Source organism: Macaca fascicularis, chromosome 20, assembly GCF_037993035.2.
Source record: "Macaca fascicularis isolate 582-1 chromosome 20, T2T-MFA8v1.1".
In the NCBI taxonomy this organism is placed as follows: domain Eukaryota; kingdom Metazoa; phylum Chordata; class Mammalia; order Primates; family Cercopithecidae; genus Macaca; species Macaca fascicularis.
The window spans coordinates 2911410-2966435 of NC_088394.1; the positions used below are offsets into that span (position 1 = coordinate 2911410).

Genomic DNA, 55026 nt, shown 5'->3' on the forward strand with positions numbered 1-55026 from the left:
AAAACAGCTGGGAGACTGAAGTGGGAAGTTTGCTTGAACCCAAGAGTTCAAGGCTACAGTGAGTCAGAACCGCACCACTGCACTCCAGTCTGGGTAACAGAGTAAGACTCCATTTCAAAAAAAAAAAAAAAAAAGCCGGAGTGGTGGCTCACGCCTGTAATCCCAGCACTTTGGGAGGCCGAGACGGGCGGATCACGAGGTCAGGAGATCGAGACCATCCTGGCTAGCACGGTGAAACCCCATCTCTACTAAAAAATACAAAAAACTAGCCGGGCGAGGTGGCGGGCGCCTGTAGTCCCAGCTACTCGGGAGGCTGAGGCAGGAGAATGGCATAAACCTGGGAGGCGGAGCTTGCAGTGAGCTGAGATCCGGCCACTGCACTCCAGCCTGGGCGACAGAGCGAGACTCCGTCTCAAAAAAAAAAAAAAAAAAAGACCAGCCTGGCCAACATGGTGAAACCCTGTCTCTAAAATACAAAAATTAGCCGGGCGTGGCCGGGCACAGTGGCTCATGCCTATAATCCCAGCACTTTGGGAGACTGAGGTGGGCAGTCACGAGGTCACGAGATTTAGACCATCCTGGTTAATATGGTGAAACCCTGTCTCTACTAAAAGATACACACACACAAAATTAGCCGGGCGTGGTGGCAGGCACCTGTAGTCCCAGCTACTCAGGAGGCTGAGGCAGGAGAATGGCCTGAACCCAGGAGGCGAGGCTTGCAGTGAGCTAAGATCGCACCACTGCACTCAGCCTGAGTGAGAGCCAGACTCTGTCTCAAAAAAAAAAAACAAACAAACAAACAACAAAAAAACTTAGCCAGGTGTGGTAGTGGGTACCTGTAATCCCAGCACTTTGGGAGGCCGAGGCCAGTGGATCACCTGAGGTTAGCAGTTCAAGACCAGCCTGGCCAACAAGGTGAAACCCTGTCTCTACTAAAATACAAAAATTAGCCGGGCATGGTGGCAGCCACCTGTAATCCCAGCTACTCAGGAGGCTGAGGCAGGAGAATTGCTTGAACCCGGGAGGCGGAGGTTGTAGTGAGCCGAGATTGAGATCACACCATTGCACTCCAGCCTGAGTGACAGAGCAAGATTCCGTCTCAAAAAAAAAAAAAAGACAATAGAAACATTGGAAGGAAAGCACTTGGTGCAGTCTGGGGTAGTCAGTGATTGTTATGGTTATGCAGGGGTCTGTTTTGTTCATCGACAGGGATCCCCGCACCTGCCATGAGGCCATGTGTGTCACTCCGAGGCTGCCAGGAGAGCCTGCAGCCGGAAGCCCTGATGCTGACTCCTCCAATGGCTAAGCGGACGCCCTCACTCAGCTCAGGGGCAGGAAGCCAGCACTGCTGAGAGCAGGCGACTGGCTCCGTAGGAGTGAGGATACCGCTCTGACAGCCACAGAGGCGCACGACTCCCCCGTTAGCTCATCTTCTGTGTGGCAGATCACCTCTGCCGCCTTCCTGTCTGGGAGCACCTGAGTCACTGTGGTCACATCTGCAGGCAACAAAGGGTCCCCATTCGGGCAGGGATAGACACGTGCTTTTCATGACCCGCCCGGCAGGGCCTCAGGGCCATCATGTGAGCAGGCTGAAGGGGGGGTGACCTCTTAGGAGGACACCAGGCTGCTGCATGCCTGGACACCAGGGAGAGCTTACCTGTGACGTCACCCACGTGCTGGGGTGACTCAGTGCTCCTCTCTCGGGTGGAAGTCGCGTTCAGTGCTGCCGCAGTTCCTCCGACGTCTCCATGGCAACGTTCACGCGAATTTGGTAGAACATAAGGTGTTTGAGCTGGAAGGGACCTCAGAGATCGGCTCCTCCTGCCCCCTCATATCATGGAGAGGGGAGCAGGCCCAGACAGGGAATGCCACATGCCCAGGGGCACATAGCAAGCTGCGGACCCTGCAGAGGGCACAGACTGCTGAGCTCCAGAGGATGGTCTTGGGAGGTGCCCTGGGGGCACAGGCCATGGGGGCTTTGCCACTCCCTGGCTTGCTAAGAGCCCCTTGAAGTCCAGCCCAGCTCTCTGCTGCTCAGCCACAGAGCTCTCCCTCCAGTGTCCGGCAGGAACAGGAGTAGGCAGGACAGGGCCCTGTCCTCAGGAGGCTCACAGACTGGTACAGATGCCATGCAGCTGCTGGGGAAGGGCCGGTGAATATCCAGGGAGCCAGAAGTGGGGCACGAGGAGCCAGGGCAGGCTCCCTGGAGGGTGGGGCTCCTGGCAGAGCCCGGAAGCCTGAGGAGGCCTCACTCGTGCCTGCGCCCCCTCTCCCGGCACAAAAGGGCCAGCCTGAGGGCCCACTCTGGGGCAGAGTGTAGGGAACATGCTGGAAAATGGGAGCCAGAGACAGACTGTCCTGGTCCATGGGTCTCAGGGGTCGTTGTGGCTGAGGGCTCACAGCACACATCCCTCCAGACACCCAGAACAGTCAGAAGGAACTGGCAGGAGTTAGAGGGCACAGTGTGAGAGTGCCAGGGGGCTGGGCCGTCAGAAGGTAACAGGAGCGAAAGTCCCAGAGCAAGGCCCCAAGGAGACCCAGGGTGCTCCCTTCCCTTGAGGATAGGAACCTGTGGAGATCTTCCCGTCCCTGGCAGAGTCAGCTCTGCACCAGAAGGGTCAAAGGCTGTAGCACCCTTCCCAGGGGAACTCAGACCTCACTCTCCACCCCCAGCTCCCAAGGCCCATCTCAACCTCGGGCCCTGTCTCAGGGACCTGCCCTGGCCTGCAGGACTCCTCTATTCTCCAGGTCTGAAGATGCCAAGAAACTGGACATCCCAAGGCATCCCTGCTGACCTTTCCCACCATGCTGGTCCCCGCCTTGCCCTCGCTGGCCCCTGCCTTGCGCTTGCTGATCCCTGCCTTGCCCTCACTGGCCGCCTGTTCTAGTTTTTTTTTTTTAGATGGAATCTCTTTCCGTCAGCCAGGCTCCAGTGCAATGGTGCAATTTCAGCTCACTGCAAGCTCCGCCTCTCGGGTTCACACCATTCTTCTGTCTCAGCCTCTCGAGTAGCTGGGACTACAGGCACCTGCCACCACGCCAGGCTAATTTTTTTTTTTTTTTTTTTTTTGTATTTTAGTAGAGACAGGGTTTCACTGTGTTAGCCAAGATGGTCTCGATCTCCTGACTTTGTGATCCGCCTGCCTTGGCCTCCCAAAGTGCTGGGATTACAGGAGTGAGCCACCGCTCCTGGCCCCATTTAATCCATCTTTAATCCACCTCAGCATCCCACTGGTCTCCGCCCCTTGGGCATGGACTCTGACCCTCCCTTCCCTTTCTCCAGGCCTACAGCTTCTTTCCTGAAGGTCCTTTCTGTTCCTATGATCCCTCCCCTGGGTGACTACAACCCCCATCAACTCATTCCCAGGCCCACAGGATCCACCATCCATCCCCTCCTGCCAGTCCCCAGTATTCCTGTAGCACAGTATCCTCTGTTGTTCTGCTTAAAAGCCATGCACAGCTCCCTACTTCCCACTGTACAACTTCCAAGCTCCTAGGAATAACACTCAGATTTCCCTTCCCAGCTGACCCCGTCCTACCTTACCAGCTTGATTACCTCCCATTTCCTCCAAGGAACTGGACCATACTTCGGCCACCTCGGCACAAAGTGCCCACCTGCTAGTCCTCTCAGCCTATACATATTCACTCCCTCCACCTGGCGACTTTCTTTGTCTCTTATGTCAGACTCTAGCTCAATCCTCAAAGCCCAGTGCAAACTCTCCCTCCTCCAAAAGCCTTGCTCTCACTACTGATCACATTGTCTTAAATCTTTGTTAGCAAGGCATATCCTCCTGAAGTGAGGCCTGTGTTTCTACATCACATTTCTTTTTCTTTTTCTTGTCTTTTTTTTTTTTTCCAGAGTCTCACTCTGTCGCCCAGGTTGGAATGCAACAGCACAATCTCAGCTCACTGCAACCTCCTCCTCCTGGGTTCAAGGGATTCTCCTGCCTCAGCCTCCCAAGTAGCTGGGATTATAGGCATGTGCCACCATGCCTGGCTAATTTTTGTATTTTTAGTAGAGACAGGGTTTCATCATGTTGGCCAGGCTGGTCTCAAACTCCTGGCCTCAAGTGATCTGCCTGCTCAGCCTCCCAAAGTGCTGGGATTACAGGCGTGAGCCACCGCACCTGGCCTCTTTCACCAATTTAACAACTACTTATGGAGGCCCAGAGCTGGCTGCTGGGGACAGCAGTGACCAAGACAAGCTGCTTCCTGTGCCCAGAAACCTTACACTCCAGAGGGTGAAACAGATGGCAAACACAGCAACTAAGAAACATAATGATCAAAGATTACAAGGCCTGCTGGAAGCCAAGAGAGGGTTCTGTGATGCAGGCACCCAGAGCTCCCCATTTTCAACAGAAACCAGAGACTTGGATTTTTACGTAAACTCTCCTAATTTTAAAGGTTGCCAGCGCAAGCCCGTTTCCTCTGCTCACTCAAGGCTCCCCTCCCCGCCTGGCCTCCCACTTTCTCCGGCGCGCCTGCCTCCTTTTCTTCCTGGGGGCCCCATCCACACTCCTCCCCCTGCAGGATGCCCTACTTGCACCCAGCTCCTCCTGCTGCCTGTGCCCTGGGGATACCTGAGCAGCAGCTGGCAGGAGGGACTCCACTGGACTGGAAGTCCACTGCCCAGGACCCTGGGGCCAGTGCACAGCAGCTGCTGAGGCCCCCAGCTCAGACCCTGGGCCAGCCATCCTGAAGGAGGCCTTGTAGGGGGTGGACACCTGGAGTCCCCAGGGCTGCAGCTGCAGAAGCCAAATACCTCTGCCCAGGCCCAGTGCACACACACTGGGGGTTGGTCTGGAAGAGCTGGGGGGCCAGAGGAGTGAGACAAGGAAGGGAGGTCTGGCGGGTTCTGAGAGGGCTTCCTGATTTGCCCCCCAGCTCTGCCAGGTCCCTGGGGATTAAGTATACAGGGATCTCTGCCATGGGATGGTTTATGTTCTCTGGAGCTGGAGTTCCCAGGAGCAAATCCTAGCTCTGCCCTTCCTAGCCTGCTGACCTTGGACAGCCCTCCTTGCCTTTCTGAGCCTCAGTTTCCCCATATGGACACTTGGGGCAGCATCCACCTTGCAGGGTAACTTTGAAGAGGTCATGTGCCTGGCACACAACAGCGCTCGGTGTAGCGGTGTTCCACGGCCTCTGCCAGGTCCTCTCGAGGAATCACTCCGCTGGGCACTGTCCCTCCATCTGTGTTTTCTCAGGCATCCGACCCGAGAGGCAGTTGATTGTTTGGGCTCTGGGCACTGCCAGCTGGGAGGAAGCAGGCCTCTGAAAGGCCCAAGGTCCTGGTGACAGCTGCCACGTTTCCAGGGACAGCCGGGTCATCTCTCCAGCTCCCAGAGAAGCACCAAGAAGCCCCCGCATGCCAAGGACACCACCCCTCTGCACCACTGTGCCCCAGCTCTGACCACTGCAGTCCCATCTTCTCTGTGAGAGGGGCGGACAGAGCTCCAGTCAGCCCAGGTTGGGGAGATGGGTCTGCCCTGGACCAGCTTAGGGTTTGGAGAATCAGCCCTGGCTACCTGAAGGTCTGAACCTGGAGGGGAAGGGCAAGAGGCCAGCCACGCAGCCTGGACAGGGGCCTCTGCCTTCCACCTTTCAGACCCTGAGGGTAGAGTCCCATGGGAGGGGACCCTCAGGGGGCCAGGGGCTGGCTGCGACAGCGACTTCCTCTTTCCCGCGGATCCCCAGGCGTGCGCAGCAGGCAGAAGCTGCGGGGGAGATCGCCACGCCCCCTGTGTCCTCCCAGTGACCAGCTGTCACCTGAGTCCAGGGTGCCTGCCCCAGTAGCCAGGCGTGTTTGCCAAGCGAGGGCTGGAGCTTCCCGGACCCGCCTGCCCTGGAGGGGATGGAGCAGTGAAGGGCAGCGGGCCAAGCACCAGGCATCTGGAGCTAAGGGAACAGAAGCCCGCAGTGCCCGTCCATGTGGGCCCTCTGCCCCAGCACCTACATCTCAGGACACCCCCTCCTCCCAGGTCTGGCAGTCCAGTTTGGGGGTCACCGAGCTGGGGTGGTGTGCAGCCAGCACAAGGGATTCAGGATCCCGGGGTGACCCCTGGCCCAGGCCTGCCACCTCACAGCTGGCTCCAGACCCCAAGACAGCCCCGGGCATGGGTCGCGGTGGGGGGCGGGGCGGGGCCTCCAGACCCGCCCCGAGCGGGGGTGTATTTGCATGTCCCCGCCCTGCGCACGGCATTGGCGGCGGCGGCGGCAGGAGGCCGGGCTTGAGTGGCTGTGCGCCCGTGGAGCGGCGGGGGCGGGGCGCAAGCCGGGCGCCCGGGATGATGCCGCCGCTGCCGCCGCTGCCGGGGGAAGGGTTCGGGTCCGGGTCGGGCCCGGCGGGCACAGGGAGCAGGACGGCCCGGGGCACGGTGGCTGCAGCGGGAGCACACTGAGCGCCCGCCCGCCATGTCCAGGAAGAAGACCTCCAAGAGCAAGGGGGCCAGCACCCCCGCTGCCTCCACGCTGCCCTCCGCCAACGGGCCCCGACCGGCGCGCTCCGGGACTGCGCGTCCCGGCCCCGACGCGCCGCCCAACGGGCCCTTGCAGCCCGGCCGGCCCTCGCTTGGCGGCGGTGGCGACTTCTACGACGTCGCTTTCAAGGTGAGCCAGACACCTGCCTCCCATGCCAGCGCAGCAGGTGGCACCCGGTCTGAGCCAAGGGTTGGGGGTCAGAGAGGGGGTGCAGGGCCCGCGGCCCCAGGGCGCGGAGCCGACGCGGGAGGCACCCCGTGGGGCTTGCACGGTGCATCGTGCACACACACAGCTGTCCATCCGAGGTCTGGGGAATTCAACAGCTGGCGGGGCCTGTCACCCACCCTCAGCCGGCATGGCGGCACAAGGGGTCCCGCGACCATCAGTGCCCCGCCCGGGGTCTCACCATTTCCCATATGCTGCCCTCCCTCTACCCAGGGGCTGTGGGCCTTTTTTTTTTTTTTTTTTTTTTTCCGTTGGGGGGAAGAGGTTTGCCAGATGGATGGGGAACCCTGGGACCCCAGACCAAGGCAGAGGCTGTGTGGACTTGGCAGGGCGCTGGGAGGACCATCTTTAGGTTTGGTAGCACAGGTTTCGGGGAGAAGGCCTGACTGCCCCTCACCTGCACCCCCCCTCCCATCCTCAGACTTGGCCCAGGTCCCTCCTCAGGTCGAGATCTGACCCTAATGGGGCAAATTCCCCTTGAGCCTTGCTGGGGTCATGTCCCTACTGGGATGTGGAGAAGCCCCCGGCAGAGGCCTCCCCAAGTCTCTTAGGAGGTCCCTAGCTGCCACACCATCTGCTCCCCTCCCAGAGGAAGCCTGCTGTCCACTGTTGGGGGGTACGGACTTTAGGGAGGGTCCAGGATGGAGGTAGCTGCCCTCGTTCCCTACTGAGATGGCCACTGTGCAGAAGGACAGAGCGGCCTGAGCCTTTCAGAGGTAGAGGCTGGGTGTCCAGCCCATCGGGGTCCCTGGCTCCGCTGAGCCTGCAACCCCTCTGACCAGGTCAGCTCAGGGCAGACGGGACTCTCCCTGACCCTCCTGCTTGTCCTAGGTCATGCTGGTGGGGGACTCGGGCGTGGGGAAGACCTGTCTGCTAGTGCGATTCAAGGACGGCGCTTTCCTGGCGGGGACGTTCATCTCCACCGTAGGCATTGACTTCCGGGTGAGTGGAGGCCCCGGCCCGGCCCCACATCACCCCACGTCCTGCCGGTACCCCTGAGCAGCAAGTTCTCTGTGATCCCTGTGGTACTGACAGGCTCAAGCAGCCTGGACCCCAGGTGGAATGCCTTAGCCACCAAGCTGCCCGCCTCGACCTCCCAACACCTGGGCTGGTGGCTGCACCCGACAAGCAGAGTTAGTTGCCCTGTGCCAGGGGATGGCATTACCCAGGGACCATATCCTGTGCCTTGGGGGAGGTGGACGCTGCTGCCCACAGTGTGGTGGGTCAGAGGAAGTGAAGGGGCATGTCCGCTTGGGGCCAGCAGTGCTGCCTCAGTACAGAGGCCTTGCCGGGCCCTAGGATCACGTGCTCCCTGCAGAGCCTGAGTAAGGGTGTTTCCAGGGTTTGCCTAGGGGAGAGGACCCTGCCCTTGGGTGAGGCCACCCCCTCCACCACCAGCCCAAATTCCTCGTGCTGAGGTGCTGTCGTATTCTCAGCAAATCTTAAGTTTGCGTTTTTCTCACCCTTTAATTACAGCCAGTTAGAGGGAGGATGGAGGGAGGGCTGTCCCAGGGACAGGAAGAAGGGCTCCCTCAGTCTGGGGAGCTGTTCTCTACCCTGTCTGGGGGTTCCAGTTCCCCTCAGGTCCTCTGGGATGGACAGAGGACTGAAGTGCCCGAGGGGGGCAGGCCAGTCCTGTCTGGTCCCCACTTCCCACCTCCCTCTTGGCTCTCGGGTGGGAGGTAAGAGGTGAGGCCATTTGGTTCGCACTCTTGTTCAGGGTGCTAGGGAAGGCGGTGTCCTCCCCAGCCCAGCAGATGGCCCTGCCTGGTTCCCGGGAGACCCAGAAGCACTCTGACAGCAGGAGCTCAGGCTGAGGGAGGTGGCACGCGTTCCAGCTGGCCCGGACCTCAGGCTGCGACTGAAGCCCCCCGCCCCCACCCCAGCAGATGGACTGGGGCCAGACCACTCCCTGCCTACCTCTAGTCCTTAACTGGGAGGGCCCAGCCTGGGATACTGCCAGGCAGTTCTGGATCTGTGGTTACTGCCTTGGGTCCGACAGGCCCAGGCCCAGCCCTGATAATCCCAGCAAGAGGCGGCTTGTAATTTTTGATTCTTTTGAGACAGGGTCTCACTCTGTCGCCCACGCTGGAGTGCAGCGGTGATCATGGTGGACTGCAGCCTCCAACTTCTGGGTTCAAGCCATCCTGAGTCTTTCAAATTAGCAAAAAGAGCTACTGGGGAGGCTGAGGCATTGCAGCTCGTTAGTTACTGCAGCAGCCATGTGACTGGCACCCATTTGCACATGGGGAAACCGAGGCAGTGTCAGTAAGAGGCCTGGTGGGGTCCTGAGTTCAAATAAGTCAGCACAAGAGCTGCGGGGAGAGGCCCGCACTTGCGGGTGTGGGTGAGGCCAAATTGTTTTAAGGGAACCCTGCAGGGGCTGGGCTGGACCTGGGAGCTGGGAGGTCTTAGGGGACCGGAAGCTGGGCGGGAAGGAGAGCCATGGGACTCTGAGGGGGTGGTAGTGAGGCTAGTGGGGATAGAGGCTGGGCCCGGCCCTTGCCAGAGCTACCTGGTTCTGTCTGTTTCAGAACAAAGTTCTGGACGTGGATGGTGTGAAGGTGAAGCTGCAGGTAAGGTGACTGGCAGAGGGCAAGCTGGGGGACAGGTGATGCCAGGGAGGGGCTGGACAGCCTGACCAGTGCCTGTTCGCTGCAGATGTGGGACACAGCTGGTCAGGAGCGGTTCCGCAGTGTTACCCATGCCTACTACCGTGACGCTCATGGTGAGCCCCTGGGTACCCGGGCTGGTTCGGGGGGCAGGGGCGGGTCTGAGCACCTGAGGGTGCAGGTGATGGTGGATGTCCTCACTGCCCTGTCCCCAGCTCTGCTGCTGCTCTACGATGTGACCAACAAGGCCTCCTTTGACAACATCCAGGTCAGTGGCCTTCCCGGTGGGGTGAAAGGGCCCTGATACGGCCTGACCCACCCCAACCTCCTTCTGGTAGATGACATCAGGGTTCCAAAGGACCCCACTGAGAGTAGGGGGAGGGAAATGACAGCCTTCTGGGCTGGAGATGGCCCAAGTAGACCTGAGTGCCATTCTAGCTCCCTCAACAGGACCCTTTGCATAAGGGACCTGTAAGGTGGGCTTCCCTAAGTGATACACGGGGGGTTATCACTTCTAAAGACAGGTATCCTGGCCAGGCATGGTGGCTTACCTGAGGTCAGGCGTTTGAGACCAGCCTGGCCAACATGGTGAAACCCCATCTCTACTAAAAATACAAAAATTAGCCGGGTGTGGTGACACACACCTGTAATCCCAGCTCCTCAGGAGGCTGAGGTTGCAGTGAGTCAAGACTGTGCCACGGCACTCCAGCCTGGACGACAGAGCAAAACTGTCTCAAAAAAATAAAATGGGCCGGGCATGGTGGCTCACACTGTAATCCCACCACCTTGGGAGGCCGAGGTGGGCAGATCATGAGGTCAGGAGTTGGAGACTGGCCTGGCCAACATGGTGAAACCCCTTCTCTACCAAAGATACAAAAAATTAGTTGGGTGTGGTGGTGCGTACCTGTAATCCCAGCTACTTGGGAGGCTGAACCCTCCCAAGGTTCTCTGAACCCGAGAAGAATAGCTTGAACCCAGGAGATGGAGATTGCTTCATTGCACTCCAGCCTGGGCAACAGAGGAAGATTGTCTCAAAAAAAAAAAAAAAAAAAAAAAGATGAAATAAAGACAGGTGCCCTGTACAGTGTGACCTGGAGGACCAAAGTTCTGGGGCATGGGGCAAGCCATGGAGGGAGCCCCAGCCTCGTCTGCTGCCTCCCACAGGCCTGGCTGGCCGAGATCCATGAGTATGCCCAGCACGACGTGGCGCTCATGCTGCTGGGGAACAAGGTGGGAGGCCCGGTTGTCCTCACCTGGGTCACAGGGCAGGGCAGGTGAGGGGGCAGGGGCCAACCATGGGCCAGCTGTCACCAAGACCCTGTGCCTGGGCCAGGTGGACTCTGCCCATGAGCGTGTGGTGAAGAGGGAGGACGGGGAGAAGCTGGCCAAGGTGAGTCAAGGCAGGGGGGTGGTGAGGGGTTGCCCCTGGAGGCCACGAGCCTGGGCTGTCCCCGCCAGGCCACCACCTGGCTGGCAGCAGCTGTTTACAGGAGTATGGGCTGCCCTTCATGGAAACCAGCGCCAAGACGGGCCTCAACGTGGACTTGGCCTTCACAGCCATAGCAAAGTAAGTCCTGCCAGTCACCAGGGCTCCCCCAGCACAGGGCCTAAACCCTCTTATTAGAGTCCAGGTCATCGTGTCCCCTTGTCACCCCCACTCCGCAGGGAGTTGAAGCAGCGCTCCATGAAGACTCCCAGCGAGCCACGCTTCCGGCTGCACGATTACGTTAAGAGGGAGGGTCGCGGGGCCTCCTGCTGCCGCCCTTGAACCTGGCTGAGCTCAGTCCTCTGGAGGAAGCCGCCCAACCCCCAGAAAACTGGACAGTCTCCAGGCCCTTCTGACTTTGTTGCCCAGTGGCCAATACCAGTGTCTGTTTCCAGGAGCCCCAGGTCAAGCCTTGCCCCTTCCTCCTCCCAGCAGCAGTCCCAACAAGCAGGCTTCTGACAGCCCGTGGCCCGCACACTGGCCACCGTGGAAAAGCAGCCTTCTGCACGGGAGGGGGCGCGGCATGTGGACAGACTTTGCCATGGTGCTCTGCTGCCCCCTCCTGGGCACACCCAGGTGAGGGAGGGCTGGGGCTGGCACCACGCACAGTGCCTAACCCTAGAAAAGCCATGTCTTCACCCGCACACTGCTCAGGCAGGTCAGGGAGGTCGCCTGCCCACGCCTGGGACAGAGGGCTTCACTGCTAATCACATCGTGCATCTGTGTGTCCTGGGAGCTACCTGCTCCCAGTCCACCCTCTAGGAGGCTCTGGCTCAAACAGCAATAGGGTTTTCCTCAGTGACCTTGGAGGATGCCTGTGGCCTTGTGATAAAACGTGGGAAATCACAGAAACGCCAGAAAACAACAAATGCCAGCCCAGCCTGGCCACAGCTGAGGTCTGTGATTTCCCAGCACGCTCCACCTTGCACTCAACTTGGCCTGTTGATCGCAAGCCTTTGTTTTCAGTCCTAGTGAATAAAGTTGTGTTTTCTGAAGCGTCTGTCTCATGTATTGAAAAAAATCCACTTCTAGAGCAGATGCTAGAGCTTGAGAGACTCAGCAGGGCCCAGAACCCTCAGCAGGTGTGTGGTTATCACTCCCCCATGGCTGAGGCCTCCCTAGAGAGGAACATGGGAACCCTAGGTGGTGTCAACTTCCCTCCACAGATCTCAAAGGCTTTTTTGGACTCACCCTGGGGCAAAGGCATGAAAAACAGTATTTGGCTGGGTGTGGTGGCTCACACCTGCAATCCCAGCACTTTGGAAGGCTGAGGCGGGTGGATGACCTGAGGTCAGGGGTTTGAGACCAACCTAACACGGAGAAACCCCGTCTCTACTAAAAATACAAAATTAGTTAGGCATGGTGGTAGGCGCCTGTCATCCCAGTTACTTAGGCGGCTCAGGCAGGAAAATCGCTTGAGGCGGTGGTTGTGCCATCGCACTTCAACCTGGGAAACAAGAGTGAAACTGTCTAAAAAAAAAAAAAATTACGGGCAGAAATGGCGAAGGCAATCCCAAGAGATGGAAAGTCACTGGTAACGAGTTTCCGTTCCGTTTTCATGTCTGTACACTTTCCCAAGATTGCCTGTGGATAAGCCAGACCTCCGGGGTGCCAGAAGAATAAGAAAATAAAGACACTTGAGAGAAAACCGAATCAACTCACTACCTTTGCTTTATTGCTAAGCACTTCAATTGCCACAACGCCCACCTTACCGCTCGGCCCTCCGGATTGAGGTTCACTTAGGTTCAAAATTTGCAGCCGGCTGGCGACGAAACCTGAAAGTCAGACAGCGCCAAAACGTAGACAATAAGTCCCCACTCCCTCGTTTCGGGCAACACTTGTTTCCATTCTCAGCCCGTCTCCGTCAAGAGTGAGCACCCCCAAGCCTCAGTCTTGCAAAATAATCAGACTGCACGTGCAGTTTTCATACGAGGTGTCAGAAGTCAAAGCAATTCATCACAGGCTTGGAGAATAGGGGAACCCAGACCCGGCCCAGTCTTACCTGCAGGTAGCTGAGGGTCTGAGATTCAGGAAGAAACGTTTAAACACTAAGGGACAAAGTGGAGCCTAGGCCAAGGCTGGACGCCCGGGGACCGGGCCGGCCTGCAGCTTTCAGGCCGCCCTCAAAGCCACGCTCGTGGCCCAGTTCTTCCCTGGATCTTAGCACATGGCGTACGCATTAACACAACCCGCCAGCTTCGCACTCGACCGCAAAAGAAAGGAGGCGCACGAGGCTCAAGCTTTTATAGAAACTTTCCCACCTCTGTCATTGGGCTATCCTGGCGGAAGTGCCCGCCTTCCCCTGACGCTAGTACGCCCCGCTCCCTACCGCGTTGTTTCCACCAATCGTACCGTGGCATTTCTTTTGGCAGCGGTCTCTCGGACCCAGAACCGAAGCTCCTCCCTTATGCAGAGTCCGTAAAGCCTAACAGTGAGTGACGGATGAGCAAAGCCAATCAGACATCAATCTGCAACATAGAGTGATTCTGAAGCCGCCAATCCCGCCCCGCGACGACGAGGCCGCCGGAAGTCGTAGTTTCGGAAATGCCGCGCGTGAGGCAGCCGACCGGGCCCCGAGAGGTGGGGAACTACAAGTCCCGGCGGGCGCAGCGGCCGAGCGCTTCCGGCTCGCGCGTCCCGTCCCTTTCCCGGCCGGCGGCCGAGGGGGCATCATGAAGCGGGCTGGCAGTGCTGCCGCTCCCGGGCGGCCGCGGGCGGGTGAGTGTCCCCGCGGCGCGCCCGACCCGGAGCTCGCGCCTCGGGGCCGCGCAGTGGGGCGGGATCGGGCGCGTCGAGGTCGTGGCGAGGCGAGGCGAGGGGTCGGGCGGGGGGGGGGGCGGGGGCGGGGCTGAGACGGTCGGGGTCGGGGTCCGGGTCCGGGTCGGAGTCGGAGTCCGCGTAGCTGTCCGTCCGCCTGTCAGTTGTCCGTCCCTCGCTCCGTCGTGTTCTCGCGCGTTCTTTACTCATTCCTTTTTCCTGCATTCCCCGAGCCGCCCGGGTGCCAGGCACTGTTCTGGCCGCCGGGAGACTGCGGAGAACACGGTCCCAGTTCTCCTGTGATCGGCATCTGCTGCAGGGTTCCCCAACCTCCGCACCATCGACCACGCGGTCCGGGTCGCTCTTTGCTGCGGGGGGCTGCCCTGTACATTGTAGGATGTGGAGCAGCCTGCCTGGCTCCTGGCCGCTAGATACCAGTAAACACCCGCTCTTCCTCAATTGCGATAACAAATGTCTCCTGCGAGACAACTCCCCCTTATTCCCGGTCTAGACAGACAGGGTGGTGGGATGGACAAGAGATAGTCAAAATCGTGGGGAGCGGCGGTATGTGCTGTGAAAGAAAGAAAGAGGGTGCTGAAAAAGTGAGTACTGGTCGGGGGTGCGGGCGGCGCTACCGTTAGCCAAAGGCCTGATGGAGAAGTAGCCAGTCCCGGGACGTGCAGGAGGAGCGTTCCAAGAAGAGGGAGTCCGATGTACAAAGGCCTGGGGTGAGAAGGGGCCTGACGCACCCCAGCAAGCCCTGGCAAGTGGAGAGGCGAAGTCGATGAGGCCGGACCAGGTTCACAGAGTGCATGGCGGGGGTGGGGGCGGGGTTATTGTGCTTTCAAATGACTTGGGGTTGAGGAAGCGCTGGAGAGGCGGGTCCGATCTAGGTCCGGTAAAGAGCTTTCTAGCAGTTTGTGGACCACAGACTTCGGAGCTCAATGGGGAAGCAGGAGAGAGGGAGGCTAGGCCATCGTCTCCTAATCCCCACTGGGGTCCAGCTGTCAAGATATGGTTGTCTTGAGCCAGGCCAGAGTGGTCAGCTGGGGCTGAGTCTGGAGTCCAGGAGAGGGGCCTGCTGGATCCCACCCTGCTCTTCGGGGTGGAGGGCTGCTTGCTTGCTCAGGAATTTCACGCCGCCCAGCCTGTCTGCCCTCCTTTCTCACCACCCCTCCGACCCCTTCCTGGGCACACACAGGCCCCCTAGCCCTCGCCACGTGAGGAGCCTCCCTTTTCCTCATTCCTTCTCTTTGGGCTTCTCCCTTCCTAGACCCCTTTCCTGTGCCTCTCTATTGGGAATATCCTGACTTCACTGCTCTGGGCATTCATAGTTCTCTGTGGAAGCCCCGGGCCCCGTGTCCTGATGGGGAGCAGTGGTATGGGTAGCCTGGTCGAGGGAGGGGAGGGGCCAGGAGTCGGCACCCCAACCTGATGCCTCAACCTGAGGGTCTCTAGTGAAGTGACTTCCACCGTAGCCCACTGGGGCCAAGTGTCACGATATTTCTGGAAGTGAATGGAAAAGTTCAGGGTCTTTGGCACCCACCGAAAAGTGCCTTTGGCAGATTGAGTGGCGATTGGTGGGGCTCCTGCCCCTCCGTCTGCCTGTGTCCCCCACCAGGTTCCTAGCTCCTCCCAGGTCAGATTCGCGTTCAGCCATCACATGTCCCCACCCTCCCGCATAGGGCCTGGCACCCCATGGTTGGTGTGACTCTCGGCCAGCTGGTTGGACAAGGAATGAGCAGTTTGGGGAAAGGAGGAAGATGCGGTTGAAGGGATTCCTGGCCAGGAAGCATGGGCAGCCTGGCTCTGGGATGCAGCCGCTCCCTGCCTTGGCATGGGACTGGCTCAGGCACTGCCAGGGCTCTGGATATGTGGTAGCTGTGGACGAAGCAGAAGGAATGGGACTCTGGTCACCACGACACAGCCTGGGCCGGCCTCTCCCCCTTCCTCAGTCTCCATGGTCTGCTCAGCAGAGGAACTACTGTCTGGGGCGCCTTCCCTCTTGACAGGTGCATCTTCTCTTGGCTCCTTCCAGACGAGGGTCCGGCTCTACTCCAGTTTTCGAGAAACTGGAGGCTGGGAGGGCAGGTACACAGCTGTAAAGTGGCAGAAATGGAATTTGAACCGAGCTCTGTCTGAGCCCAGTGCCCGTTGCTTTGACCATGGTGTCACAGCATCTCCTGGACCGACGCCCTGCGGGATCAGGGAGGGCATGTGGGGAGGGCCGAGAACTGTTGGCTGCGTGTGTCTCGGTCTGGCCTTCTCGGTGGGTGGGCACCGAGGACTTCACCAGGCCCTCTGTGTGGCTCATGTGGGAGGAACCTGTGGAGAGGGACCCACCAAGCCCTTAGTCTTCTACAGATCCCCCGTTGCCCCCAGCCTTGCTCCCTGGAGGAGGAGGGTGCAGCCAGGTGGGGCAAGTGAAAGGGGAAAGTGAGCACTGGAGGCTGGGGCTGGTCATGTGCAGACCCGGACGCCCTCACTCAGCTGGAGGAGGCCAGCTGCCTGGAAACTCGGGGTGGAGGTGACCCAACCCCAGAAGCACCCAGGTGGGAAGTGGGGGGTAGCGACGCAGAGGGCCAGGACTGAGGGGCATGGGACGGTGTGGGAAAGGAGGTGGCAGTGCGGTGGCACGCTGGCATGAAAGTGCTGGGTGGCTGAGTGGGTCAGACGGTCTCTGCCCTCACGTTCCTGTTGCCTCTTCGGGCCCAGATCTGGCCAGTGTTTGTGTCAGCTCCCTGCTGCTGCAGGGCAGAAGGAAGGAGAGAGCCCGGGAGACTGAGCCACACAGGAAGCAAATGAGAACATAGAGCAGGACGGGGAGACATGGGCTGGGGTGGGGGGGGCGCGCACCGCTGCCCTTGGCTCTTGGGCAAAGCTCATGACCTGTTGCTGAGAGTCTGAGGCCCACTTGACTTGGGTGAGAGCCAGGAATGCACTCCCCAGCCCGGGGCCGTGAAGCTGGGGTCTCTTCCTGTGCCCCAGGATACTCTCCCCACTCTGGATCCCAGCAGCCTCATCCTCCAGGAAGCCCTCTGGACTTCCCCTTGACTGGACCAAGTCCCCACACAATAGACAGCCATGAGATACGGGGAAAGAAGGACTGAGAGATGTCGCCAGCCCTCAAGGGGCCAGAGGGGCAGCAAAAGGAATCTTTACTGTGAAGTTGGGGTAAAACCTTGGCCAAGCTGGGGGGACCCCCTCCCTGGAGCAGAGGGAGCTGTGGACAGTGGAGAGGCTTGGCCAGGGCAAGACAGGCTTGCAGGCTGAGTGGCTGCAGTAGGAGCAGAGCTGGGGAGTTCAGAGGCCTCTGCAGAGCTGGGGCTGTGGGTGTGGGGGGCAGGGACAGGCAAGGGGGGCGCGGTGCTAGGAGGGAAGGGGGGCCAAGCTGGCCTCGGACCAGGGCCTGCTGGGGTTCTGAGGGGATCCTGAGGACCAAGGCAGGCAGAGGCCAGGGGCACCCCAGGGGCCTTCGACGTCACACCCTGCCTATTTGGGATGGAAAAAACGTTCTAAGGGACGTCAGGGAACAGCGGCGGAAGTGCGTGTGGCTTTGCTATGGCAACCAGGCCTGTTTCTATAGAATTTAGCGGCCTGGGCTTGGGCCGGGGGGCTGAGGCAAGGGCTGGGCTGGGGCGGGCAGTCTGTGGGTGCCCTGGGCAGGCTCTGTGATGCCAGAGGCCATGCTCGGAGCTCTGGCCGCAGTCCAGCCAGCCGGCCACACACAGCCCTGTGGCAGGCGGGGCGAAGGCTCCTGGAGCCATCCCAGGCTCCTCCCAGGGCAGTTGCAGGCCTCACAGGCACACCCACCCACGGCTCACTCCACACATATTCAGGGGACCCCCATACCCCACCTGCCCTGGGCTGCTAGAGGAGCTGCTTTCAGGCTGGGCCTGGCCTCAGCAGGGAGCTGCATCTAGAAGCCCCCATCGCCCCCACTCAGCAGGGCTCCCCTGGGCTGCTGCCAGGTGGGCGGGGACCCCTGACCCAGACCCCCCTCCAAGTGTGTCTGCAGGGAAAGGGGTGGGTGTCCGCATCCCACATGCCCCCAGGGCGATGCCCCAGCAGAGCCCTCTAAGCCCAGCTTGTGGGGGCTGGGGAGGGGCTGCTGAGGGATATGCTGAAGAGGGGCTGGGGTGGAGGCAAAGAGGGGCTGAGGGAGACTTCCGCTTCCTTATTGTTCAGTGGCTGCCCCCAGGGCCCCGGGATCCCTGCTATGTGGATGTGGGGTGGACAAAGACCCTGGGCCTGAATCCCAGTTTCAGGTGACGTCAGGGAGGGGCTGCCCTGTGTTGGCCCCAGGAGGAGGGGACAGTGGGAGGCCAATCCTACCCTTCTCCTCTGCACAGTGCCGACCCATGCACCTCGTCCCTGAAGGTCAGCACTGGCCTTCCCCAGGGTGGATGCTGCGCTTCCTCAAGGACTTTTCTCTTTCAAAGATCGAATCTCCCTGGAGCATCCAGCCTGGGTGGTGCAGACGGAGCGGGCGGTGCGGACTCCAGAAGGGCGGTGTGGTGGGGACATGGAAGGAGGGGCAGAGGGGCTGGGGGAGAAAGCCCTGTCTCAGTCCCTAGCTGCTCCTGTAGCTTCTCCCAGTTTGGGAAGAGGCTCCAATGCTATAGAGCACCCCCCACTTCCCCAGCGCTGGGAACTGGGGGGTGGAGAGACCAGAGCACTGGAGGGGGTTCTCAGTCTGGCTGACAGTTTCCTGCTCGGCCAGCCCCAGCCTTGATGAGTGTGGGGTGGGAAAGAGGCACCCTCCCTCTGGGGGGCAGGGCATGCCCCCAGGACAGCCTCCCAGCCACAGGGGTGCCAAGCTATTGCACGTCCCAGCTGTGGCCTGAGGGGTCCTCTCCCTACTGGGGAAACTTATTACAAAACCCAGCCCCTGGGACTGGGCTGAGGGGAGGCCTTGGGCATCTTGCTCAATTCTGAGGTGCAGGGGTTGGATCCTGCCTTAGGGTGGGACACAAACGTTCCCTGGCCTCCAGCCCTGGGGTTCCTCCCACCTCCGTGTCCCTGGCTGGAGCTGAACACTGAACCTAAGTGAACTGGGAAGCAGCCTCCTGTGCAGAGCATCCCCCTCCACCCCCTCCCTCCCCCTTCCACCCCCTCCCTCCCCCTTCCACCCCCTCCCTCCCCCTTCCACCCCCTCCCTCCACCCTCCACCCCTCCCTGCCTCCACCCTCTCCACCCCTCCCTCCGCCCCTCCCTCCGCCCCTCCCTCCCTGCACCCCCTCCACCCCTCCCCCCTCCACACCCTCCCTATGCCCCCTCCCCCTCCCTCCCCCACTCCACCTCTCCCTCCCTCCGCCCCCTCCACCCTTCCGTCCGCCCTCTGCCCCTCCCTCCCTCCCTCCGCCCCCCCCTCGCCCCCTCTCTCCCTCTGCCCCCTCCCTCCCTCCACCCCCCCTCCCCCGCTCTGTCCCACTCCGCTGGCTCTTGGTGGGGTCTTGTGCACCCCACAGATCCTGTGGTGTTGTCCCCATGGCCTGGCTGCTGTTGGCCAGCTGGGACTTTGTGGCTGATTTGCACGTTGCCCTGCGTGCCTTTCTGTTCACCTCACTTCAGAGTGAGGGGGAAGCCAGACACCTGCTCTTCCAGACTAAGCAACAGGCACCGAAGCCAGCCCGACCCATCCTGGGGGAGTGCCTGCTGGGGTCCCGACCACCTGGGCCCCGGGCAGGCATCACTGGCAGGGCTCACAGCTGGCCCTGGGGTCCTGGAAGCTTGCAGTGCAGGGAGCCGATGGGTTTGTAAAATGCAAGTCAGTGTCTCCTAGCGGCTGCCCAGTGATCCCCTCCCTGCTCGCATGGGGCAGGAGCCAACCTGGGGCTCCCAAAAGGGCTGAACCTCCCGAGCTGAATCGTGGAGACCTGCGGTTCAGGCTATCGGGGCCTTACCCCAGTTGGGACATCTTCACCCCAAGCACGATGGCAAAAGGCAAGCCCTGGCCAGCTCTCCCCGACCTTCCTGCCAGGAGCTGCTGGAGATGGGATAGGCATGTGCCAGGGCAGAACAGCATTCTAGACACACCACAACCACACCTCTGTCCCAGGGCTGACTCCTCTGAGCCTGGCTGCAGGTGTGTGGCACTGCCCACACTCAGGAGCCCCTGCCTCTTCCACAAGAGGAGTCCCCTGAGAGCCCAGTCTGGGACACACAGGGCCGAGCCCCTCGAGTCGCAGTGGGACCTGGAGGAGGCCGAGGGAGGCTTTGGCCAGGCCCCATCTCCCAACACCATGGGATGCACAGAGCAGGTGGGGCTAGGTGGCTCGCGGCACTGCCAACTGCAGGGGCTAAGATGTCGGGTTGAGGCCCGAGTCCTGAAGGCTGAATGGCTCCAGGGTGGGTGGCCTTACAGGTGGCATTGGAAGGGACAGGTGCGCCTGGGCAGCCTAGAGAAGGGGAGAGGAGACAGCAGGGGTGGTAGACAGTCTGGGAGCCCAACTGCAGGGAACCAAGGGCTTGAGAGCCAGCCCCTCCCTGCAGACCTGTAGGCCGGGCTGGGGGACCCCAGGCCAGACTGCAGCCACGGTGGTGGGTGAGATGAGTGGCAACTTGAAGGCGCATGCAGGGCGGGTATCACCAGAGGGGCCCAGTCAGGAGGGACTGATGGAGGAGGTGCTGGAGCCAGCTGGACTCAGTGATGCCCCCTGAGCCGTGCTCCCACTGGGTGGGGGCAGAGACCAGCTCTGCCACTTTCTTGGCCTGGGGCTAGGGCTCTCCTGCTCCTTTCAGGTCCCTGGGGCCTTGGTCTGCAGCCTGGCTTCCCCAGGGTGAGAGCAGGGCCGCAGGGGTGGGCTCCCTGCTGCTGCGCCGCCTCCAGAGCAAGCTTGTTCTGAAGGCTCCTGCCTTGGGAGCCGAGCCGTGGTGTGTCCTCACAGGGTGCCGTGCATGGGCCTCGAGGTAGACAGTGTGGGTGGGCCCAGGACGGGAGTCCTGGGGGTGTGACTTTCCTCCTCACAGGGACCTCAGCTTCAAGCCGGGATCGGCGGCGGCTCTATCCACAGGCAGCAGGAGACAGGGCTGTCTCAGCCGCGCTCTGCCGGGCTCCTGGCTTCCAGGCTGCTGGGGTCCTGAAAGTGGGGCCTGCTCGGGAGGACGGGTGCCTGCTGACAGAGCCTGGTGCCCCACAGGGGGAGGGTGGGCATCATCCGGTACGGACAGCCCCTTCCCCGGGCTCTGTCCTGGGTGTTACCTGTTGGCTGGGTCTCCTTTTCCCTCTAATGTCTACCTTCCCCTGCAGCTGTCCCTGGGTCTGACCAGCACTCCCAGCACCCACGGAGCAGCCACGTCTTCCCCCAGGCCCATCGGCCCCTGTCTTCTGGGAGGGTGATTCCTGTGTGCCTTCTCCCTGCCCCCCTTCCCCACCAGCCCCTGAGTCCCTGTGGCGCGGGTGGGAGTGTGTGTGACCTGCGCAGCTTCCAGGGGCGGACTCGTCTCTCTCCTGCAGTTTTTTCCGTGCAGCGCGGTTTGTGCAGAGTTGGGTTCCAGTGACTTCCCCTGCAGGTTCTTTCTCTGGGGTGTCGCTGCTGTCTCCCCCTCTGCAGCCTGCTGCTGACTGGGTCCTGACCGTACCTGCCACGGCAGGAAACACATTCGTCGTGCCTTGACTGGTCCCTATGTGACTGGATCCCGCCACATGGGCCACACCCTGGGCCTACCCACCAAGGCCCAGCCTTGGCCCCAGGGACATTCAGCCTGGAGGTGACTGGCTGTGACTCAGGACCCAGAGGAGTAGAGAGAGCCGGGCAGGGGTCCCTCCACCTTGGGGAAGAGCTGGGTGGGCTCTTCAGGAGCTCAGAAGGGCTAAGTCTTGAGGGACGGGGATGCAGAGCCGCCTGCCCGCCCGGCCTCTGCATGCCTGGGATCCGTGTGAAGGGCCTTTGCCTCCTAGAGGCCTGCCTGAGCCGGTGCTGCTGGTGGAAGGCGGCTGCGGCGGCCCCATGGTGGTCCAGAGCAGGTCTGCATACTTGCAGCGGCCCGGCTGGCTCAAAGGGGCCTGGGCTCCATCTCTCAAGCCCCTCATTTGTGCTCCACCCACAGGAGATGCTGCCCAAGGACCCTAGATGCCTCTCTAGAGCATGAGCTCGGGCAAGAGTGCCCGCTACAACCGCTTCTCTGGAGGGCCCAGCAACCTTCCCACCCCAGACGTCACCACCGGGGTAAGGGCGTGCCCCAAGGGTAAGGGTCTGCCCCTCTGCATGCCCAACATCCCCAGAACCCCCCAGCATGCCCCAGGGACCTGGTGCTTCCTGCAGAGCTCCCAGCGCAGTCCCCTCCCAAGCTTGGGTCTCGGGGGAGCTCGTGTGTGTGTGTTAGGCGTGTGAGTGCTGCGTGGCCTGGCCTGGTCGCGTGTTAGGCGTGTGAGTGCTGCGTGGCCTGGCCCGGTCGCGTCTTAGGCGTGTGAGTGCTGCGTGGCCTGGCCCGCTCGCGTGTTAGGCGTGTGAGTGCTGCGTGGCCTGGCCCGGTCGCGTGTTAGGCGTGTGAGTGCTGCGTGGCCTGGCCCGGTCGCGTGTTAGGCGTGTGAGTGCTGCGTGGCCTGGCCCGGTCGCGTGTTAGGCGTGTGAGTGCTGCGTGGCCTGGCCCGGTCGCGTGTTAGGCGTGTGAGTGCTGCGTGGCCTGGCCCGGTCGCGTGTTAGGCGTGTGAGTGCTGCGTGGCCTGGCCCGGTCGCGTGTTAGGTATGTGAGTGGGCTCTACATGTGCATGTCCTCCTTGTGTCTGGGAATGAGGCCAGGTCTCCTCCATCCTCCCTCTAGACCAGAATGGAAACGACCTTCGGACCCGCCTTTTCGGCCGTCACCACCATCACAAAAGGTGAGCCCTTAAGCCGAGGCCAGCCCAGGCTGGGAATAACTGGGGCACCCCCACACCCACCCTCCTTAGGACTGAAGGGCACTTCCTGGTGAGCCGGTGTTGCGTGCCAGTGCTGGGTGTGGGCAGCCTCACATCCCAGCCTCTGTCCTCACAGCCTCTCAGCCTTGGGCCTCCCTGCTGGACAGGAGTCGGGTGTCCTGCTCCTTGCGCCTTGGTGACTGTGCTGTGCCCTCTCTCCCTACCCTCTTCACCCCCTCTGGGGAGGCTGCCCTGACATCTCCAGCCCCACCACACAGCCCTGTCCCTTGTCACAGTGACCCCTAGCTTGTCCCCAGTCTCAGGCTTCTGGCCAGTCTCTGAAAGGTCCTGTGTGCCCGGAAGTCCTCTCTGGAGTTTGGGCCTAGGGCTTCAGTACCAGTGCTGCGGTTGTAAAATATTAATAGGAAAAGAGAGAGAGAGTGGAAGAGGTCCATAAGTCTGGTTTGTTTTTTTGAGATGAGTGTCACTCTGTCACCCAGGTTGGAGTACAGTGGCGTGATCTCGGCTCACTGCAACCTGCACCTCCTGGGATAAGTCCTCCTACCTCAGCCTCCCAGGAAGTTGGGACCACAGGCACCACCACACCTGGCTAATTTTTTTTTTATGTTTGGTAGAGATGAGGTGGCACCATGTTGCCCAGGATGGTCTCAAATTCCTGGGCTCAAGTGATCCTCCTGCCTCGGCCTCCCAAAGTGCTGGAATTACACGCATGAGCCACCATGCCAAACCCAATAAATCTTCACCTGCACATGACCACTGGGCGGGGTACACGACGGAAACCTGAAACTTCCTTGCTGCTTCTCAGCCCTAAACCCTAAGAACCAGAGTGCTGCAGGTTGAACGCAAGCACCGTGCTCAGGGAGACGGTGAGGAAGTGGCAGCACCTTCTTCCCGAGGTGCAGGGCCAGGGACCCTCGTTCGGGGCGGGGGCTCTGGGGAGACTTTGTTCTCTGTCCTTTCTGGCACTCTGCCCTTTGTAGAAGCACACCAGCTGCTAATTAGTTTTTTTAATTGCTCTGATAAACCTGGCCATGGGGTCACAGGGCCGCCACGGACACCTGTTCACAGTAGCACCTCTTTGCTGCCGGTGACTCCCTCAGGGGCTTTCCAGGGGCCCTCTTTTTTTTTTTTCTTGGATGGTTCTTTTTTTTTTTTTTTTTTTTTTTTTTTTTTTGAGACGGAGTCTCGCTCTGTCACCCAGGCTGGAGTGCAGTGGCCGGATCTCAGCTCACTGCAAGCTCTGCCTCCCGGGTTCACGCCATTCTCCTGCCTCAGCCTCCCGAGTAGCTGGGACTACAGGCGCCTGCCACCTCACCCGGCTAAGTTTTTGTATTTTTAGTAGAGACGGGGTTTCACTGTGTTACCCAGGATGGTCTCGATCTCCTGACCTCGTGATCCGCCCGTCTCGGCCTCCCAAAGTGCTGGGATTACAGGCTTGAGCCACCGCACCTGGCCTTTTTTTTTTTTTTTTTTCTTTTTTTTTGAGACGGAGTCTCGCTCTGTCGCCCAGGCTGGAGTGCAGTGGCCGGATCTCAGCTCACTGCAAGCTCCGCCTCCCAGGTTTATGCCATTCTCCTGCCTCAGCCTCCCGAGTAGCTGGGACTACAGGCGCCCGCCACCTCGCCCGGCTAGTTTTTTGTATTTTTTGTAGAGATGGGGTTTCACCGTGCTAGCCAGGATGGTCTCGATCTCCTGACCTCGTGATCCGCCCGTCTCGGCCTCCCAAAGTGCTGGGATTACAGGCGTGAGCCACCGCGCCCGGCCAGGATGGTTCTTTTGGAGGAAAAAATAAATAAATATCATCCCTAATCCCACCCCCACAAAAAATGGTGCCTTTTCATCTACCCTTAGAAGCCCCATGGCCCCGTCACACGGCAGAAGGTGCCCAGGATGGGGCAGGGCACGGCTGCCGTGCCTGGCCCCTCAGCAGCAGGGATGGGCAGAGCCAGGCAGGGCGTCCCCAGGTGCCTCACCTGGCCCCTCATGACAGATGGGGAAACCGAGGCCCAGTCACACGGCAGCCTCTTGAGGCCTCGATTTTGAGCCCAGCACTGTTTGTGACATCCGAGCCTGGCTGGTCCTGAGTCCGGGAGGTGGCTCTCTCTGGCTCCCACGTGGACTGACCGGCCCTTCCCAGGGCAGCTCTGGCCCTGGCCAAGCTGGGGTGACGTGCGGGCAGGAGGAGGGAGGGCACTTCAGCTCCTGCCTCAGAGGAGGCCACCAAGGCTGGGGCCACTTCCTGGTCCTGGCTGTGCCAGGGACACCAGGATGCGGTCCTGGCCCTTCTGCATCCCAGCCCCACACCTCGGCCTCAGCGGAACCTCTGTGAGTGGAGGCTGTCAGGGAACTCACCTGGCAGAGGCGCCTCAAGAGGCAAATAAAACGGCATCCCCAGCTACTGCCAGGCGGCCTTCAGAGTGACGGCTCCGTGTTGGCCATGGGCCTCGGCTGGCTCAGGCTGGGGTGCTGGGGAGCTTGTAGAGGCCTTGAAAGAAGACCCTGCCTGGGGTAGGCAGGGCTGGGGCTGGGGCTGCTGGACTCAGTGCTCGGACTGTCCAGATGTAGACCGAGCCCAGCGTCCATGCTCCTGGCACTGTTTTGACCTTGAGAGGGAACCCAAACTTCCCCGGCGCCATCCCTGCACGCTTTCTGCCTGCCTGGCCCTGGGGAGGGCTGTGAGCACGGGCCCCACCTCCCTCGCGTCTGCTGAGGGAGCCCCCACTCACGCACCAGCCATCTTGCCTTGCAGCTGATGGGACCAGCACCTACAAGCAGCACTGCAGGACACCCTCCTCCTCCAGCACTCTTGCCTACTCCCCGCGGGACGAGGAGGACAGCATGGTAGGTCCCCACCCCGCAGGAGCCCGTGTGAGCCTCAGCTTCCCCCCACCCTCCCTCCTGGGGGACCCGGTCCCAGGAGGAGCTGACAGTGAGCTGGTGAGGCACAGGAGAGGAACAGCACCTGTGGATACCCTGAGGCCTCAGCATGCATGGCAAGTCTGTGAGAAAGGAGGCTCCTGTGGCTGAACTGTAGGTGGCAGAGGGCAGCCAGTGAGGGCAGCTGGGCCCGATGGCATGGCACCTGCAGGCCAGAATGAGGCATATTTGGCTCTATCTTAAGGGAGGTGGAAGCCACAGAAGGTTCGATCAGGATAACACAATAAAATATATGCTTTGAAAGGTTGCTTTGCTGCTGAGTAGGGAATGAGTGGGGTTGCTGGGTCCAGGCAGGGTTTGAGGAGGGGTCCTGATGAGAGGAGGGAGAGGAAAGGTGTGTGGACCTAAGCTGTGGGGACACCAGAGGGAATGGGGTGGGGGCTGCGGAACCTGTGCCAAGTGCTGGGGGAGCCAGATAATTCCCTGTTGCTGGCTGTGTTGGGGGCAGAAAGGTTTAGGTCAGTCGGGGGCTGGCTGCTGGTACCTGAGCCCTGTGGCCAAGGTCTCAGTGGTCATTCCCTGCCATCCTGGTCAATGGCACTCATTGCTGAGCTCTGGGCCTACCCAGGGGACAGAGGCCAACTCTGCCCTGGGCATGAAGGACCAGCCTAGCAGGGGGTGGGGGCATGTGGGGCCTCCCTAGCAGCTGCTTCTCTCCAGTGCCTTGGACACCAGGTGTGGTGGCCCTGCTGGCCCTCTTGGGACCGAGGCCTTTTCCTTTTTCCTTTCTTTTTATTTTTTTTGACATGGACTTTCTTTTTTTTTTTTTTTTTTTTTTTTTTTTTTTTTTTTTGAGACGGAGTCTCACTCTGTCCCCCTTGCTGGAGTGCAGTGGCCGGACCTCAGCTCACTGCAAGCTCCGCCTCCCGGGTTCAGGCCATTCTCCTGCCTCAGCCTCCCGAGTAGCTGGGACTACAGGCGCCCGCCACCTCGCCCGGCTAGTTTTTTTGTATTTTTTAGTAGAGACGGGGTTTCACTGTGTTAGCCAGGATGGTCTCGATCTCCTGACCTCGTGATCCACCCGTCTCGGCCTCCCAAAGTGCTGGGATTACAGGCTTGAGCCACCGCGCCCGGCCGTGAGATGGACTTTCACTCTTATTGTCCAGGCGGGAGTGCAGTGGTGTGATCTCAGCTCACCGCAACCTCCGCCTCCCAGGTTTAAGTGACTCTCTGGCCTCAGCCTCCCGAGTAGCTGGGGTTACAGGCGTGCGCCACCACTGCCGGCTAATTTTGAATTTTTAGTAGAGACAGGGTTTCTCCATGTTGGTCAGGCTGGTCTCAAACTCCCGACCTCAGGTGATCCGCTCCCCTCGGCCTCCCAAAGTGCTGGGATTACAGGCATGAGCCACCGCACCCAGCCTTCTTTTTTCATTTCTAATAATAAGAAGAAAAGATTTTTTTTGTTTCGTTTGTTTGTTTGTATGTTTGTTTGTTGAGATGAAATCTCGTTTTGTCACCCATGCTGGAGTGCAGTGGTGCAATCTCAGCTCAACTGCAACCTCTCCCTCCTGGGTTCAAGCCATTCTCCTGCCTCAGTCTCCCAAGTAGCTGGGATTACACATCCGTGCTACCACGCCCAGCTAATTTTTGTATTTTTAGTAGAGATGGGTTTTCACCACATAGGCCAGGCTGGTCTCAAACTCCTGGCCTCAAGTGATCCGCCCACTTTGGACTCCCAAAGTGCTGGGATTACAGGCGTGAGCCACCTTGCTCGGCCAGAAAACAAGTTTTTAATTAATTGAACAAACACACCCGGGTGTGCCGGGTGCTAGGCCGAGGGTGAGTTGGGTATGTCTGGGCCCTGTCCCTTGGGCCTCTGCCTGCTTTAGTCTCCACAAGCCGAAGGCCACGCATCCACCATGCTTGCGGTTCCCATAATCACCTGCTATCCCCATGGGTCACTATGGCTTTAAAGAGGGGCGGGCATCTCCTCTCTTTGCCCTGAGGCCCACACAGGGAGTCCCCCTCCTGCCCTTTCCCCCTGCCCCCCGTAGCCCCCATGCCCAGGAGGGTGGGAGACTCTGGGGTAGCAGTGGGCAGGCCAGGGAAAGTGGGTCCCGTGCCAGCTACTGCTCTGCTCTCACCTCTGGGGCTCTCCCTGCTGCCATGGGGCCTCATGACTCACTTCCTCTGACTCCTTTCTGCTCTCCACGTGCTGTTTCCATGCAGATGGGCCCTTGGGACCTGAAGGGAGGTGGGCACACGGGACACAATGCCCCCTCTGCCGGCCTTGGGACTGGCTCTGCCCCTGTGCTCTGTGGGTTTCATACCCAGGGCTGCCGGGAAAGGGGCCAGAGGCTCAGCAGAGCAGCAGCAGGGCCCCAGGTGGCCGTCCGCTGCAGCTGGGCCCCTCTGCAGTCAGAGCGCCACAAGAGGAACCTTGGGCAGCGTGGCTCTCGGAAACTTCTGGAGGTTTCCAGGCCAGAGGGGAGGAAGGGACAGTGTCTGCCCCTCCCCCAGACTCCCCTGTCGGTAGCTCAGGCAGAGGCAGGCACCTGTGTCCCTCACTCCTGCCCTCGGGAAGCTCAGCTGAGGTTCTGTGGGGGCCTGGCCCTACCTTCCCTCTGAGCCTCCCGGCCGGGCCTGGTGTACCCCAGCAGCAAGGCCAGACAAGCAGCCAGGCCCGGGGGGCACCTGGAACCCAGCCGCCGCTCCCTGCCAGCCTTCCTGGCCCTTCCATCCTGCGGTCACGGCCTCGGCTGCCCGGGATTGGCTGGTGGAGGTGCCCCCTCACGGCCCACATTCCCTCACGGGAAGCAGGAAGCCGCTCGGGTATGTGGAATTGAATAGCAGGAAGTCTCTCCATTTACACAAAGAGAGGTGGCAGGCGTGAGCGGGCAGCCCAGCACCCCGGCCCAGGCCGCCCAGACAGGCAGGCAGGGACCTGGGCTGCATCAGCTCCCCACACCCACCCACGGCCCCTGTGGACAAGCAGAGTGCCCGCAGTGACCGGGGTGGCCCCAGGGGTGCTGCTACCCTCCCGGGCTGGTTCCTGTCCTCCCCAAGGCTCTGACCCCGTGCGGAGCCCCCTGACAGGCGCCTCTGCCTCCGCGCAGCCCCCCATCAGCACTCCCCGCCGCTCCGACTCTGCCATCTCCGTCCGCTCCCTGCACTCAGAGTCCAGCATGTCCCTGCGCTCCACATTCTCACTGCCCGAGGAGGAGGAGGAGCCGGTAGGTGTGGGGGACTCAGCGCAGAGCGGCTTCCAGGGCTGTCACTGCAGCGGTAGCACGGAGGCACCGTCCCCTCCGCCATGCCAGCCCAGCTCACGGGGAGGGCAGCTGGAGCCTGACAGGAACCGCAGTGCTTGGTCCGTGGTGGGGACTCGAGGGGCCAGGCTGAGTCCCCTGGGTATGTGCCCCACTCCCCTTTCTCAGGGCTGCCCGGGAACTGGCAGTGGGAAGCACGGGGCTCCGGCGGGGCCCTTTCCAGTCTCACCCCAGGAAGGAGGCAGGCGAGGGCGGCCAATACTGGGTAGCTGGACTCATCCTCCTGGGCTGGGCCATGCCTCTGGGGCCACAGACCTCGCTCTCCCTCTTGGGCCCCGATCAAGCCCCTCAGCTCTAAGCAGGCCTCTCTTAGGACGTGCCCCTGTCCTCAGAGGACAGCCAGGCCTGGAGCGAGAGCACCTGGGTGCCTGGGTGGTGGTGGGGCTGAGGGTGGCCTCCCGCCATTGCTTGCCTTTCACACTTGGTTCCAGGAGCCACTGGTGTTTGCGGAGCAGCCCTCGGTGAAGCTGTGCTGTCAGCTCTGCTGCAGTGTCTTCAAAGACCCCGTGATCACCACGTGTGGGGTGAGTCGCCCCCCTTCCCAGCCCCCATGCTGCCAGAGGCCCCCGCAGGACCGCAGGCCTCTCATGGGCCGGGGCTGCTGGTCCCTGGCCTCGGTTGAGGCCTGGTCTGGCTGCACTGGGATTGGGGTGCAGTGAGGCCTGTGGCTGCCATGGCCGTGGACTTGGGGAAAAGAGGACCCTGTGGCTGCCCTCAAGTCCGCCCTTTGCCTCCACAGCACACGTTCTGTAGAAGATGTGCCTTGAAGTCAGGTAGGCTCGTGCCTCAGCCGAGGCCTGGCACTGACCGTGCCCCTGGCTGCCGAGCAGAGACGGGCAGCTTCTCCCTTGTCCCCCGCACAGTGACCGGGCCTGTTTGGCCTCTGCTGGGGGTGGGATGGGGCTGCAGCAGTCCTTGGGATGCTCAGGCTGAGGCTCAGGCCCTCCATGAACAGAGTGGGGACACCCCAACTTCTAGTGTGTCCAGACTCAGAGACCCCACAGCAGGTGTGGGCCAAGGCTCCCCAGGTCAGGGTGGGCACCCTCTGGGGAGGCCTTTCTCACTGGTGAGGCTGTCGTCCTCTCACATGGCGCCCGCTCCTGCCTGCCTGTCCACACTCTGCCCTCTGCCCTCTTGGCCCCACCCCACACTTTTCCGGGCACAGCTGAGAGTATCACAGGTGACACTTCCTCACCACCTGCTGCTCCTTCTTGGTGGCCCACCTGTGCCCCCGTTCCCATGTTGCATGCCTCAAGAGGGGCAGATGGACAGGAGATCTGACCCCCGTTAAGAGGCTCATGCCCACCCCGGTGAGGGAGCATGTTCCAGGCAGGCCGTGGGGGTCAGCACGCCCTCCTCCCCCAGAAAAGTGTCCTGTGGACAATGTCAAACTGACCGTGGTGGTGAACAACATCGCGGTGGCCGAGCAGATCGGGGAGCTCTTCATCCACTGCCGGCACGGCTGCCGGGCGGCGGGCGGCGGGAAGCCCCCCATCTTTGAGGTGGACCCCCGAGGGTGCCCCTTCACCATCAAGCTCAGCGCCCGGAAGTAAGTGCCCCTCCCTGGGCACCTTTGCCTCCCTGGGGGCTGCCTCTCGGGGCTTTGGCTCAGGCTTCCCCGCATCCCACCCTGGCACAGGGACCACGAGGGCAGCTGTGACTACAGGCCTGTGCGGTGCCCCAACAACCCCAGCTGCCCCCCACTGCTCAAGATGAACCTGGAGGCCCACCTCAAGGAGTGTGAGCACATCAAATGTCCCCACTCCAAGTACGGGTGAGTGGGGGGCGGGCGGGGGCGGACGAAGTCCCTCCACAGGCTCCGCTAAGAACCGCCTGCTTGCTGGTCCCGGGGAGGTGGGTCGGAGCTGGGACCACACCAGGGTCTGTAATCCTCTCTGAGGCCCAGGAGCCCAGGAGAGGCCCAAGGCCCTGGAAACACAGAGGAGGAGCCGAGGGCAGCCAGGAAGGTGGGCATGGATGCTCCCGCAGCCCAACAGGCATGGGCGGAATTGAACAAATGCTGGGGTTGAGAGCTCTGGAGAGGGAGGTGGGGGTGGGAGGAGAGGCAGGAGCCCAGTTCTTCAGGGCAGGGAGGCTGCTGAGGGTCGTGGGTTTTATCCTCAGGGAGTGAGGAACCCTTAAACAGCTCTGCAGGGGTGACGTGATGGGACCTCACTTGTGAAGCTGCCCAGGGGTAGCTAGGTGGGGAATAGGGGCAGCTGGACCTGGGGTGCAGTGGCCACAGGGCTGGAGCACTCGAAGGGGATTCTTGGGGATAGGGAGGCACCAGCAGGGACCCACCAGGCAGGCAGGTGGGCAGCTGTCCTGTCCCCGCAGGTGCACGTTCATCGGGAACCAGGACACTTATGAGACCCACCTGGAGACTTGCCGCTTCGAGGGCCTGAAGGAGTTTCTGCAGCAGACGGACGACCGCTTCCACGAGATGCACGTGGCGCTGGCCCAGAAAGACCAGGAGATCGCCTTCCTGCGCTCCATGCTGGGCAAGCTCTCGGAGAAGATTGACCAGCTAGAGAAGAGCCTGGAGCTCAAGTTTGGTGAGGGTGGGCACTGGGGCAGGTGGGGGCCTGGCCACTGCTCCGGGCACCAGTGACACCCCATCTCCTCCTGCTCCTCAGACGTCCTGGATGAAAACCAGAGCAAGCTTAGCGAGGACCTCATGGAGTTCCGGCGGGACGCATCCATGTTAAATGTGAGTGGGCGGGGCTGCAGGGGCTGGGTTGTGAGACCCAGGGAAGCTGGCGGCCCTGGCAGGGAGGGCTCCACTAGTCAAGATCAGGGGTCTGTGTGTGGCAGGGACTCCTGTCGCCCCTGCTCACCCCTGGCCCAGGGCAGCAGGGGCAGAGAGGCTGCACTGGCCCCACAGCAGCCCTGCCCACCTGCCCTCTGCCCTGCCCTTGGCCCTGCAGGACGAGCTGTCCCACATCAACGCGCGGCTGAACATGGGCATCCTAGGCTGTGAGTATGGGCCTGCCGCGGCTCCCACCTGCCCTCCCCGTGCACCCCTACGGGGCCCTCACTCACTGCTCCCGTCTCTGCAGCCTATGACCCTCAGCAGATCTTCAAATGCAAAGGGACCTTTGTGGGCCACCAGGGCCCTGTGTGGTGTCTCTGCGTCTACTCCATGGGTGACCTGCTCTTCAGCGGCTCCTCTGACAAGACCATCAAGGTAGGCGGAGTCCTACCTCAGTCTCTGCAGCATGGATGGGTTGGGCACTACTGCATGCCTGGCACTGCCAGCCTGCCTATGGGTGGGACCTTCTCCTGGGCAGGGCTTTCTCCCATGGGCGGGGCTTTCTCCCATGGGCAGGGCTCCCTTACTCATTCCTGTCATGCTGCCCCTTGGCACCGGGCTGACCTTGCTGGGACCCACCGTGGCCCTGGTCTCTGCAGGTGTGGGATACATGTACCACCTACAAGTGCCAGAAGACACTGGAGGGCCACGATGGCATCGTGCTGGCTCTCTGCATCCAGGGGTGAGTCCAGGCACGTGTGTGACCAGTGATTCCCAGGTCAGGAGATGTGGTGCTGCTACTCCGTGGGCCGTGAGCCATGAGCTCGAGCCTGTGTAGCTATGTGTGTGCCCCACCTCTAGGGCGCCCTCCACCTGGAGCAGCACTGGCTCCCTGGGTAGCAGTGTGTGGGCCCTTGTGTGGCCTGCACCATCTCTGAAGTTGTGTGTTCCCAACAACTGGCATAGCCAGCCTCCCAGCAGAACCTTGTCCTGGCCCCGGTGCTCCTCGTGCAACCAGAAGATGGGGGGACCTTAGGGAGTGAAGGCAGGAGCTCAGCTCTCCTCAGCCTGCAGTCAGAGCCCAGGGCATAGGGACCACGGAGCAACTACCTTGGCCACCTTCTTGCCTCCAGGTGGCCTACCTGCCTCCTGTCTCCTGTCGTGAGGCTTTGTGGGAGCAAGCGTGTAAGCGTGTGCGTGAGAGATGCTCGCTTTCAGGAGGCGGCAGCTTGACTGCCAGCAGCCGGCCCTGGGATTGACTCAGTGCTAACGGGCGGGTAATTACCTCCCGGCTCGCTGTCAAATGCTTTCCAGGCAGGCATCAGGCTGGCTCACCCCTTCCAAGGTTCCCGTGTGGAGACTGGAAAATAGGCTGGAGCTTAGGGACACAGCAGTGGCCTTGGCCCTGGGCCACGCTGCTAGTTCCTGATGGTTGGCATGGACCTCTGGCCCTGCCAGGGCGGTGTCAGCAGGGACACAGCTTCTCCCACCGTGACACACTCTCTGCTTCCCCAGGTGCAAACTCTACAGTGGCTCTGCAGACTGCACCATCATTGTGAGTGGGGCCTACAGGCGGGTGGGCAGGAGGCAGCCCAGGCCTGCCTCAGTATGTAGGTGCCCCAGGGAGGTGTTTCTCCCCATCTGGGCTCCGGACTCCAGACTTCAGGTGACAGGGCTTGGTGCCCTGAGGCTTCCGGTCCTTCCCCAATCAGGTGTGGGACATCCAGAACCTGCAGAAGGTGAACACCATCCGGGCCCACGACAACCCGGTGTGCACGCTGGTCTCCTCACACAACATGCTCTTCAGCGGCTCCCTGAAGGCCATCAAGGTACGGGTGGAGGATGTGCCTGTGTGTGTGAGTCACTGAGGTGTCCCTTGCCCGCCCAGCCCACAATTGTAGCCATCCCTGCAGGTCTGGGACATCGTGGGCACTGAGCTGAAGTTGAAGAAGGAGCTCACAGGCCTCAACCACTGGGTGCGGGCCCTGGTGGCTGCCCAGAGCTACCTGTACAGCGGCTCCTACCAGACAATCAAGGTGCACCTGGGGACACCTGGTGGCCACAGGGCCTTGTCCCCTACCAGCACTTCCCAGACCAGCACCCAGGGCTCCATCTGCCCTGTTCCTACCTTCGCACATGCCCTGGCTGGGTGGGTGGGCTGCCCAGTGGTGCTGAAGCCCTGGGGGTGAAGCACCTGGCCTGGGACCAAGTGGCCCACGATTACTCATAGATCTGGGACATCCGAACCCTCGACTGCATCCACGTCCTGCAGACGTCTGGCGGCAGCGTCTACTCCATTGCTGTGACAAATCACCACATTGTCTGTGGCACCTACGAGAACCTCATCCACGTAAGGCCTGGGCGTCTGGGTGCAGGGCCAGACTGTGGCCCCATCTCCCCTGCCTTGCTCAGTGTCTTTGACCTGCCTGTGCCCACCCCTCCCAGGTGTGGGACATTGAGTCCAAGGAGCAGGTGCGGACCCTCACAGGCCATGTGGGCACCGTGTATGCCCTGGCGGTCATCTCGACACCAGACCAGACCAAAGTCTTCAGTGCATCCTACGACCGGTCCCTCAGGGTGCGTGCGGGCCCAGCGGTGGCAGGAGGCTGAGAGGGCGGGCAGCTGAGCTCCAGCGGGCCCTCACGTCCCATGTGCCCCCAGGTCTGGAGTATGGACAACATGATCTGCACGCAGACCCTGCTGCGTCACCAGGGCAGCGTCACCGCGCTGGCTGTGTCCCGGGGCCGACTCTTCTCAGGGGCTGTGGATAGCACTGTGAAGGTCAGTGTCCATGGCTCGGGCCATTCAAAGGGGCTGCACAGGATGGAGCGGGGGTGGGAATGAGGAGCTGGCAGCCCCAGCATGAGGTGGTGGAGGGTAGGTATATGTGACAGGTGTGGCTGGGCCAGGGTGGCTGGCCGCAGGACACCTTGGTGAAGCAGCCGTTTCTCTGCAGGTTTGGACTTGCTGACAGGATCCAGGCCAGGCCGTGGCTTCCCCTGGACCAGCCCTGGACCTGTCTGAGCCAGGCTGGCCACATGGGGTGGTCTCGGGGTTTCTGCCTGCCCTATGGGCACAGGTGCACAGGCTTTGGCAGCCGGGCAGTGCCCTCCCTGCCCAATGCTCGGCGAGCCTCCCTCTACTCGGCACTATCCTCGCTGCCCAGCCCCTCTCTCTGGGTGCCAGGTACGACGCTTGCCCCGGCCCACCCTCCATCCCCACCCTAGATGGATCGAGGGCCTTTTTACTCACCTTTTCTACTGTTTTTAGACTGTGTGTAGATTTGGTTACTTCCTGGTGGAAATAAACACTCCACAGACTGTGGCTGTGACTGGGGACAGCTCCTCGGGACAAGGGGGCTGTGTGGCCTTGAGGTTGGTGTGCATAGGCACTGGCTGCTGTGAGTGGGGGGGCATGGGGCGGTTTTCTCTGGTGGACCCCAGGACTTCAGCCCACTCTGGGGCCTCCCTGCTAGGAGGCAACTTGTCACACCCGAGCTGCTGGCCTTCAGACCCATCTCCCCCAACACATGTGCCCCCAAAAAGTGAGCCAGGCACTTCTGTTTCCTGCTGTTTATTGACAGCCAACGGCAGCGCCTTGCCCAAACCTCCCCTCCCTGCCTGCTGGAGCCCAGCCTGGGCCGCCCACTGAGGAGAGGCCTGGGGGGACAGCTGGGCACGTGCACTTACAGGGAAACACGGGGTGAGACAGCGGGAAGGGGCCCTGCACGCACGGACGCCACCTCCGCCAGCCGCCTCCGCCCGCCCCACACCACAATCGCTGGTTTTCGGCATTTTTTAAATTTTTTTTTTTTAAGAAATGTCAAAGTTGTGCCCAACACTGTGGATCAGCAAACACGATAGAGACCAGTCAGTACTTCTTGGAGGGAGCAGGGACAGAGAGAGGAAAAGGGAGGGTGAGAATGACCACACGACACAGCCTTGGACCATGAGCAGAAGCGTCCGTGGGAACTCCGGCGGGGTGGACAGGCTGCCTGCGCAGGCCCCAGAGGAGGCCAGGCACGCCCTCAGAGGAGCTGCAAGCCCCTGGCCTGGCCTGTTACGTGCCCTGCTTCCACGTGGCCGCCACACTGACACACCCACATTCACCACACCCACCCGCGCCCCGATACAGCCACGCCAGGAGGAGGACATGGCCGCCAAGAGCAAGGCACAACCTCGAGTTCTTGGGGCGCAGAGAACTTAGGAGAGAAGCGCAGAGGAGCCCCCGCCTGAGCACCCGCCCCGGGGCCCCAGCCTTCCACCTGTGCTAGCGGCCTGGGGCCTCCACTCTGGCCGGAGGGAGGAAGGACCGCAGGCAGACGGCCTGGTCCTCTTAACAGCTTTTGTCCGGAGCTAGACTCTTGTCCTTTCAGTTGGTAAATGGTTTTCTATAGAATCAATAATATTTCTTTCTTTAAATATATATTTGTTAAAGTTATACCTTTTTGTTTCTCTGGGGAAATCCGCCTCAGCTCATTCCCAATAAATTAATACTCTTGATAGCTTATATTCTGGGGGTGCGGTGGGGCAGGGGGGCCCTGACCCTGGTCCCCTGTCCCTTGTGCTGCGCCTGAGCGGCTGACCGGGCGTCCCGATGGGCAGTTCTGTGCTGGGCCCGGGCCTGTGCGCTGCCCCATCCCTGGTCCCGGGGCGCCCTCCCCTTCCGCACAGGCAGGAGGCCCAGCAGGTATTGCACGGGGAGCAGCAGGTGGGGAGGACGCGCGGGCGCGGGGTCTGCCCAGAGCCCTTGGAGCCCCCGGCCAGGCGGTCCCCGGTGGGCGCCCCGGCCCGACCCCAGGGGCCGGAGTTGTGCTTGTGCGGGGCCCTGCCCGGCCGCTCGCGCCGCGCCCAGACGCGCCCATCCTGAGGTATAGGTCAGTGTGCGGGGAGGGCCCGGGCGGCGCAGGCGGGCCCGGCGGGGCAGCGCAGGCGGGCCCGGCGAGGCGGCGCTCACTCCAGCATGGCGTCCAGCTGGTCGGCCAGGTCGTCGAACATGCTGCCGATGTCGTCCAGGATGCTGCCCGTGCTCTTTTCCGCCGCCGAGTCGCTGCGGGGCGCGCGACGCGGGGCGTGAGCGGGCGGGGTGGGCCTGGCCACGCCCACTTCGGTCAGGACACGCCCACAGCCCGCATCTCCGTCGGGCTCCGCCTACCGCACGATGACCTCGACCGAGCCCCGCTGACGCCGCGCCTGTCCCTACTGAGCCCCGCTCACGCCACGCCCATCTCTACCAAGCCCCGCCCACCTGCTGAGCCCCGCCCTCCGCCCGCCAGGCCACGCCCCGCACCTACCGCGGGCCCTGCGCGTCCTCCTGCCGGATTTTCTCCTCCACCGCCTGGAGCGCCGCGGCCAAGCATGCGCTTGTCTCCTCCAGCTTCTGCCGGGCGCTGTCCCCGGGCGAGGCGCCTTCGGTTGGGGCGGGGGGCGCGGCGGCGGCAGCGGCGGCGGCGCGCGGGGGCTTGGCGGGCACGTGCAGCGCGGGCGCGCCGGGGGACGGGGGCTTGACAGGGCTGGTGCCCAGCGAGGGCGGCGTACCGGGCGGCTTGGCGAGGGCGGCGGGCGGCTGGCGCGCGGGCGAGGGTGCGGGCGAAGGGCCAGCGCTGCCCGAAGGCAGCCCCGCGGCCACCTTGGCGGGCTTGGGCGCCGTGGGCGGCGGCGGCGGCTTGGGAGACACGGGCGGCGGTGTGCCGTGGGCGCGCTTCACCTCTGCGGGAAGGACCACGCTGGCACCAAGCGGACACGAACCCCGCCGCCGGGCCCCCTGCCCCGGCCTCCCGCGGCCTACTCGCGCCGCTGCCTCCCCAGCGGACCAGGAAGGACCTTGCTCACCTTGCCCTGGATGCATGAGAGGGTCTGGGGACACGTTCCCACCCCACCTGGGCTTCCATCAAACCCAAGAAAAGGAAAACCCCGCAGACCACCGAGTAGAGAGGTGGAGCAGAGTCCTGCCGCCCCCTCACCCCACCCTGGCTGGCCCCATGCGCCTACCTGGGCTGCCAGGGCCTGGCAGCGGCACCTTCTTGGAGGTGGGTGTGGGCGAGCCCTGGATCTTGGGCATGGGCTGCGTCAGGACTGGCTTGGGAGAGACAGGCGGCTTGGCCGGCTTCCGGGCTTCGCCCTCGGGCGGGGGTAGTGGGGGTAGGTGCGCCAGGTCGGTGGGCGGGGGTTCGGCAGGCGGGGGCGGTGGGGGCAGCTCCGGAGGCCCAGCCTGCTCCGAGGCCGGTCGGCGGCGCACGGTGCCAGTGCCATTCTGGTACACGGACAGTGGTGGTGGTGGCTCAGGCCCGGCCTCCCGCTCCTTGGCCTTGGGCCGGCGCTTCACCGTGTCAGACTCGGTCAGGATGAACTTGACGTTCTCCTGCTGGTTCTGCTTGGCCCGGATGCGCCTCTTGAGTGTGGCGCTGGCCTCCACCCTGGCTAAGGGCGGGCCCTCAACACCTGCCTCGCCCTTGGAGGGACCCCGAGGCCGCTGCCGGCCAGTGCCATCCTCCACAAAGAGCCCTGGGTCTGCCGACTCCCCAGGCCCCCGGCGGGCAGTGGCCAGAAGTCCAGTGACTGGCCCGCTGAGCGTGCGGCGCCGGTTCACCACCTCCCCGCCAGGCCCGATGGCCTCTTTGTGTTTCACTGAGGCCAGCACGGTGGCCACCCGACCCGGCTCTGGGCTGGCAGGGCGGGGAGTGGGGTGGCCCTCGGGAGGCCTGCGGGCAGCCCGGCCCCCACCCCCAATGGAGGACAGCTCCAGCATGGCCGCAATGCTCTTCACACTGCCGGCACTGCCCGTGTCCACACTGCCGGCCAGGTCACTGGCCCGCCGGCACTGTGCCCGGACCCCCAGCAGGCCATCTTCAGGCTCAGCGTCCGGCACCGGCTCATCCGCCAGGTTGGCACTGGCCAGGGCCGAGCTGGAGCGCTTGGGCGGGGGCGGCGGTGGCCCCTTCTTTCGGGGCCGCACAGCGAAGGACTGGCTGCGGTTGACGTTCTTGTCGGCACCTGCAGGCGCCCTCACCGAGTGGCTGCGGCCCACGCGCCGCTGGACCGTGGCATAGGGGCCCGCAGCAGTAGGCACCAGCAGCTCGTCCCGCTCCGGCTCGCTGTCAGACGCTGCGTAGCGATTCAGGCTGTGGGCTCGCTTCTTGGGCCGCCCCGGCTCTGCGTCAGCCTCGGGGGGCAGGCACAGTGTGGGCACAGCAGTCGGCACGGGTGGGGGCGCAGGCCCCGGGGCAGCTGGCCCCACCTCGCCCTCCACAGGCTGGGGCAGCACATAGGCAAAGCCGCGGTGCGTGGGTGACTGAGGCAGGGAGCGGGGTGACATGGGGCGCTCTGTTGGCGGCAGCAGCTGCGGGGTAGGCTTCACCTTGGCTGTAGCTGGGGCTGGACCATGAGGTCCCCCAAGGGCCTGGGGAGAGCCTGGTCGGGTTTTGGTGGGAGTCTGCGGGGGCGTGAAGTGGCTGGTGCCTGGTGGGAGGACCTGCCGTGGCTTGCCAGGCACAGGGGGCACGCTGGCCCTCTTGACGCTGTGACCGTGGCGGCCTGGCCTGGCCTCCTTGGGCGGGGTGCCGGGAGCCGGGCCTTCATCCAGCAGGTACTCCTGGCTTCGAGACATGGGGCTGCTGGGCCCAGGGGGCCCGTCGCCCAGCAGCTCCTGTGAGCTGCTCATGTGCCGTGCCCGACCACTCAGGCTGGACTCCTGCCGTGTGGTGGCCCTCGGAGTGGGTGGCAGATGGCTGGAGGGCTTCTCAGCTGTGGTCCCCACCTCAGCTGGGCCAGTCATGGCAGCCTGCAGCTCATCACTGAGCTCGCTGTCCTGGAAGGTGGTCATTTTAGGGGACTGGCAGTCGGCCGGTGTGGGCTCAGGCGGGGGCGGAGACTCAATGGCCATCACTTCAAGTGACTGGGGCGCCTTCCGGCGCAGGGGGCCCCCCTCATACTTGGCATATTCAGCCTTCTGCAGCTCTGCCAGCTTCCTCACAGCCAGCATCAGCTTCTTCTGGTGTCCTGAGTGGGGCGCAGGGGGCAGGTCAGGTGGACCAGGAAGTGGAGGGCAGGGGCTGGGCTAGGGCAGGGCTGGGCTGGGGGCTGGGGCTGGGAGCTGAGGGCAGGGGCTGGAAGCTGGGGCTGGGGCTGGGGCCTCACCCAGCTTGGTGATGCCGATCTCCTGCAGGTCCTCCCAGGTGATATCAGTGATGAAATCGATGTTCTCATAGCCATTGTCCACCAACACCTTGTAGTACTGGGCCAGGCCGATCATGGACAGCCACACGGCCAGGTTAGCCTACAGAGCAGAGACACAGAGGGGCCACCTGGGCTGGCTGCCCGCACCCTGCCCATCTACCTGGAGCTGGAGGAGGAGGGGGCACGGGGCCAGCAGGGCACAGACAGAAGGACAAACGGATAGGCCAAAGTGTTGGCACCAGAAATGTAGGCAGAGCCTCGGCTCAGGCAGCAGACACTGCATGCCACACATGGAGCACATGAGAACGCACATGGCTGACTGCGTCCATAGGACGCCCTTGTCGGGGGGCGCAGAAGAAGGCACTTTCCCACCCGGCCAGGCAGCCACAAGTACAGCACCATGGGGAGACACAAACACACCCCAGAGTCGTGGACACAGACACACGGGGCCACACCTGGTACAGGAACACGCATAGGACTTGCACGCTGCGCTCCCAGCCAAGCACAGGCACCAGCATCCCATCCCGTGTCACACTCTGACCTCTCACCCACACCAGACACAGGGCCACACACATGCCACACAGCCACAACACACACACGTGCCAACACCCACATCGGTCTGCACCGAGAAACACCCGATCACTCCCCGAGCGGCATCCAGGCGTCCACACTCCCAGCTGGAATTCACTCATGCACCTGCTCTTGGCATACTCAGCCACCCCCAGGTGGGCGGCAAGGCCTGTGGGACCCGGACCTGACCCCCAGGAGGACCCCAGAGCCACCAATTGAGTGGGGCAAGGCAGGGTGAGTGCTGTCAAGAGCCACCAATCGCCTCTCCCACTGGGAGCCCAGAACTCAGTGTGAGACCCAAAGAGTCCACTTGGGTTGGGCTAGGCCTGGGCCCACCTTCTTCAGGCCCAGAACCATCCCACTGCACAGGCACCTCCCTTTTTGTTTTGTTTTTTGAGACGGAGTCTCGCTCTGTCACCCAGGCTGGAATGCAGTGGCACGATCTTGGCTCACTGCAAGCTCCACCTCCCGGGTTTACGCCATTCTCCTGCCTCAGCCTCCCAAGTAGCTGGGACTACAGGCGCCCGCCACCACGCATGGCCAAATTTTGGTATTTTTAGTAGAGACAGGGTTTCACCGTGTTAGCCAGGATGGTCGCGATCTCTTGACCTCATGATCTACCCTCCTTGGCCTCCCAAAGTGCTGGGATTGCAGGCTTGACCGCCACACCCATCCGCACCTCCTTGTTAATGACCACTGGCCATGGCATGTGCAAGTATCGCCGAAAATGGGGTGTCAGCTATTGGTGAGGGCCACACGTGCGGTAGAGCGCGTGTGCACGCACGAAGTTGGTGGGCGCCTGCAGGGTATTCCATGCACGCCTGCTGTGCAGGGGCTGGCACGTGCCTGGGTGCGTGTGAGCATAGCCCCTGCAGTCTGCATGTGAGTGGCAGTGCTTGGAGGCCTGGTGGCTGGGGGTCTCTGTGGGGCAGCTTGCATGTGCAGGGAGTCCTGGTGAGAGCATGGACGTGGGGAGGGGACTCTCCTGGCTTCAGGCTCCCTCAGCTCCGATGGCCCCTGGACAGCATCACCTTGCCTCTGCCCCAGTGACAGAACAGGGGCTGACTGGGAGGCTCCCTGCTAGCAGGACATCCTTCACTCTCCTCTCCCTCAAGACCCTGAGGGTGGGTGGGGGCTGTGGCCAGGGAGGCAGGCTCTCTGTCTGTCTGTCTGCCCGTCCTGGGCCCAGCCCCTGGGGTGCAGGTGGCCTTACGGGTTTGTGCTCAGGCAGCCAGTCGGGGATGCTTAGGCCGCTGATCTCTGCCGCGATCTTCTTCCGGTGGCCCGGCTTGGTGACACCAATGGCCGTGAGGTCCTAGGCAGAGGGGAGGCTTGTCAGCTGGGGGCTGGGCCCGTCTGTGGGACGCAGCTGGCACCGGTGGCATGTGGAAAGCTCACCTCGGGGGTCATGCGGCTGATGGTGGGCAGGTCGTAGCCAGCGTTGATGAAGTTGGGGGCGTAGAGCTGCAGCTGGAACGCGGTGAGCCATTGGCTCACGGCCTCGGCGCTCTGGAAGACACAAGGCACCCACTGCAGGCTCGCCTGCCTGGCTGTGCCCTGCCACCACAGCGCCTCCTTCTCCGCTTGGCCGGCCAGCCGCGCAGCTGCTGTGTCCGCTGTCCGCTGCTCCATCTGCAGCAGGCCCCGGTGAGCCTGGCCCGTGAATGATCCTCAGTCCACAGTCCCTGAGGCGCCTCCTGGAGCATCCTCCACCCTTCTGCCTTCTGGGATCTCCACTGGGGGGGCGGGGGGGCTGCTGCTGTCCGCCACATGCCTCCCTGACTGTCCCCTGCTCTTGCACCAGGGACGCCCCGCGCCATTCTGGGGAGGCAGGTGGTGTGGCCCCTTGGGAGGGGGCTCCGGGAAAGGGGCCTCAGTCTGGACCAGAAGGTAGGCTCTGTGCCCACAGGCAGGGGCACCTTGCCTACTCCACTGTGCAGGACTCAGCCAGCAGCTTACGCCTCCCCAGCACGCAGGTGCACTCACACACCACACGCCACGCCCATGCACGCACTGCACCGTCTCATACCCAGCCCCTTCCACCTGTACACAGACACGCGTGTTCGGCTCACAGTCACACCATCACACACACACCCTGCACACACACATGCACACATGGAGGCACAGGTTGGCCCACACGCACAGCCTGTACAACGACGACACCCATACACGCAGGCGGACACACACAACACACACAGACTGACAGACAGAGGAGAGGATCTGGCCTGGCAATGCCCCGATCCCACCGCAGCCAGGCCAGGCAGGCTGTGTAGGCACCCGTCAGCCCATCGGCCTTACAGCCTCTCCCCGGAGCCCACACTGGGAGCACCCCCAAGCCCTGTACCTTGCCCTCCGATGCTGGCTCCAGCTTCTTGGGCGGCTGCTCCCCATAGATCTGCCCTGTATGGGCCACTGGAGGCTGGGACCGGGCCGCACCTGAGGACGAGAGTGGGTGGGGGACAAGAGCTGTTGGGCTGGTTTCCTCTGTCGGGCTGTGCGGCAGCATCCTTGCTCTTACCTGCAGAGCCTTCTGGAGGCTTGGCGGGGCTGTCCCCTGGGCTGGACTCGGAGACGGACTTCTGGGAAAGCACTGTTGCCAGGAGCTGCAACCCAGAAACACCGGCTTGTCGCCTGCTCCCAGCCCTGGCCAACCTAGCCCCGACCACCACCCCACCTACCTTGATACCCTCAGAGCCCGCGTGTAGGGTGTGGCCCCCGCTGCCCCGGCTGCCAGCCACGCCGCTAATGCTGCCGCTTCGGTCCCCACCTGCCAGCGTGAGAGAGCAAGATGAGGCCAGTGCTGGCCCCTGCCTGGCCCCACAGTGGTGCCTTGTGGAAGTCCTGCCACCTCTGCCCTTCAGGGACCCGGCTTACCTGCAAAAGGCTTCCTCAGCACCCAGATCTCCTCTGGGGGTGCAGAAGGTCCCGATGAGCTGCTTCCCTGCGGCAGGCTTGGCTCAGTGCCTGCTCGGGAACCTGTAGGTCGAGCACAGCCTCCTGAGACCTGGGCCAGCGAGGGCGGGTGCTGACACAGGGGAGGCGGGGCAGAGGCCGGGCAGCCACAGCAGGGGGGTCCTCTCTGCCTGCTGTTGTCTCCAGGGAGCTGAGAGCCCCGAGGAAGACCCCTCCCCCGCCAGACGTTTAGAGCAGGAGAGAGGCAGAGGCAGCCAAGCCTAGGCATCCTGCTGGTGGCCCTGGGGTCCTGGGGGCAGGGGGCCAGAGACTGCTGGGTGGCGTGAACGTCTCTGTACTGGGGAGTGGGGGGAAGGCAAGAAGAACCCCACAAGCTGGAGCCAAGGCTCCCACTCAGGAGCTAGATGGCCGTGACCGGGCGCTGGCCCTGCTTGTGCATCTCCATGTCCTCCATCAGGAGTAAACGGGCCCCTGGTCCCTCAGAGCCGCCACGTGGGGCTTCACAGCCTGGGTCCCTGGCCTAGTCCCTCTCCTCAGCCTCCTGTTACTCAGATGTGCCCAGCTCTTGCCTGCCTCAGCGCCTTTGTTTTTTCCCTTTTTTCTTCACCAAGAGCAGACACTTGAGTGCCTTTGTTGTTATCATTATTATTTTGAGACAGAGTCTCGCGCTGTCCCTCAGGCTGGTGCAATCTTGGCTCACTGTAGCCTCCACTTCCCAGGCTCAAGCAACCCTCCCACCTCAGCCTCCCAAGTCGCTGGGGCCATAGGCGCACACCACCATGCTTGGCTAATTTTATGTTTTGTAGAGATGGAATCTCACTATGTTGTCCAGGCTGATCTTGAACTCCCGGGCTCAAACAGTCCTCTCGCCTTGGCCTCCCAAAGTGCTGGGATGACAAGCCTGAGCCACCACGCCTGGCCCCGCCCCCTTTTAATGCACAGCTCCTGCCACCTGGAACCCACCAGCCTCTCAGGGCATTCTCTGGCCTCCTCTGACTGCCTCATCTCAAGCAGGCCCTCCCTGTGCTCTGGGTCACTGGTAAGTACATGTCCTTTCATGTTTACTTCACTGTCCCCTGCCCCCTCCTGCCCCAGGGCGAGCTCCTTGGAAGTTGGGTCCCCATCTGTCCTGGTGGCCAGTTCAGAACCAGACGTGGTGGCACACAGTGCTTGGTGGAATGCACAAAGGAACAGGTTGGGAACAGATGAGGAGACGGCTGCTGGGGCACCCTGATGCTCCCCACTCAACCCCACGCTGGCACCCAGAAAACCAGCCCTGCTGGGCCCCCACACGCTTAGCATGCTAGCTGCTTCCAGCCCCCAAGCCCAAGGTGCGCAGCTCCTGCCTGCCCCCCAGGGTGGGGTGGAACTTGCCTGCTCGCTTGACGATGGCCTCGCCCAAGGAGGACGGGAAGTAACCCACCCGGTCATTACCCGTCCGGTTGTCATGGATACAGCCCTTCCACCGGCCATCTGGATGCTGCTCGAGGACCTGGCCAGTAAGGTGGGGGGCGCTCAGGGAGATGCCCCATTTCACAGTCTCCTGCCCAGTGCCCCCCAGTTGCGGCAGGACGGCGGTGTTCTGGGGTGCACACGCCCAGATGCTGCCCCCTCCCTGCCGAGACAGCCCCTGAGGCCATGCTTACTGTGATGATGTCCCCCGCCTTCACATTGAGGCTGGTCAGGTCGTAATTGTTGCAATAATCCTTGGTCGCCCGGACCTGCAGGGCCGCTGAGGCCTCTGGGGATACAGGAGGGGGCCCCCCAAGTCCTGCGGGCTGATCTGGCCCAGCCCCAGCCCTAGCCACTGCCCCTCTGCCCTGCCTGGGCCCACCTCGCAACAGCTGCTTGATCTCCCTGCTGGCCTGGGATGTGGTGAACTGGTGCACGATGTCCAGGGCTGTCTGGCTGTAGGTGTTCCTCACGTGGGCATTGATCCCGCTCTGCACATGTGAGAGGTGAGGCCCTGTCAGGAGCCCCTACAGCCCACTGGGCCCAGCACCCCTGGCCCCCACACTCACATCCAGCAGCAGCCGCACCACCTCTGTCTTCCCGCAGAGCGCAGCCTCATGCAGGGCCGTGCCGGACTTGGTCTGGCGGTTAATGTCGATGCCGGCTTGGAGGAGGAGCCTGGTGGGAAGGCAAGGTGGACAAGGCGGGGCCTTCCAGCAGGAGGCCGGCCCCAGCACCCCCAAGCCAGGCCTCCATTTCCAGGTACCCCAGCAGTCTGGTTGGGGGCTGAGGACCGTCTAGCCCTGCCCCGTGTCTCTGACATTCACTGAGTGCTGAGCGCTTTTCCTTGTACTGTTTTTTTTTTTTTTTGAGATGGAGTTTCACCCTTGTTGACCAGGCTGGAATGCCATGGTGCGATCTCGGTTCACTGCAACCTCCACCTCCTGGGTTCAAGCGATTCTCCTGCCTCAGCCTCTGGAGTAGCTGGGATTACAGGCACCTGCCACCACGCCCAGCTAATTTTGTATTTTTAGTAGAGATGGGTTTTCCACCATTTTGGCCAAGTTGGACACAAACTTCTGACCTCAGGTGATTCACCCGCCTCGGCCTCCCAAAGTGCTGGGATTACAGGCGTGAGCCACTGAGTCCGGTCTGCTTTTTCTAAGACAGGGTCTCACTCTGTCACCCAGGCTAGAGTACAGTGGTGCAGTCATGGCTTACTGCAGCCTCAAACTCCTGGCCTCAAGCAATCCTCCTGCCTCAGCCTCCAGAGTAGCTGGGATTACAGACATGCATGCTCATTTCCAGCTTTTTTGTTTGTTTGTTTTTGCCTTTATTTTTTGTAAAAACCAGGTCTTGCTGTGTTGCCCAGGCTGGTCTCAAACTCCTGGGCTCCTGTGTCAGCCTCCCAAAATGCTGGGATTGCAGCATTTTGAACCACCGCACTCAGCCACTTTAAAAAAAAAGTAGAGATGGGGTCTCTCTCTGTCACCCAGGCTGGAATGCAATGGCACCATCCTGGCTCACTGTAGCCTCGACCTCCCAGGCTCAGGCAATCCTCCCACCTCAGCCTCTCAAGCAGCCGGGACTACAGGTGTGCATCACCACACCCAGGCTGCAGTGCAATGCACTGCATTTTTTGAGACAGGGTCTTGCTCTGTCACCCAGGCTGGAGTGCAATGGCACAGTCACCACTCACTGCAGCCTCAGCCTCATGGGCTCAAGTGATTCTCCTGCCTCAGCTTCCCAGTAGCTGGGTCTACAGGTGTGTGCCAACACATCCGGCTAATTTTTTTTTTTTTTTTTTTTGTGAACTCCCAACCTCAAGCCATCCTCCCTCCTTGGCCTCCCAAAGTGCTGGGATCACAGGTGTCAGCCGCCGCGCCCAGCCCACAGTGAGCGCTGCTGAAGGGCCCTCCCTGTGCTAAGGCTTCCCAGCTGTTATCTTATCTGATGCTAGCGTAGGCGCTGCTTTGAGCCCCACTTTTGGATGGGAAAGTGAGGCTCAGGGAAGTTCAGCACCTCCTCGAGCGCACCCAGGAGCAACGGGGCCGGGACAGAGAAGTCACAGAAGCCCCTTTCCCAGCTGCTCCAGCTCATACTGTACATGGGCCCTGGAGGCCATGCCAGAGGCCTGACCAGGGACCTGGGACCCTGCCTGCTCTTGCCCCATCCCCAAGCCAGAAGCTGGTGCCCTGAGCCCCAGGCTGCTGCTGAACCCTGGGGACCCTAAGGCTGAGGCCCTCCCTGCCACCGGCTCTACCTGATGATGTCGATGTGGCCATTCTTGGCTGCGAGGTGCAAAGGGCTGGTGCCGTTGGGGTCGGTGGCATCTCCCGGGCGGGGCTCCAGCAGCGCCGCACACATGTTGCTGCTGAGGAGCAGCTGGACCACCTTGAAGGAGGGGTCAGGGTAGGGGGGCCCTGATGTGGGGCTCCCCAGCCCCACCCCACGGAGCTCCACGGGAGACTCACCCCAACGCGGCCGAACTCGCAGGCCAGGTCCAGGGGCGTCTTCCCCGAGTTGTCCACCATGCATGGGTTAGACTGGTGCTGTAGCAGCATCTCAGACTGGGGACCAAGGGCGCAGTCAGGCCCGCACATCCTCAGGCTGCGCTGCCCTGCCCGGGCTGCCCCGCCCCTGCCCCCGCCCCTGCTCGGGCCTCACCACATCATAGTGACCATGCTGGGCTGCCAGGTGCAGGGGGATGTGGCCCTCATCAGACGGGATGTTCACGGCCGAGCCCGCCTTCAGCACCAGCTTCATGGGCTCCTTCCGGCCCTGCCAGGCCGCATAGTGCAGCGGCCGCATGCCTGGGGGGCGGGGGGATGCTGAAAGCTGACCTTTGACCCCAAACCCAACTCTGGAGGATGGGGGCTGCTGGGACCTGACCCCTGACCCCAAGGCCAACCTTAGGGGGTGGGAGGGTGCTAGGAGCCGACCCCTGACCCCAAGCCCAACTCTGGGAGGTGGGGGGAATGCTGGGAGCTGACCCTTGACCCCCGAGGCTAACCCTGTGGGTTTGGGGGTTGCTGGGAGCTGACCCCTGACTCCAAGCCCATCCTTGGCCTCCAGGACCCTGATCCCAGGAGGACCTGCCTGAAATCAGACTAAGACCCTGGGCTGAGACCTCAGCCAAGGACCCATGCAGGCCCTGGGGAGCCCCCCCTCACTTCCCCCACCCCTGTCCCCACTGGAGGCCCCTGGGCCAGTCTTGCCTTTGTTGTCCTTGATGTCCACAGCGGCCTGGGCCTCCAGCAGCAGGCTGATCAATTCCGTGTTGCCGTTCAGGGCCGCGTGGTGCAGAGCCGAGAAGCTAGCATGGGCAGAGGACACATGGAGCAGAGGCCCCGGCGCCCCGGGCACCCTGCCCTCCCTAGGAGCCATCCTCCCTTCCAGGCGGGAACCGCCTGGCTCAGAACTCACCCATCTGGGTCCTGGAAGTTGACATTGATCTTCTTGGTGGAGCCTAGGAGCTCTGGGGATGGAAGGAGACTTGGTGAGGGGAGGCTGTGCCAGCCCCTCCAGGTGGCCTGAGGGCAGGGAGAGGGTGCCAGCCATCTCCCCGGCAGGCACAAAGCTGCTGGGCTCTCAGTCTGCAGACACTCACTCGTCCACTCGTGCACTCATGCGTTCAGCTCTGCCCCGCACCCCGCCCCAGGTGCCAGCTGCTCAGGACTTGGTGTCCCATTGTCGAGATGTGGGGGTTCACAGTACTGAGGACTCCGGCCTGGGGTCCTTGTCCCCACCTGGGGATAGGAGGCAAGGCTGTGCACCCACACCAGCACATACATGTGCATGCACACCCCTCCCTTAGGACACTGGCTGGGCACCTGCCAATGTGGGAGGGAGAGAGCCGGCCCAATCTGTCTCTCAGAAGGATCCAGATGGGGCCGGGGGTGGCCAGGGAGGCTGGAACACCCGGAAATGGGGGTATCTCTGGGGGAGGATCTGCGTCTCCACCGTGCAGCACCCCCACTGCCAGCCCTGGGCCACAGCCAGTGTGGATGAGCAGAAGTGGGAGGCGGGTGAGTGGGCTGGCACCTCTGAGCGACCTCACGCGAACGGCCGCCTCCTCCCCAGCGACTCGGAGCACCTGAGGCCAGAGGGGCCCATGCCCTGCCTTCAGGGCACCAGTGTCCTCCTGGGGCCCCCCGCATCCTGGCCTCCCCCAGCTGGCTGCCAGAGGAGGGAAGCCCACCGATGCCCTCCCAGTGGGCGCTAGTCCAAGCAGACTTGGGCCAAACCCCCGCCTATCTGGGCCGTGGTTACATAACCCATTTGTGGGTCAGTCACTCTGAGAGGGGAGCTGGCAGGACAGAAGCCCCTTTGTCCAGGCCCAGGACGGGGTGGGGGCGGGAGCTGAGGGCAGGGGAGTTGAGGGAGTCGAGGCACAGGGCTGGCTGCAGGGCTTATACAGTGGCCCACAGCAGCCCCCGCTGTCCCGGCCTTGGTCCCAGCCACTGGACGCAGGGTGCAGGTCCCCTGATGACCCACAAGACTGGCCAAGGGAGCCAGACAGCTGTGAATTCGAATCTCTGCTCTGCCACTCACCAGCCTGTGGCCTTGGCTGCCGGCGCCCTCCCTGAGCTGGAGCCGCGGGTGCTAATGGCCTCCCAGAGGTGTGAGAGCATTTCCAGACATAAAGCGTGCAGGGCCTGGCACACGTCAGGACTTGGTGTGTGGCGATTACTAATATTAGCTGTACAGGAATCCCACCCCCACCTTTCTCCAGCCAGGGGTTTCTCCTGGCAAGCAAAGGCGTCTCCAGCTTCACTGGCCCCTCCCCCACTGCTCAGACACTGCTGGTGCCAGTGTCCCTTTTGGTTAGTGGCAATGCCACCCTTCCTGACCATGGCCCAGGCCAAAACCTTGGAGCCAGCCCTGGGGCCTTTCCTGTACACCTATAGCTTGCCTGTCAGCTCTGCCTCTCAGACATCCCCAGAGCACACTTGGAACCCTAGCCCTTCTCCCTGCGGCCACTGTCACCGACCTGGTCCAGGCCAGTATCTCTGGCAGGATTAGTGCAATCCCCTCCTCACTGGTGTTGCTAAGGTCCTCCCACATCCCTTGGTCCAACCTCCACACCCACCCTAGTTGGGAGTCCCTGGGAAAACATGAGTCAGGCTCTGTGCCATGGCTCATGCCTGTAACCCCAGCACTTTGGGAGGCTGAGGTAGGAGGATCACTTGTGGCCAGGAGTTCAAGACCAGCCTGGCCATCATAGCAAGACCCCATCTCTACAAAAAATAAAAAAAAATTAGCCAGGCATGGAGGCGTGTGCCTGTGGTCCCTGCTACTAGGGAGGCTGAGGCGGGAGGATCGACTGAGCCCAGGAGGTTGAAGCTACACTGAGCCGGGATCGCACCACTGCATTCCAACCTCCTGGGTGACAGAGCAAGACCCTGTCTCAAAAAAAAAAAAAAAAAAGAGGAGAAAGAACATGAGTCAGATCCAGCCACTCCTCTCCTGAAGACCCCCTGGCAGCACTGGTCTCACTGGGAGGGGAGGCCGACACTGGACAGCGGCCGTGCTGGGAGGGGAGGCCGACACTGGACAGCGGCCGTGCTGGGAGGGGAGGCCGACACTGGGCAGCGGCCGTGCTGGGAGGGGAGGCCGACACTGGGCAGCGGCCGTGCTGGGAGGGGAGGCCGACACTGGGCAGCGGCCGTGCTGGGAGGGGAGGCTGAGATTGGACAGCGTCCGTGCGTGGGGCTCCTGTTTTGCTCTCAGTTCTCATTACTTCCACCATTACTGCTGTAGCTACACAGGCCTCCAGACGTTCCTCTAGCATATAGTCTGCCCTGCCCAGGGCCTTTCCACATGTCCTGTGTGCATGTGTGGGCTCCTCTTCCCTAGTTAACCCCACAGCCTCTCTCATGTTTTTCAGGTCCTTACCCACACAGGCTGCTCACTCAGCATGCCCTCCCCATCTGAAGTGGTGACCCTGCCCGCCCCGCAGCTGCTGTGCTTGGCTCTGCAGCCCTCATCACCACCTGCCACGTCCACCTCCTTCTGCTCTTGCTCCTACCCATCTCCATCATTCAACTACCACCACCAAGGGGACAAGGGCCCTCATCTGTTCTGCTCACGAAAGAATCCCCAGTGGCTAAAACAGTGCCCCGTGCAGATGAGGTGCTCAGTCAGCAGCAGACTGGACCGATCTCTTCATCCCCCACACCCTGCCTGGCCGCCGAGGGGACTTCATGGGCGTGTGGCCTGTGCTTGGCTCAGAAGGACCCCATGCCTGCGGATGCTCTCCGGTCACCATCTTGAAATTCTTTTTTTTTTTTTTTTTTTTTTTTTCCTGTCTGGAAACAAAGTTTCATTCTTGTTGCCCAGGCTGGAGTGCAATGGTGCGATCTCGGCTCACCACAACCTCCACCTCCTGGGTTCAAGCAATTCTCCTGTCTTAGCCTCCTGAGTAGCTGGGATTACAGGCATGAACCACCACGCCCAGCTAATTTTGTATTTTTAGTAGAGACGGGGTTTCTCCATGTTGGTCAGGCTGGTCTCCAACTCCTGACCTCAGGTGATCCACCTGCCTCAGCCTCCCAAAGTGCTGGGATTACAGGCAGAGCCACCGTGCCCGGCCTGAAATTCTTATTTTTGAGCAAGGGGCCCTGCGTTTACATTTTGCATGGGGACCTGGGAATTATGTCGTAGGGCCTGCCACCATCCCTTACCATTAGCTGAAGGGAGCGCAGGTGTCACTGTCCCGTGCATCCCTGCCAGGGCCACACTCAGGAGGTTCTCCCCCCAGAACACTGAGCCCCGCTCTTCCCAGCTCCAGGGTAGCCAGCCCTCAGCATGTCCCCAGGATTGCCCAAGCCAGGCCCTATCATCCCTCCCCCAGCTAAGGCAGCCAGAGTGGAAACCACCTTCTCACCCAGCCACACCTGCAGGGGCTGAAATCTCGGGGGGCTGGAGGTCAAAGCCCAGAAGGTGACAGCTGCTAGTGGGGGAGGATGTCTCCCTCAGGAAGGGGACCACCCCCATGTGAGAAGGAGTCTTAGTAAAGCCATCTCATCCCTCTCCCCACCCATGGTCTCCTCAAGGGGGAAAATGGCTGAAATTGGATGGAGGGAGCTTGAGGTCTTAGGACATGCTAACCCCAATTCCTGTGGGAGACAGTGGTTACCCAGGAAGGTCCCAGAACTGAGAAGGGCCTGGGGCTGGGGGCTGTTTCACCTGGAAATGGGTTCTCTGGATGAAGCAGGAGCGAGCATAGCTGGAGGGGACCATGGCCAGAATGAAAGCCCAGGAGCCCCCCTCCCTCTCCATGAGGTCCCTAAGCCCTGTGACTCTATGATGGTAAAGCCCTTACCCCTGACCAGCCCTCTCACTGCTATCCTGAGCCTGTCCCCAACTCTGGGATCTGGTTCATACCCCGGGCTAGAAGGGAGCTCCTAGGGGGCTATTAGAAGGTGAGAGGGGGGCGGGGCGCTGGCCCTCGGTGCTCAGGGGCGTCCTCCAGGGCATTCTCAGACCTGCCTCCACGGACAGGGGGCCTCCCTGGATAGGGTCTGGGTCAGAGGGAAGAGTGGGTCCCTCCCGACCAGCAGGAGGCCAGCCCCTGCCCCGGCATCTCCCCCAGAACAGGCTCCTCTTCCGCTCAAGGACAGCTGCTAAGTGTGTGCATGCGGGCACGGGAGGCTCCCTTCAGGGCGGGGTGAGTGGGGGGCTGGCTGAGCCTGGGGTGACTCTGGAGAAGGCGGTGGAGGGAAGGGGCCGGGCGCCCAGAGGGGACCATGGAAGTAAAGCTCATGGGGATAGCCCTGGGCTCAGGGGGCCCTGGAGGACACTGCTGGACACCCCCCACCTCGTGGCCCAAACTCAGCTGTACTTTACTGAATCAAAATACATCTTACTCCAAAGCAGGCCAGCGTTGCCATGACGACGGAGCTAATTCATGGAGGGATTTCTCCTCTGATTTATTACACCCGCCCCTGTGAGTCAGAGAGCAGGAGCCGGGGCCAGGGCAGGTGTCTCTCCTGCCCCAGAGGCCACGCAAGACAGGCAGAGACCCAGGTGAGGATGGAAGCCCCCAGAATGGCCACAATAGAAGGGAGGAGGAACCTCCCCAGAGCTGAAGCCCCCACTTCCCCTGCCCCTGGACCTGGGCCGTCTAAGGCTGCGGTCGTTGCTGGCATTTACTGAGCACTTACTGAATGCCTGGGCTCCAAGCGCCCAGGCTCACTGATCTTAGGACCCGGCTGTGAGGCTGACATCCCATCCTACAGACGAGGAGACTGAGGTCCACTGAGTTGGAGCTGTCTGTGTCCAAGGTCATGCAACCACTAGGTGGAAGCCTTTACCTTGCCTTCCCTCTCAATCCCTACACCTGATCTCCAGGCTCAGCTGAAGCTACCTCTGCCCACAAGCTCTCCCTTTCTGAGCCCAGGGACCTGAAATCAGCTCGGGGGCCAGCCTGCAAAGGCACCGGTGTCCCCTTTCTCTTACTGCACACAGTGGACAGGAGCTGGCCAGTCATGGGCCGCTGGTCAAGTGCAGGAGTGGGGGGGTCCTCCTGGGACTCTAGGTTCCCCCCACCGACCTCCCAGAAGCCAGTGCCAGTTCTTGGCATCCCCCTGGAGGAAGGGGAGGAGGACTCCCTGTCTTACAGTCTGTGGGGGTGGAGGGAGGAGGGAGGACGCCCAGACCCCACATGCCGACCTGCAGAGCCCTGTCCGTGCCTACACAGGTGCCCTGACACACTGACACGGCTATACGTGCGCAGCCGCACACGCGGCTGGTCCACACGCCCATCCATCCATCTCCCGCGGCCCCCAGGGAGGCTACGCGCTGAGCCAGGATCAGTGCTGGGATCAGGGCTCCAAGCTCCCAGCCCTTTCCTGGGGCCCCCACAGGGCAAGCTGGGGATAGCCAATGGTGGTCCCCCACTCCCTCATGGCCTCCTTTCCCAGCAGGGAAGCTGGGGACCTGGGTCGGCTGGAGCTTGGCTGAGCAGGGCCCCAAGCCCTTGCCCCCAGGCCGGCCTGGAGTCCAGCCTGCCCTGGGCTGGGCGACCTTGGGCCTCCGCTCTCCCATAAGTAAATGGCCCCCCACCGGCCATGCCAGGGCAGCCACACCCCCAGCGTGATCCTGCCCCCCACCTTCCCTGCAAAGCGTGTTATTAAACGTGGGGCGGGGAGGGGGTCTGCCAGGGACTGTCAGCTCCCGGGTCGCCCCTCCCCGCAGGGGCCCCCTCACTGTCTGCCCGGTGCGTGTTGTGGGGGGGGCATCCGCCTCGCCCTTTGAAGGCCCCAGCAGAGACCTCCAGCTGTCAGCCCGCAGCCTGAGAAGGGAGGGGGACAGAGGTAGGGAGGGAGGGATGCGAACGCCCGCGGCCCGGGAGGCGGGTGCCGCCAGGTGCCCGCTGGGGGGCTCAGGGTGACGGCCGGCTCTCCGGGCCGCCCCATCTCCAGTGCTGGGGACAGCGGGTGGGGGGCACGGACCAAGGGTCTAGGCGCTGCTGGCCCCGCCCCGCCCCCGGGGACCCGACAGCGTCCCCTCCCCGCCCGGCGCCGGGAGGGGTGGGGGGCTCTGCGCCGGGGAGGGGCCCCCGGGGCTCCCGCCCGCGCCCCGCGCCCCCGGCACTCACTGGCCTTCCCGGGCCGCGGCCTCTGCAGCAGCCTCTGCGCGGTCCCTACGTCCTCCGCCTTCACCGCCTGCACCAGCTCCTGCTCCTTCCCCATGGCGCGGCCGGGGCCGCAGAGACGCGGCTGCGCTCGTGCGCTCGGCGCGGCTCAGAGGCGGCGGCGGCCCCGCGGCACCGGCCGCCTCCCGCGCCGCCTCCTCGCCGCCCGCCGCCCCTTCGCCCTCCTCGGGCTCCGGCTTGGGCTCGGGCTCCCGGCGCGGAGGGGGCGGGGAGCGCGTCACGGGCGGGGGGCGGCCCGGGGGCGGGGGCGCGCGGCGGGCGCGGGGCGGGGGCGCGGCACCTGGCGCCGCCTCCCGGACGCCGGGGTCCGCTCCCGGGCCGCCGACCTCCGTCAGCCCGCGCCGGCCGCGCGCCCGGGCCCGTGGCTCCGCCCTCCCCGCGCCCGCCCCGGGACGCCCCCTCCCCACGTGCGCGCCGCGCGCTCAGGCCAGGCCTTTGCGGATGCCGGCGGCCTGGGGAGGCTAGTCGGGCTGGGGACGCAGCTGCCGGGGGTGCACTCGGAGCCCCGACGCGGCGGCGGCGCGGGGCTGAGCCCAGAGAGGCTTCCAGAGGCTGCGGGACCCGCGGGGGAGGGTTCCGAGGCAGCGGGCGGGCGGGGACCGGGCGCCGAGAGACCCGGGCGCCAGTGGCCCTGGAGCCGGCCCGCCAGGCTGTCAGGCGTTCCTGGCCCCGGGTTCCCGTGGGAGGTGTCGAGGGATTGTGAAGAGGAATCTCCCAATAATGAATTCGGTGTCAGGGAACCCGCACCCCCAACCCCCAAGCATCCTCCTGCTCCTCTCCGCAAATAATGCGGGCGCCACAGCTTCCCCCAGCCTCAGTCCGAAGCCCGACCCCAAGGTAGCCCCCACCGCCCCCACTGAGGGAGCTCAACTCCCCAC

General features: G+C 62.4%; 3 protein-coding genes, 1 long non-coding RNA gene and 1 other non-coding gene across 19 annotated transcripts; 2 read left to right on the forward strand and 3 right to left on the reverse strand.

Annotated features, from left to right (window-relative positions):
* The first annotated feature begins 6245 nt into the window (after positions 1-6245).
* On the forward strand, positions 6246-11795 carry RAB26 (RAB26, member RAS oncogene family). Of its 3 annotated transcripts, XM_005590943.5 has the most exons (9): positions 6246-6606; positions 7534-7644; positions 9237-9278; positions 9364-9430; positions 9530-9582; positions 10479-10544; positions 10648-10704; positions 10805-10881; positions 10980-11795. In XM_005590943.5, exons 1-9 carry the CDS (start codon positions 6412-6414, stop codon positions 11080-11082), a joined length of 771 nt encoding a protein of 256 aa, XP_005591000.1. In that variant the 5' UTR covers positions 6246-6411; the 3' UTR covers positions 11083-11795. The 3 variants fall into 3 exon arrangements, with proteins under 3 accessions (XP_005591000.1, XP_005591001.1, XP_065392810.1); XM_005590944.5 differs by lacking the exon at positions 10648-10704; XM_065536738.2 differs by lacking the exons at positions 10479-10544; positions 10648-10704.
* A 660-nt stretch (positions 11796-12455) lies between these two features.
* LOC102145030 (uncharacterized) lies at positions 12456-13021 on the reverse strand. The gene is made up of 2 exons (XR_286773.5): positions 12803-13021; positions 12456-12575 (listed from the first exon to the last, which is right to left on the reverse strand). It is a non-coding gene; the product is annotated as an uncharacterized lncRNA (long non-coding RNA).
* LOC123570707 (small nucleolar RNA SNORD60) lies at positions 12683-12765 on the reverse strand. Its single transcript, XR_006694961.1, has one exon. It is a non-coding gene; the product is annotated as a small nucleolar RNA SNORD60 (small nucleolar RNA).
* Positions 13022-13434: 413 nt separating the features above from the next.
* On the forward strand, positions 13435-35818 carry TRAF7 (TNF receptor associated factor 7). Of its 11 annotated transcripts, none has more exons than XM_005590949.5 (21): positions 13435-13518; positions 21610-21747; positions 22324-22381; positions 25170-25261; positions 28414-28530; positions 29058-29150; positions 29366-29399; positions 29992-30175; positions 30266-30400; positions 30964-31181; positions 31263-31336; positions 31554-31602; positions 31686-31813; positions 32038-32120; positions 32894-32933; positions 33091-33207; positions 33292-33414; positions 33609-33728; positions 33824-33955; positions 34040-34159; positions 34335-35818. In XM_005590949.5, exons 3-21 carry the CDS (start codon positions 22330-22332, stop codon positions 34347-34349), a joined length of 1926 nt encoding a protein of 641 aa, XP_005591006.1. In that variant the 5' UTR covers positions 13435-13518; positions 21610-21747; positions 22324-22329; the 3' UTR covers positions 34350-35818. The 11 variants fall into 11 exon arrangements, with proteins under 11 accessions (XP_005591006.1, XP_073884658.1, XP_073884662.1 ...); XM_074028557.1 differs by having other exon boundaries at positions 30266-30394; XM_074028561.1 differs by having other exon boundaries at positions 21610-21728; positions 28414-28708; positions 30266-30593.
* On the reverse strand, positions 34936-54333 carry CASKIN1 (CASK interacting protein 1). Of its 3 annotated transcripts, none has more exons than XM_045382342.3 (20): positions 54092-54333; positions 47914-47965; positions 47706-47803; positions 47155-47300; positions 46962-47057; positions 46751-46881; positions 45057-45165; positions 44870-44978; positions 44682-44776; positions 44410-44527; positions 42997-43098; positions 42801-42889; positions 42641-42725; positions 42467-42558; positions 41521-41631; positions 41336-41437; positions 39514-39652; positions 37369-39375; positions 36672-37086; positions 34936-36427 (listed from the first exon to the last, which is right to left on the reverse strand). In XM_045382342.3, the coding sequence occupies exons 1-20, from the start codon at positions 54183-54185 to the stop codon at positions 36331-36333; spliced, it is 4287 nt and encodes a 1428-aa protein (XP_045238277.2). In that variant the 5' UTR covers positions 54186-54333; the 3' UTR covers positions 34936-36330. The 3 variants fall into 3 exon arrangements, with proteins under 3 accessions (XP_045238277.2, XP_073884653.1, XP_045238280.2); XM_074028552.1 differs by lacking the exon at positions 54092-54333 and adding an exon at positions 48098-48310; XM_045382345.3 differs by lacking the exons at positions 41336-41437; positions 41521-41631.
* Positions 54334-55026: the final 693 nt, after the last annotated feature.

What these genes read in the sequence shown, in the direction of transcription:
- TRAF7 (XM_005590948.4), top strand. Translation starts at nt 21,648, where the DNA reads ATGAGCTCGGGCAAGAGTGCCCGCTACAACCGCTTCTCTGGAGGGCCC. An exon ending in CCGAGGAGGAGGAGGAGCCG is followed by an intron (nt 28,531 to 29,057) that starts GTAGGTGTGGGG and finishes ACTTGGTTCCAG; the next exon opens with GAGCCACTGGTGTTTGCGGA. An exon ending in CTGGCTCTCTGCATCCAGGG is followed by an intron (nt 32,121 to 32,893) that starts GTGAGTCCAGGC and finishes CTGCTTCCCCAG; the next exon opens with GTGCAAACTCTACAGTGGCT.
- CASKIN1 (XM_045382342.3), bottom strand. Translation starts at nt 54,185, where the DNA reads ATGGGGAAGGAGCAGGAGCTGGTGCAGGCGGTGAAGGCGGAGGACGTA. An exon ending in AACTTCCAGGACCCAGATGG is followed by an intron (nt 47,804 to 47,913) that starts GTGAGTTCTGAG and finishes TGCCCATGCTAG; the next exon opens with CTTCTCGGCTCTGCACCACG. An exon ending in CGGGCTCTGAGGGTATCAAG is followed by an intron (nt 42,726 to 42,800) that starts GTAGGTGGGGTG and finishes TCTGGGTTGCAG; the next exon opens with CTCCTGGCAACAGTGCTTTC.
- RAB26 (XM_005590943.5), top strand. Translation starts at nt 6,412, where the DNA reads ATGTCCAGGAAGAAGACCTCCAAGAGCAAGGGGGCCAGCACCCCCGCT. An exon ending in CCTCCTTTGACAACATCCAG is followed by an intron (nt 9,583 to 10,478) that starts GTCAGTGGCCTT and finishes TGCCTCCCACAG; the next exon opens with GCCTGGCTGGCCGAGATCCA. An exon ending in GCCTTCACAGCCATAGCAAA is followed by an intron (nt 10,882 to 10,979) that starts GTAAGTCCTGCC and finishes CCCACTCCGCAG; the next exon opens with GGAGTTGAAGCAGCGCTCCA.